Below are 57,699 nucleotides of genomic sequence, written 5' to 3' on the forward strand. Positions count from 1 at the left end.
CTAGTGCTGCCTGGGGATAAGTGAAATACAAACCTGATGCATTTGGTTTGCTACAGCCTCTGGCAGTCTAAATGTAATTTCAACCAAATCAGAACTGTAGCAATTTATCCTTAGTCGGTACAGATGCAAAAGATGACTCAAGGAGAAATGAAACAGTAACATGTTTTGGACATCATGCTTTGGCTGATTGAATTCCAAAACAAAAAGGAATGTAACTTGCTCCCTCTTTTGTAGCAGCTGGGGGCAGTTCTATGTGAAAACAGTAGCTGTAAAGGGGCCATCCTGCTACATTATGCAAGTCCTTTCTTTGCTATGGCCATCACAGATATGGCTCTTAAAATGGAAATTTGTGTTCCAATTTCTTGAGATCCTTTTGCTCTTCTGCTGAAGCCAAAGAGCAGCCCTGACGCCTATTCATTGGTCATGGAATTCCTTTGGCTGGGAAACACGTTCTGCTCTGAAAGAAAAACTGGCGCAAAGACTGGAGATGCTTAATTCCCTGGATGTGGCCTGAGGAATTCTTTCTAGCTAGCTCTCCAGCTCCCACACTTCAGCTTCTAAACAGCAAATGCACTTTCCCGTATTGATGAAGGAACATTGGAAGCGGCACATCACGCGGCACATGCGGGACACCCAGGGGGTCAGGCCCAGCCAGCATGGATTCATGAAAGCCAGGTCCTGCTTGACCAGCCCAATCTCCTTCTATGATCAGGTGACAAATCTATGGGATGAGGGAAAGGCTGTGGATGTTGTCTACCTGTTCTCCCACAGCATTCTCCTAGAGAAGCTGCTGGCTCATAGCTTGAACAGGTTTACTCCTTGCTGAGTTAAAAACTGGCTGGACAGCTGAGCACAGAAAGTTGTTGTGAACTGAGTTAAACCCAGTTGGCTGCCTATGACAAGTGGTGTTTTCTAGCGCTCAGTTTTGGGGCTAGTCTTGTTTAATATCTTTCTCAGTGAAGCGGACTAAGCACACCCTCAGTAAATTTACAGATGACACCAAATTGGGTGGGAGTGTTGATCTGCCTCAGGGTAGGAAGGCTCTGCAGAGGGATCTGGGCAGGCTGGATCAATGGGCCAAGGTCAATTGTAGGAGGTTCAGAAAGGCCAAGTTTCAGGTCCTGTACTTGGGTCACAACAACCCCATGCAAAGCTGCAGGCTTGGGAAGGAGTGGCTGGAGAGCTTCTAGGCAGAAAAGGATCTGATGGTGCTGACTGACCACAAGTTGAACATGAGCCCGCAGTGTGCACCCAGCAGTGTGCACAGGTGGCCAAGGTGGCCAACAGCATCCTGGCCTGCATCAGAAATAGTGTTGCCAGCAGGACCAGGAAAGTGATCTTGCCCCTGTTCTAAGCACTGGTGAGGCTGTATCTTGAATACTGCACTTGGTTTTGGACCCCTCACTAGAAGGACACTGAGGCACTGGAGCATGTCCAAAGAAGAGCAATAAAGCTGGTGAAAGATCTGGAGAACAAGTGTTATGAGGAGCGGCTGAGGGAACTGGGCTTGTTAGTTTGGAGAAGAGGAGTCTGAGGGGTGACATTATTGTCCTCTACAACTGCCTGAAAGGAGGTTGTACTGAGGTGGCAGTTGATCTCTTTTCCCATATAACTAGTGATAGGACAAGAGGAAATGGCCTCAAGTTGTACCAGAGGAGGCTTAGATTGGATACTAGGAAAAATGTCTTTACTGAAAGAGTGGTCAAACACTGGAACAGGCTGCCCAGGAGGGTGGTGAAGTCACCATTCCTGGAGGTGTTCAAAAAACGTGTAGATGTGACAGTCTAGGACATGGTTTAGTGGGCATGGGGATGTTGGGTTGTCAGTTGCACTTTATGATCTTAGAGGTCTTTTCCAACCTTAATGATTCTATAGTTCTATGAAATTATGTAATCTGGATCAATGCTATCTTTAGACGAAGATGTTTCCTGTGGATATATCAAAAACTGCTAAACTACCTCCAGCTCATCTCCTCCATGCTGCGCTTACCTGCTTGACACAGAAGTACAGGGAAAAAGCTTGTTACTGCTTGTCAAAAGAAGTGGGAGTGCTGCTTCTGTAGCCACGAAGGTCAGAGGATAGAAGCAAGACAAGATCTGAAATACATCTTGTTGAGCTTTAAGAACAGAAATGGTTGCCTGACAGTAACTCAATGTGCAAGCTGATCTGGAGTTTCAAGTGAGGGAAAGTGCTCTTCAGCTGGAATTCAGAAACATTTATCTCTTTTTTCTAGGGCAGGCACAATGCCTCTTTGGAACTCTAACTCTTTGGAAGAAACACGAAATATGTCATATTTTATTTTTAAGTCAATCTAGTGGAAATAAATAAATTCCAAAATGTCAGTGTTGTATCTCCTTCCATTTTTTTTGTTCATAAAATAGAATAGTTTCAAAATAGATATTCCTTGAAATATGGGATTATTTTGCCACAGAAAAATATTTTAAAATTAATGGAAAGCTCCACATTTCAACAGAATTTGAAATGTATTTTATGGAGAGTGTAGAATTCTGCTTATGGCTTTTTTCAGAATTTTTCTCTTACTTAGTTCTTTTTCAGACCTTTTTCTGATTAGCAGATATTTAACCAGATATCAAACTAGAAAGGCAGAATGAGACATCACACTCACTTGTCTCACCACAGATTGTAATGTAAAACTGCATATTGATTCCTGCAGACCTGAACAACAGATTATGGCTAAGAGATTGAGGATGGACGATTTTTAGAAGGTGGCACTCCACTTACTTGATGCTTTCTATTTGCTTTTGAATCTGGGAGAATTTATTCTCCTGGTTTGTTATGACTTTCATTTAGGTTTGGGTTCATCCCTTTGCCTTTTGGGTTATCCATAAGGTGCCAAAGTTACCAGTTCATTTGGTCTGGATTCTGTCTATACTTAAGGGAGAGCTAGATGACTTTCAAGGATGATTTTGGTTTAAAAGTGGCTGAGTCATGATGGCTTTCTCTTCATTGATCATAAAACAGGCTGAAGGAAAAGATGCTTTAGTAGGCAACTCAAATAAGAACTTAAAGTGGAATTAATCCAGGCCTAAATGGTTTTGCTATAGTACTGAATCTATTGCCTCCACACTTTTCTGCATGAGGTTCGTGTTGGAACCTAAAATTAGTAAAGACACTTGTTTTAGCATTGCCAGACTTGAATTTCACTGTGTTTTTATTTAAGTGTAGCTTTTGGGTTTTTTTCAGTGCTCCTTCAGACAGTGACGTTTAAACTGAAAGTTCACATTTTCAACAGGATGCTCAAAATTTGTACACACCTATTTATAAATGAAATCTGTGTAGGTAAATCACACTCATGCAACTATGCATATTGAAACTTAGATCTGTCCAAGGTATATATGCAAATTCTACTTCTCCTTATAAGCTATATCATTTCTACAGCAAATTTTTATTATGCAAAAGCTGTAAAATAATTTTTTAAGTGGATTATGTCCACTTAATGCCTTAGAAGCATTTTTCCCTAATGAATGCCTAATTTATGTATAAGTTTTCAATAATTCTTCCTGTTTGGTTCAGGGAGATAAAGCCTATGTTAATGGGCAGAACATAAAAAGAAAGTAAATCACGGTTCTTCCATTCTGCTTCCTAAAGTCTCACAAAATTTCTGTCATCTGAGACAAAGCTCCAACAGACATTATACTCCTAAAGGTGAACTCTATAAATTAAGCTTTTATAATTCAGTTTTCATAGAGCCTCAGAGGTCTCAGAGCACATCAGTCAGCAGAGTTCTTGCATTTTATTATATTCCTTCTAACAAACAAGCTCATGACCTCTGTCTTGTTAGCTTTGTCTTAGGTCCTCACCTGCTCTTTCCTCACATATTCTCACAACTCTTCCTAAGTATTTCAACTGATTTTAAGTTAAAATTTGCATTTTCCCCCTTTTTAGTCTATGATGTTTTGCACTAACCACTAACTGTCCAATGTCCTGCAGATCTAATCTGTAGCTATTGGTGCCATTGAAAAGGAGTACGTAGTGACCAAGCAGCTTTTTAAACACAAAGGGAACGTTCATCAGCTGAAACATGATATCAAACAGAGATCTACTTTTCCCAAATATTTTCAACCCTTACAGGGAATGAGGCACGCCTGGTTTATTCATACATCTGCATCAGCCTTCTCTAATTAATGTAATGGCACCTTGAATGTTAAATTTGGTCTTGAGACCCCAGCTTTTGGCCTAGTGACTGAACTTATCCCTCCCAGCTGTGTGACTATAGCCAGGCATGGGTCTCAGCTGAGATGTAGTAGCTGACAGAATCTGGAGTTTAACCAAACAGCTGCCTTCTTGCCCCACCACACTTTCTTCACTCCTAGGAGGAAGCCTTTGGTATCAGATGAAAGAGAGCAGTAGCTAATAGGTACCTGTGCTCAGGTGAAGCTCCTTGTCTGCTTTTTGGTTAGCACAGAAGAGTTTTGTAGGGCAGCCTAATCCATCTTTGGTCATTACACCTCCCACATCTTCCATATTTGAGTTAAGGAGAAAGGCAAAGGCTGTAGAATACATTTAAGTGCTTACCAGTTTGAATGAAGGCAAATTCTGATGCAACCAGAGTCTTTCACCTTGGCTTGACAGATGGAAAATAGACTCTTTCCACCTTTCATTCTTCTGCTACACGAATATTCAAAACGTTTTACTTTTCACAGAATCACAGAATCACAGAACGTTAGGGATTGGAAGGGACCTCAAAAGCTCATCCAGTCCAATCCCCCTGCCGGAGCAGGAACACCTAGATGAGGTTGCACAGGAAGGCGTCCAGGCGGGTTTTGAATGTCTCCAGAGAAGGAGACTCCACAACCTCTCTGGGCAGCCTGTTCCAGTGCTCTGTCACCCTCACTGAGAAGAAGTTTCTTCTCAAATTTAAGTGGAACCTCCTGTGTTCCAGCTTGTGCCCATTACCCCTTGTCCTATCATTGTTTGTCACCGAGAAGAGCCTGGCTCCATCCTCGTGACACTCACCCTTTAAATATTTATAAACATGAATGAGATCTCCCCTCATTCAGGAGTCCTTTAATCTGAATTTACAGGTCTTGACTTGTCTTTAATGAAAATAGGGGACATCTGGACACAAAATAATAAAAATGTAGTAGTTATAGTATCATTCCACTGATATTAACTGATATCCGGCTATCAGGAACCTTTCTCCACCTTGTCTGTGTTAGGCCCTCACACCTGAGTAACTGACACATTCCACAATGTCAGGAAAGTACAGCAATTCGATATTCATCATAGCCCCAGATTCCTGTTTATCATTATCCTACACTAGACTTTTAACAAATAAAAAGGAAAACATCCTGTTTCAAAGAGCTGTGCAACACGAAAACATCAGGAAGAGTCCAAGAGCAGATGGCAGAGGATGCAGAGCACAAAGAAGAAAATCAGAGTGCCAGTAGCTTCTCCTACAGATGATCGTGTGAACCTGTTTGCGCAGACACAGACTGGGGCACTACAGAGACGAGTAGTTAAAAGGTAAGAGATGAAGCATGCAGCTCTGTGCTCCGAGAACTGCACTGAGCTCAGCTGGGTAAAGCACATTCCTGGTGACTGTGCAGAAGGACCTGTGAAAGGTTTTTTACAGTTACATACATTTTTCAGCTGGGTTTTTCTTCTAGCAGTATGACGCACTTTGAAATCAGCTGGAAGCTAAAGCACCTGTCATCGATTGGAACATTATTTTCTCATTGCAAGTATACCAAACAGAAGATTTCTTTGTTACAGAGGAGCTCTGCTGAGAAGAGAAAACAAATCAGAGTTAAGGGATGCAGTCCAACCCAAAGGTTCCTATCCTTTTGCACACCATCTGTGCAGTCAAAGATAGCAAAGGCTTCCTTGTCATTGAATAATGCAAACTCGGGGACTTCCTTGACGTCACTGTGAAGGGTGGGTGGTCTATGTGAGAGTCTGGCAGCATGCCCGTCATCAAACATGTTAGGTCTTCAACAGTGAAGGATAAAAGGTAATTCACAAAGAAACTGAACAAGTCTTTGAGCAAACATGTATTGTCTTTACCTTTTAAAAAATGATTTAGAGATATTTATTACTTTTCTAATAAAGGGACTCTCACAAGCTAAGCTTGCAATACACAGAGACAGGCAAAAAATGTTTTAAAAACCAAACAGACATCCGGAGAATAAGAGCTAGAATTTCACATAGATAGGTATGAAAAGATCCATTTCTGTTTCTGAGTTGCTTTGAGCCATCCAAGCTGCTAAAATGACAATGGTGGAAATGTTGGAAGAACTGCAACTGTCTTCCTGTTCCAGTTCCAGGCACAAATTCTGTGAGGAAGACTGATACTTTCTAAATCATTTCCTGCCCCTTTTCAGAAACAATGAAAGTACTTGGGAGTTCAATATGTGGGAGGGTCCTAAAGCCTTAAGTGACCTCTGAGAATGAGTCTAGAAATATGACTTCTTCTTTTTCTAAGCCAATTAGCACCAACATGAGACTGAATACAAGAACAACAAATACTAACTGAGCCATCCCAGTTCAGGGATTATCGTGGCTTCATCTGACATCTGATTCAGTGTTTCTAGAAGTCAAGGGAAAAGTTTTTCATAACACAGGAGTTAAGAGAGAGGTTTATCTGCTGACAAGAGTCTCCTTTATTTACTTCAGTGCTGCACAGTCCTAAATCAAGCCTCCTTCACACTAACATTTTCTGAAAATATACTTATCCTTTCTCTTCCTTCAATTAGTTTTAGATTTCTCCTGATGGAAGTGATTAGGCAAAGGTGGACAGAGAGAGTAAGAAGAAGGAAGAAAAAAGAGAACAATTCCCTGTGGTCCAGTCTTTTCCTTCACAAAGGGCACCCATTGATTAATTAAAAATTGCTTGCAGGAATCCACAGTCTTTGGTATCAATTTGACCAAGAACTGACTCTAAATCTACACATTTCCCCATGGAGAAAGATCAAGACTGTAGGCCAGGGTATTCTTATACATGAAAGTTGGCAGGTTTGCCCTCCCCAACTTGACGATGTGTTCAGAAGCACCATGAGGTAGCAGCTGTCCTTTGAAAAACTTGGTGAAAAGACTCAGAGGTGCTACTGAAGAAGATGTGGAGATGGATGAAGAAACAGAAAGGAGTCAAAAAATATTCCTTAAATAGTAATGAATTACTAACTCAGCTACCGGCATCTTTACAGGAATGTGACATAGCACAATCCAAGTATCATTTAAAATGGTTTATGGAGCAAAAAAATAACTTTTAAAATCAGCTTAGAAATGTACAGTTCAAAGATGTAGAATGATATGTAAATCCCTTGGTATTTTTTTATTCAATCCAATCTTACAGCCTCCTATTTCACAACTAAAAATCCTACTCTTCTTCTCTCAGTGACAATAAGTGTCGCTGAAAAAGTCATAATTCACCATGCCCTAGAATTCATCCTGTCCTGCTTGCAGTTTTAGCTAACCTCAATGGAAGACCGCACAGAGAAAAAGGCTTTTATACTCTATCAGAACACAAAGTGACTTTCCAGGAAGTGTTGTCAGACATAAATCTCTCCTGATCTCACTGCTTTATTTATCATAACAACAAAAATATAAATAGAAACGAAATAATATTTTATATCTCTGTGGCGCTATTTAGTCATTGAGTCCAAATGCTTTGCAGTTAGACAATACTTGCACTATCAGTATCTTAAAAGAATGAGGCCACTGGTTTGATATTGGCAATGCAAAGAGGTCACATGTTGGGTGTAAATAATCACTTATTCATGCTATTAAACAGCTGGAGCAGCAGAACACCTATTTTCACTAGAAATTATCAGACGCTAGAGTGACTCACTCTGGATAGAAGAGTTGATGGTCCTAAAAAAGCTAATAACCAAGGGAAGACAGATTTTACAGTGGATTCTGCAGGGGAAAAAAAATCAGGACCTTAAGCAGTGTTTAGAAAGTTAAAGCTGCATTTAGTGTGGGAGCTATGAAATCATTCACGCTTTTAGCTTTTAGCAAAGCAGATGGAAAAAAAGCTTATGGTACGAATAACCAAAACCAGCAAGAAGATGGGAGAAGGAAACCTACGTTATCTCTACTCCACAGATGGAGGACTAGAAAGATTAGGGATCTTGCCCAAGAAACTAAACCCAAGATTCAGGCCTCTGCTTTAACCACTCAATAGTGTTAAATCAACAACATTGATGCTGTTTTGTTCCCTTGTCTCCACTAATGTTCTAGGAGAGGAGAAAAGATTGCCATTAATGTGCCACCAAGAAACTGAGAAACTGTTATTCTTTTCACACAGAAATTGATAGGTCTGCAGTCTTGCAACTTTTGAGCTCCAAGACTGAAGAACAGAATTTAAAAACCTCGTCCTAAGTCACACAGCAGATCAGTGGAACCAGGGCATCCCAATTATTAATGTCCTACACTGATCATGAGCTCTTAGAACAGTATGCTTAGCTGCTACATCATATCACGTACTAGGTCAGCATAATGAAACATCCCCATTACTCAGATGGTTATAGAATGCAGTTCTTCATTTGATAAAAGAATATAAATTATTAAAATAAGGCAAATATTAAAACAAACAGATTAAAAATGAGCATGTCATGAAAAAGATTACGTTTTACCTATACAAAACATGAGATAAAACTCTCCATTTAATATTGTAAATGCTTCCTGAAAATTTAGAGAACTTATTCCTGTCAAAGATATCAGCTTTGCATATGAAACAAAACACTGCTTTGAACAGCAATATTCCTTTAAGTTTCAAGACTTTCTAGTAAACCTCTCACTGCTTTCTGCCTATATACTTTATTGTTTCCTTAACATCCCAGCATAAGTGACCATGCATTGAGATAAAGCTCATAAAGATAATAACTGCAATGAACTGGCTTGCTTCAACATATCTGTAAAGATAAATGATGCTTTTCTGTTAAGTATGAATACTACAACAGTAAAAAGCACCAACAGAAAAAAAAGAAACAAAGCAAACACAAATAGCAACTTAATAGAACTGACCACAGACTGACTCAAAATTTCCCTCAGGAACACAACACTGAATGTGAGAAACTATACAGGCAAGTGGGAACTTAGAGCTGGCTGCAATGGGGATCACTACAGCAAGTAAAGTGTTGTCTCCCATCTCATTCAGGAATATACTTCTTGTAAATAAACCACTTGAATCTATCGTTGCTCTCAAGTCTAACAGGTCACAGATCAGGTTCAGTTTTGTACTTGGAAATTCCCAGGGTTTTAAAAAATGGATTAATATTTATCACGCATAAGTAAATATTAAAAGCTTTTAACCATGTAAACATTGCTTCAGGTTTTTGATAAGAGGTTAAGATGAGTTCCTGAACAATTTGTCATTTCTTGATAATATATGACCCATGATTACTTTATCTATTTCTGTCACAGAAAAATGAAGGGAACGAAAGGAGAAAAAATAGATATCAGGCTGATTTCTTTTTAAGATGGAGTATCCAGTTACTTTTTCTCTTATTATTTTCTTGAGTCAAGATTTCCAAATCATTGAATGAATGCCACTGACTTCAGCAAAGTTAATCCTGCATATATCATGGTAAGGCTGATCCCATAAATCACATATTCACTAAAGAATGGGAATGCATTTACAAAAACAGTGATTTCCAGCCCTTGCAAGTCAGGCAGGGAGACAGAGCCTAAATGTCTCTATCCTTTCCCTGACTAATGGCTAGCCCTACCGAACAAGCACAGATCCACTGTATAACATGCATGCAGAAGACCTAGCACAGCTTACCATGTGCATGCTACAGAATGCACACACACAGGTAAACCTCCTGAGAAGCCTACAAGAAATAAGGCTATTACAAATGGGGCATGGGGCATAGCCCAAAAGAGCTGCTAATGGGCTGTGTTCAGTACGTGAGGTATTGCCTCAGCAGCCATTCATTGTTTTAGGGAATTGTTACCTTTGTGAACAGAACAACTTACAAAGTTCCTGAAGTAAAAATATTTGTTGTACTTGTACAAATGTTTGCCATGCTTCTCCTGTTCTCCAGGCATCTGCTTGTGGTGACAGTTAGCTTGGATAGAGGTCGGGCAAGATGACTGTTCTGCTTTTGGACATCTGATGATGAAAGACCACTATGACTTGCGTTACAATAAATTAGTTCTAACCAAATATTAACCTGTTCTGGTACATTTAAATACAATTTCCACTTCCCAGCCTTGTACCATTTGTGTTATTCTGTAAACGTCAACAAAGAGCCACAATGTGATAAAAATAAATTTCTGTTTGGATGTATGTGAAGTTGTGGTCTCAAGCAGTTACTGGTGAGGCAAACCCAGCATCTTACAAGGAAAAGGGCCTAACCATTTCTCTGTGAACTCTTTTGACGAAGGCTGGGCTGAAATCTCAGTTCCACTGATGTAAGTAGGAGTTTTGCCATTCATTCTATGGATCTGGCTTCTACCTTGGGTCCTTATTTGTAATCTTTAACACTTGGTCTTATAACAAAGCTCACAATGAAGTGGGGAATGTAGCTGAAAAGATCTGTTTAAATAGACAAAGTGTGATAAATGCTCATCATTTTTACAAGATATTTTCATCCTTGACTAGGTGCCATGAGGAAACGTGAAGAACACCTAGAGTTTTCAAATATACATACCAGTAAGAGTGCTTAGATAACCACTCTGAGCTTAAGCTAGGGCAGCGTTCCCTCACAACTACACCACCAACTGGCTGATATTTCATGGTATTTATGGACCATATAGCAATATTTTCAGCGGGGATGTGGTCTCCATTTTTGAAGGAGGTTAGATTTCCCAATTAGATACTTAAATAAACAGGTTGTTTAATATGATGTGCAGCCACAGAAAAAAATACTCACGGATGTTATAGTAGAAGCCTAAAAAAATTTGGGTATGGAATATTCTTTGGTAGATGAAGCCCAAAAAACCCAGTATAACTTTACCAAAAGGGTTAGCTCTATTCAACCTGTCTGAAACCGTATGCATACTATGCAGAAAACCTAACTGAGGTACAGGTAAAAGCTATGAATTGCTGAAACAATTAGTAGTTGTTTATGTCCTGCTCTGGGCAGAGTGGCAGAGCCATCACTCAGGTTTCCCAAGCCAACTGATAACACAACCTTCCCATGCCAGTTCTGAGGCTGAAGATGCGTCAGTGTGGAATCACTGAGGTCACTTCTCTCCTTTGTTATTCTCCTTTTTGGCCCTCTCTTACATTCAAAATTGCTTTAGATCTAACAGGATTTACAATTGTGTAAATAAAGGACATTATATTAGCTTGCATATCAGATATGCTTGTTTATTCTGTCCAAGGAAGAGCTAGTAATAGCATTTTCATGACATCAGAGGCGAAGCAAAGGAAGCCATTCCAACTAATTAATCTCAGTATTGTTTATAAAGAAATATAGGCAACTGATCTGTGTAATTGTTCTAAGGAGTCACAGTTTGCACAGTATGTTTAAACAACGTACAGCTATTAAGGGTAACTTTGAGGATGGATTTTTAATTTATCAGTGTGAGCTACTTTCCAGAGCTTATCAGAAGTGTGAGGCCCATAATGGTTGAGATACAGAAAATTGTCATGCTTCTCTGTACTCAAAGTCCAGCTGAGTTTGTGGGGACAATGACAAACCTAGTCTAACACCCAGTAATTTATTAACTGTATAGGAAAGAGTTAATAGCAGGCATTAAGGTTAAGATGCTTAAGATATCAAATTTCCACTGATATTCTAAAGCTTTGTGCAAGAGACAGTAGAACTTAAATATTAATTCTGAGATAGTGTTTTTATTTTCTTCTACCTGATTCTCACTTGACTATTTGCAATTTCTAATCAGTGATTTGTTGAAACTACAATGCATTGTAAGTATACAAACACCGAAAGCATAACTCTGTGGCTAAAAGGGGAGTTAAATGTGGGAATTCAACAAAATAACATTGCTTTATGTGAAGAACACTAAGTGTCTGTTCAAAATTCACCTTTTTTTGTAAGTGAAGATTGAATTTTATGGGAATCTGGGAGCAGATCATTTAAGTTACAGTTCATTTAACTAGTCTTCTAAGAAATCGGATTTCTAGGCTTCATTTTATTTACTTAACAAATATTTTTACTAATCCTTCATACTTTACATTAAACCTCATCAAGAACTTCAGGGGAAACTGGGCTATAAACAAGGCAAATTAGTAACAGCTCATACCTTTACCACCACAGTTTTTTTCACAACCTGTATGTCACAAAAAAATCACTGCATCCTTTCTCTAGCTGGCTTTCTGTCAATATATATGAATTGATGAATTTTACTTGTGCACTAGGTAGTTAACAGATGGGTCAATTCATATTTAACTGGTAGTTGTGTTTATTATGCTGCTGAACACAAGAGTTCAACCATATATAGGCTGAGAAAACTTCAGGGCTACATTGTGGAAAGGATGTCTGTTAGCTCTCTACTCCCATGTGTGGCATCTGTTTTGCAGCCACAGCACTACACTGCTGTAATGCTGCTTTGCTATCTAGTAATTAAAAACTAGATATGCCTTTCACCTTCTATACCCTCTAAACTTTTTTCCACCTCCCTGCCCCATTGCCACACCCTGACCCAAAGCCTAAGCTACCTCTAGATGATCCATTTTCTCAATGACTGCAGATCAGGAGCTGAACTCAACTCTCCTTAAGGCCTCCAGCCTTTCAACAACACCCTTCTGTGGGAATGCTACTATCATTTGCAGAGGTCTTCAAATCACTTTACAACCCACTTTACCCAGCTTCCCTGCAGCAGCTCACCTGGTGTCCTCAGCCAGGCAAATTTCTTCACCAAAATACTTGCTGCTGTCTTGTCAGAAGAGAGGCAAAATATCTGAGACAGCTGATCTCTTTCACCAGGAACCAGAAGAGAACAGGCTTCTTTTTTTTTCGTTTTTAATTCCAAAGACATCTTTGATTTTTTTTTCATAACGTTTGAAGCACATCAAAAATAATTCAGAAAAAAGCAGGTTTTATTACTCAGCAGCTACCAGCATTTAAGATGGCACTGCTTGTGGCTGCTGACCTCAGCAGCCCAAGAGTATCAGCTAGGTCCAAATACAAGATCAGATTAAAAAACACTGCTGATACGCTAAATTAATCTATTTTTAGGGCTTTTCATTGTTCTGCCAGTGGTTGAGCTTATGGTGGATGATACCTCCAAAGTGCCTACTGACTACTAAGCATAAGATCTAACCTTGAACGCCCAGGATTGCCTTCCTCCATGCTGCTGACAGGGAGAAGGGCTACCAGCCCAGCCGAAGATTCCCACCTTCATCTGTAACCACCTGCATCCCTCACCCTTTGGCTGTTTCCTTCTCAGTTTTTCTATGCTTCACTTCTGCTTGTTCTGCTCACACACTGTGATAGGAAGGGGTGGATTGTTGGCTTCCAAACCACTGGCAGAAAGGGGAGGTGTATGTGACAAGCCATGTATTGGAAACTTTCCTTTATGTGTCCATGAAAAATTAAAAAAATCACTAGATCCACAGCGGAATAGTAAATCCTGAGAAGACTAATTGTGTTGTGACTTTTCTGATAATTTCTTTCAGCTGTAAGCTGAGTTAGGTATGAGGCCTGCTCTCAGTGACTTGTGGCCAGTACACACCCACTGGACCTGTCACACAGCCAGTCTGTCCTTGCAAAACCTGCTGAGGATAAGAAGCAGGGATGACAGTGGAATTCCTGTGTTTATATGGGAACTATTTAATTGAAATAAAGTTTTGCTGTCATACCTTCCTGTTTTCCGAAGTTATCCAGCCATTAGCTTCCTAATCAAAAGAGATGTGGCAGCATGCCACAGAAACTGGGCCTTCCTTCCAGCATGTAGCCCAAAGTATTTCCAAATCCCAGATTTTACCTAGAAACACATGCCTTGAGTGAAAAGTTGACTTTTACGCTATCTTCATCAGAACTTACAATCATTTAGAAGAACTACATACAGAGATCGCACTCACCAAGACCTACAGACCACTTTGGAGAAAATCCCAACAAGGAGTGAAGCCAAAAAAAAATTGCCCAAAGGTCCAGGATTTCACCTATTTTTCAACAGACAGATATGTGTCCGCAAGGGAACAAGCCCACAAAATTACACACTAAAATCTTCATGTATTTAAATTCATGTCTGAATTTGCTTTACAGCACACTGTAAATTCAAAGGTATATGGTGTTATAAATCCTTTTTACTGCGTGCAATAGAAATGAGCTAAAGAAGACTTCTGAGTCCTTTGATTGTGACATGAATGACCCTTGTCCTTTTACACTTCACCTAAGAACAGTAGGAAGCAAAATACCAAGTATACAGGCAATGTGACTGCCTGGCATTACTTCATGGGGATTAAAAAGGAATTTTTGTTCCTGTAGATTTTAACTGGGGATTATTAATAAATAATGTTTAATACAAGGACTCAGAGCTCATAACAGCAATCTAAAGACACATTTTATGAATTTCAAAAATCCAAGTATAATATTCCTGGCTCTGAGCTAACCAAAATCTTCTTGACATCAAAGGCTACATTGCTTTTCTCTATGTTGTAGGTGAGGGGCATGGTCCTGGTTTGGATCAAGCTGCTCACATTATGGAAGGGGAATGGTGAGAAGGAAGAAGGCAAAAGGCCAAGGGTTTGTGGCTCCTGCCTTGACGTGGAGAGGCTACAGAGTGGCTGGCTGTCAGTGCTGAGAGGTGGCAGTGGTTCCCCCAGCCGCAGCTGCTGCCTCACGAGCTCTGCGACTTACCTCTGGCAGCAGGGATGCTTAACTGCTCCTATGGCATGGGAAAAGTAAACAGTGAGGCCATGGCCATTTTTTCACACCAGCAGCCCACTGCAGTGGTCTTGCAGTGGTCAGCCCTGCTGACTGTGCTAGGGCTGTCCCTGGCTCAAGTCCAGCAAACAATCCTTGAAAATCAAGAGTTCTCCGTAAATTAGGATATTTTCCATGAAAATTTGACAATAAAAAGTAATAAACTATATTTGTTAAAAATATATCAGCTCACTGAACTCAGTGGTGCTTTTGTTTTAATGCTTATGTGAATCTGAGCCAGATCATCACAATCTGACTATCCTGTATTATTCAAGATGTTGAGGTTGAGGCTCACAGCAATCCTTTCTGGCTTTAACATCTATGAATCTACACTTCAACTCAGTATTTATTATAACTAAATGTCATATGGGTATGGATTTAGCTTAGTCCCAGGGAACATTTCTAGGTAGTATAGAGGTTTGATGTGTACGTGAGCTTCATTCCAAAACATATGAAACTTCAGTTCAGTTGAAGTCATAGGCACAGTGCAGAGACTGGCAAACTCTTTAATCCTTCCCGCCTTGCACTCAGCATGAGTCCTGGATTCCCCCGGTGTGTATCCCAAAGGTCAGTGCAACACAAATGCTTCTAAGCAAATTTCAGGCTGCAGATTTTCACCCATGTCAACTACCTACATGTCTCATTTCGAAACCCTTTTTTATAAAACCATGTGTTTTGTACAGATGCACAGTGAAACCAAAAGAAAAGTTCATATGAAAATTTGTACCAAATCAGCAAGATTTACTTAATCTAAAGCCAAACATGATCTTTTTCTCAGAAGTCAGGATAATGACTTTGATATTCAGATCATATCTGCATAAAAATGTTTTCCTCATAGCTAATGATGGACAGAGTGTGCTTTTTCACTTCCTTTCCTGGTACGTGTTTGGACACTTAAATTTGCCAGCCCAGGGAGTTTTGTTTTAATCAAAGGTAAAGCATTTTTTTGGGTATTGTCACATTTTCACTGTGTGGTATCAAATGTCCATGACAGGATTTGTTGGCTTCTTCTTGCAATAGAAATTAATGATGTTGGATATATGTATGTGTTGATGTAACTAATTTTATCTCTGTAATTGTACTTGCCCTTGAACACAGTGTCACAGACATATTAACCTAAATATGAACGAACAGCTTTTAGAAAAATTTTGACAGTTAAAAAGTAGATCTCACTTGGACATACTAAAATAAAGGCTACTTGCATTTGCTGCTTGATACATCTTCCCCCAGATAATTTACATCGTATATCAGCAACATGACATTTTTCCAAAACCAAAATTATATTTGTAAATATTAAGATACAGAGAGAAAAAAAAACCTTAATATGGTTAGCTAAATCTTTCCTCCTACCCTAACAGTATCAAGGTGTAGATCTATTCTGTATTTTTCATTTGAATCTTTGACATATAAAAAGTCTAAGACATATTTCTTCTCTCTGTGTTAATGAGGAGCCTGTATCTCTTTTGTGCACTCAAGTGAAATCAAACAGAAACCCTTGCCTAGCCAACTGGAAAATCAATTATTTACACAGTGGTATATGCAAATATCTAGAATAAAATTTTTCACACCTGATTAGTGAGCTTAATTGCATTCATTTTTGAAATGCTATGAACCCGAGCTCCCATTTGTATAATTGTAGACAGAAATTAGACAGTTTCATATATAATGCTAAGATAAATTTTTGTATAGTTCATGGATCTCTGACAGTAATATTTGTGAAAATGCTTGCATCAGACTGTTCACATTTACTCTTTCTGCACTACTTGGTGCATTTTTCTTTGTGAATTTACTTGCCAGTTGATGTCACTTGTCAATCTGCATTGAAAAAGGTTCCAGTTTCTTGAGTTTTGCTGACTAGTGTTTGATGACTAATGTTTGCATGTTATTATTCGTACTTCACAGCAGTCCCCTAGTGCTTTCCCATCCTCTGCTACCTTCCTGATTGTTTAAAGTCCATTCTTCTGCTTTTCCATGCCTGGGGTGCTGTTTCAGCATCCAGGATTGTGGAGGACAACAATAAAGGGACTGGTGAGTTATGACCTGTAACTGAGTAGGACTCTGAAAGCCAGAATTTTGTGTTGACACAGTGACTCTCCCAAATGCTAAGGACATCTGTAAGTAGAAATCTGTGGAGAGTGAAATAGTCCTCAGCCTTCTGAACAACCAAAGGGATGTTCTGTTTCAGTGCAGAGGATAGACATCGTGGATGCAATGAGACACATAAGGAGGCATTTCCCATCCAGCAAGATTTTGAAGGAGTTCACCTGATTCAGCACTGCTGCATATCTCTCCAGGCTGCATTATTTTGTGAACTTTCTCTGCTAATAACATTAAACCCAAAAAATTTAATATTCATCATTGTAAGGGATACCTGCAGACACATAGATGGAGTTACTGACCTGCTCCCATCCAACCCACTCTCCCCTGGCTTGAAACACAAAGCCTGTGGCTACTTCATTGAGTGCTAAACATGTCCCACTGTGCACTACAAAGCTGTTGTCCGCTGGTCCAGACTATGACTTCACACAACCTGTAGCAGTATGCAGTTCATTGCAGCAAGATTCCTAATTTGGTGCTAAGAAAGCTGTTTGTCATCTTTTGCAAACTGATAGAGCCTGAGTATGTAAAAGTTAATGCCTAAAGCTAGGCCTTTTTTTTTTAAACTTTCTATTTTCTACAATATATATGCCATTCTGTGAAAGGTAATTATCTTTTCCATAAAAGTGTAAAAAATGCTTAAAAGATTTGATGCACAAAGTCTCTTTATTTTCACATTCCATGTAGAAACAACAAATCCTCTCTGAATTTATTGTCCTTACCAGTTTTTATCTGGGGAAGAATGCTTTTTTTTCTTTGCTTCCATGAGAAATGCTTTCCTTTGTTCTCATACAGTAGAATTCATTGAAACTGCAGCATTGAAAATCCCCACACTCACAAGGGAGATAATGTTCAAAGCCATCCACTCAAGCACTCTTCTTTCCTGTTCAGTCCCTCGAATGCACACTCTACTGTCAACCTGTAGCTTCTCAGGTTAAACCAATACTTCTTACTGTGCAGGGCTCTTGCTTAGGTCAAGGGTCAAGGGGAATAGGAGGTAAGCAGGTTTTTTTTTCCAAAACAACAGCAACCATTTAAAAACTGTGAGAATCCCCTGTGGATTTTGGAGCAATGTCTCAGTTTTTTCTATGTATACATGAGTTTATGACTCTGATGTTGGAGAAGCTGCTGTGCTGAGCAACCAGACCATAAAGACGAGAGAGAAACATCTCTTTAACCACATGTCTTCAGAGCATTTCATCCTGGTGCAGCAGGCAAAGTATCGGCGCATGTGTGCCATTAATACATTAGTATCTTATGTGAACAAGCAGGTAAAGCCACCAAGAATCTCCTGTGCCTTCTATGTTTTACGGCCCACACTGCTGTACTGCTGATATAGCCATAAGATTGGCATGGCAGAGATCCTAATAACAGAGATTGTCATAGCACTTTTATATTTTTGCAGTCTCCACTAAGCACGACAGAGCTGCAGCCAGGGCTTTCCCAGCATGTTCTGCCTCTTTCCTGTCCTCACAAAGTGATTTTTTTTCGGAAACAGTTAATATCTGGTTATTATTCTTGTTTTCTTCCTGGTGCCATCACATCATTTGAGCTGCTATGTGACCTGTCAAAATGGTGTTTGCTTTGTATAGATAAATCTGTTCTGTGTGGAGATCTCAGCTTGTTTGTATGAAGCACTCTTAGGAGCATGGCAGACAGAACAGTTGCCTTCATGCTTGCTGACAGCAACGTGAAAGTGCCTTGGTACACCAAAAGGAGATGAACCAGTAGAAATATGTAGTTTGACCACAAGTCCTGCAATTCTGGCTGATGCCAGCTGGCTTTGCTATATAATCACAACACACCACAAGAGAGGATCCAGAACGCAGACAGCTAGCTCACCATCTGGAAAAAGCACAGTAGGATCCCTGCCCAGAATGCTATGTGCTCACTTTGAAATAGGCGCCTGCTGTTCTTATGCCATTGTTGTAGAAATTAAGTAGGAAACAGCTGGCCATGAGGACACAGTCGTTGCAGAATATCACTTCTGCAATAGGGCAGCAAAAAAGGTCACTGAACATGTCTGTGTGAAATGAGCTCTCCATATGCGCATGACTTTGTCAGCTTGCAACATCTATTTTGGAGGTGGAGCTCAATTGCTTTCACTGTTGTCTTTTGTCTCTCTAGTATGTTAAACATGAGCAGCAATGTCAAGGGAAAATAGCACTGCTTATGTAGATGCTAATGGAAGGTAATGATAATATGTTAAACTTTAGGATGATTGTGCATTCAAATGGCATTACAGAGAACTATTGCTCAGGACAAACAAGTTCTTAATGTTTGAGCTCCCCAAGACATAGAAATTAAACAAATTCAGTCAGCTTGTTAAGATAAAGTAAGTTATAAAGAAAACGCCATGTTTTTTTTTTCTGGTGGACATTCTAGAATAGTTTAGAGAAGAGCTTGTTTCAACTCTGTGCTTTGAAGGAAAAGTCAAAGTACAGTAGGAAGGAGAAAATGCTGAACTCCTTAGAAGAGTGACTTAACCCCAAGGAATGCTTCAGTATGAGGAAACTGAAGCAGGCAAATGTATACAGATGGCTTGTTGTTTGTCTGGATTTGGATATCACTTATGCTACCAGAAGTAAAGATTAATACACTTGGATCTTTCTCAAGGCCTGTGTCTGTCTGCTTCCACCATCACGCGTCCCTGAAGACATGAACTGTAAGTCAGACTGCCCACGAAAGGGAACTCTGTGAAGGGTTACGCTAAGACACTGGGGAGTCTGTGGCTGCTGCGCTAATCACAGTGTCTAAACTCAGAGACCACAGGCTTTCACCTCTCAGAAAGGAGTGATTAGGCACCAAAATCAGAGAGACGCACAGAATGATCATTTTATACAATACTATTCCAAGCAACCTCAAGAATGTCCAAAAGGGAAGGCGTGACCATTTTCCTGAGGACACACACAGTAAATCCCTGCCTGAGGAGAAGGAGCTAGACGGTTTCTTAATAAACTTAAGTTTGGCTCTAGGGTTAATTTAGATCAGTACTGCCACAAACAGACAGGCCTGCCTAATTGCTATAGAGTGCATTTCAAATACTCCTGAACACAGCAGATTTGAGAAATGGCTATACATTCAAGTCTGTGTACCGTAAGTGATGCCTGGGTGATTCGCATGTACTCCCACTAAATATGCAAGTAACTCATATGTACTTAGACGCAGGTATTTATTTAATATTAATTAAAAAGGCATTTCCTTCCTCAAGAGATGTACATATTTATGTTGTGCAGGCAATGTATGTATTACACTTATAACATTAGGGTTGTACAATGTGTACACTATTTCTTCAACCACATTCTCTTAGTCTAATTTCTTAACCATCCACACCGTCTGTTTGAGAGCCCACCTGACACCCTGCTAATAGCTTTTCAATCCACTGGTTGATTTCAAGCACATTTCATAAAGGGATAGAAATCATACTCCTCTTCATTTCCTGAAAAACAACAGATTAGTGCTGACACCACCAAGATAAAGGTTGCAGGACAATACCTGTTTGGATTAGGACACATTACAGCAGGCATTGATTTCTGCATGAGCAAATGTTAGAGAAGGTGGGAAAGAGAGGAAGTATTGGGGAAAATGAATGAGATGCTTTAAGGTAAATATGAGAGAGCAAAGAGTGATTTTGTGAACGGGTCAGAGAGTTGGGGTTATTAAAAGCATAGCATGGCAAACTGCGTACTGCAACCAGCATTTATTAGTTCTTCCATTCATGAAATAATTTTTTTTTAAAGCTGAAAGCAACATAGACATGTTGGCATTAACTTCTACTTTTTCTCCTATCTGATAGCAAATGTTCTGTGTTGCATCTTATACAACGCAAGCCTTCTAGACAACATAAGCTTTTAAAATTAGGGTAATATACCAGCTCTCTATTAGTGCTGTGGGAATACATCCCACAGACAGGAAATAATTTCTGTGAGAAATGGTTAGCACTTCAGTGATTAAGTGTAGCACCATAAGGGTCAACTTTCTGTTGCATGGCTTGCTGTCCTGACTGCCATTTTCCTTCTACTTACATGGAAGTGAGAAGTATTTTAAAACTAAAATTATGTAAGAAATAATCACCTCCAAAATTCCTCCTGAAATGGCTAGACAGATTTCTTATGACACAAGGTGCTGGCAAAAATCAAGATGCATTGCTACATGTCCATGTACTCTTGTGAAAGCGCTAGATCTTGCTCAAAACCAAGTATTTTGATCTGAGTGAGGAAAGCATCCTTTACCAGTCAGACTTAGTACCTTTACATTCTGCTCTGGCTTTTCTAATGAAATTGCAGGAGGCATTCTCGCCATGCTGAGACAAAGCAGTGTGAGGGAAGAGAAGTTGCAGGAGACTTTGCAGGTCATGTAGATATTCCAGCAGTGCAAATGCAGTCAGCAGCAGTCCCTCAGTGTTCTGATCTCCAAATACAACTCTTCAGAGCTGTGCAGAGTCCCACATGAGTTGGAGCAGTAAGAAGCTGACAGTATTCTGCCATGGGACAGAGTGACGGTTGTGGCCATTGCCAGGCTCATGCTGTGATTGTTACAGTATTGAAGCATCTCTGTCAGGAAAAGGTACGTACAGCCTGCAAGTTTCCTCTTGTCCTTCATGTTAGGTGTGCGATGCACCTTGCAACCTTCACCTAGACCCACTGTGGTGGTTTTTAGCACAGGAGAAAAGTCCAGAGAGCCAATTTTTTAATTGTGTCACAGCCTATTTTCACAGATCGTCTATGTAATGTGTTCTAATTTGCTTTTCAAAAGTACCTAAGGCATTGGAATATCTGTCAGAAATATTCTGGAAACACATCATAGAAAATGTTATTTTTTCGCAGACACATAACTGCATGAATTTAAATAGGAATCTGACATTAATATAGGCATTGTGGTCTATGTTTATGTATGAATCCCTTGCTTCAGGATACAAAATAATCACTAAGTAGTACAGACTGGGAAAAATTCCTCCTCTGGGAAAGCTTTACCTGATGAGATTTTTGTCAGCTTTCTTTAAACTACAAGATCACTGCAGGACACAGGGTAAACGTTATGAATGAAAAAGATTCCTCAGAAAAATGAGTTCTTTCTCATCATTACTATTCTCCAAATTAATGCATACATTTCTTACTAATGATGGCAAAAGTCAGAATGTTCCTCACCAGAAAGAGTCAGCCTTGCTGGTTTCTTTTCCCAGCTATAGTTGCAGAATTTTGATATTAACCCAACAACCACATCCAGGCTCAAAAATGATAACTTAGTTTCAAGTCAACTGAGTGACCTTATTGACTTCTCTGTAATTACCCTTACTGCCATGTACAAGGGAAGAAGTGAAACTCCAGCCAAACTGATGGTATTCCTAAGTTTTGTCTTTGACACTGAATACCAGTGGTCAGACAGTTTGGCTGGCTTATTTCCTCACCTTTAAAAACGCTAAATATTGCCTTCTTTAAAAGTTTTCCTCCCCCCTCCCACTCCTACCCCTTAACGTGAAGATTTCCTCAAACTAGCTGGTAGAGTGAATTTCCTTTCCATTGCAAGGAGGGAAACAACTAAACAAGGATTTTTCTGTCCACTTGTCAGAAAGCATTCAACAGCGAACTCCCATCAGAGACCTGATCCAGCAACTCTCCAGGACAGCTGCAGAAAATGGAATTTTGCAGGCCAGGTTATGGTCTCCATGTCAGCAACATAAATCCTAAAAATTGTTTCAATTGGTAATAGCCATTTCATAAGCTCTGTGCCTTCCAGAAGTGCTGAGTCCTTTTAGCCTGCGCTCCACAGGCCAGCAAAGCCCATGATGCATTTGCTTCTCCTCTGGCTGCAGCAGTGCTGTATCTTTAACTAAAGATTAGGGATCAAAATCTCAAATGTGCAGATTCTTATATGTGACTTGTAAATCAAAGTAAATCAAAATGGAAGTGACGATTCCTCTCACATACCAGATTTACTCCCATTCAGCTCTACCAATTTCATGGATGGAATATGGATAAAAATAGCATTCAGCACTGTGCAAAAATCAGTTAATAACACATGTAGGTTTTTTCTTATTTAAAGAAGTTAATTTATTTAACAATGTACCACATATTTTACAGCACCTATTTGTTTATGTCAATTCAATTTTAAAAGTCTCTGTTAGAAAAATCAGCTAAATCAAGTATTTCTCAATTACAGGAGGCTCTGCATTGCAGACTTATCTGCAATTCAATGTGGCTAGATATTACCAGCTTCACTTGAGCTTATGTGCTGCATGGAGTAGTCATATGAGAAAACTCATTCTTAGGCACTTCATCCTCCATCTCTGTATCAGACCAGCAACAATGTACATGGGGAATTTTATTTCTGAGTTCAAAAAAGGTGCTTCTTGGTTTTGGGGGTTTTTTTGGTGTGAGTTTTGGACCTTTTCAAACCAGAAAAGAACATCAGAAAATACCTCTTGTAAACAAGAAGTAGTTAAGTATTTTGCTTGGAGACGGAGTTCTTACGTCTTTGGGAACAATGTTGCTTGAAATGTTTGTTATCACTTCCTCTTTTAAACAGTTAAATAAAGAGACCTTAAACCAAAGGTTCACAGTGATATTAGCAAAAGGTTATGATAATATTTTAAGATTATTTTTTTCATCAATGATTTCAAAGGGGAAAAGCAGAGTAATTTAATTTTAATTGCTAGTCCCATTTCCACAGAATGGTGTGTATTGATAAAACAGATGTAATCACACCCTCTCTGAACACTCTTACATACTACAGCTGTGGACAGGGTAAATGAACCAGAACAGAATAGGAGGAAGTATGGGCTACATGAAAACACTATAAACTGGTGTGTAAATGCTTTATCAGAAATGCTCTTTCATACAATGCTGTTTGGTGGTCAGTCCTCCAGAGGCTTTGTCAGGCTCCTGGTCCCTCACAGTCCCAGCGAGGCAGCACTGCAGGTGTGCTGGAGCTCTGCGAGGAAGTGCAGGGATCAGCTGCATTGGTAAATTACCTCCACCCTCTCTCACCTTGGCAGGAACAGAATCACAGAACATTAGGCATTGGAAGGGACCTCAAAAGATCATCTAGTCCAATCACCCTGCCGGAGCAGGAAGCACCCTGGGAGGTCTTGCAGTGCTCCAAGGTGTTGCTACTTGCAGCAATCACCCTCTGGGCCAATTTTTAGGCAAGGATTGTTCGAGAACAGTGAAGCTTTGCCCATCCTCTTTCTGTCCTGATGTACATCTTACCCTGTGAACACAAGCCCCATCTCCACACTATGAATGGGCCTACTGGAATGGTGTTTGAAATAATTTGCAATGTTCTCTTGGTGTTCAGGAATGAGACAAGTTTTGGTGTGGCTTTCAGAAAAAGAATTTCTATCTGTGGCTTTAATAGTACAAAGAAAAGGTTATAGGGGATTGAGAGACAAGAACGTAAACGTGAAAGAGTAAGATGGACAGACTGGAAGCCACTGATGTGAAAAAATATAAAAGATCCAAGCCAAGTAATCCATGCAGCCAAAGAAGCCATAATCCTGGGACAAATTGTAAAGAAATTTACTGAGCTACATTTTCATAGCACTGGAAGTTCCTGAATAACCTCTAGTCAAAAAACCTGATTCTTTTTCCCCCTGAAAAAAATCAGTTTTTGATATTTAATGGAAGAATAGAATCCAATGAAATCGTAATATACAGCACAATTCATGCTTTTGCTTTATTAGTGATTAATTAAATGAGCTGAAAACAGACTAACAGGTTCAGTCCAAAACGAGATGAAAAGAGGTTGTTTTTCCAGCAAAAGATCAAATAAAAAACTCCAGAGTGTTTCAGGTTACCTGAACTCTACTGCTTAATGCAAAATTAAATATCTCATTTTGTGATCATTTGATTCACTTTTTTTGCCTTTCTTGGCTAGAAGTATTTTGTCCAGCTGCACAGCTGATACAGGCATTTGACCTAGAGAGCAAACAGTGCACTTAGAAATGAATTCAAATAAAAAGCCAGGAAGAAATGCTGAAATATTTTCTGTCCTGTCAATTTTTCTGCATCTCAGATAACAAAACCTAAGCTTTAGGAATTCTACCTTGAAATTCAGAGAGAAAGCTATCTGATCCTGGCAGCTGACCTGACTTCTTTTTCAGTGTTTTAAATCACTATTACTACAGGAGTGACAAAGAAAAGCAAGTACTTGAAAATGCCTTTTAAAAACCTTATAATGGAACTGTTCTCATAAGCGTATGAATTAGGATATAGAACTAGCCTGAAAAATTCCTCATGGGTTTACAAGTTGCAGCAAGTCTCCAGGGAGTCAGGTTCTGAGCTATAAACCTGCCAAAGTACACAGATCTATGTGGTGCAGACAACATTTGGGAGCTGACAACTTTCCACAACAAAGACACCTCTGATACTGAAAACCAGACCTCTCTGGTTTTCTGTCTCCTGTACTAAATCACACTTAGCATAGGCTTAAATGTAAGGTAATAATGATAATGTTAGGAAGAAGGAGAATTCCAGATAATAGTAGAAAATGAAAAATAAGTGTATTTGTTCTCAATTTAACAAAGTTAGGAGGGTTTCTTCCTTGTTTCCTTTAATTTGCAAACTCCTGTAGAAATGATTTAATGTTCATTAGTGTTTTAGATGTGTTTTGCAAAAATATTTACCCTTCCCTTTCCTTGTCCTTTTCCTCTGTTTATTTCAATGCCAAATGAAAAATGATGACTCCAACTTACACTACCATTCAAAACTGTTATTGTGAAATGGGCCGGGGACAGCATGCTTGACTGCCCACATGGGTTAATACTGGCTCACATCAGGCCAACAGAGATGATCAACGTGAAACCCGGCTTTGACTCCTTCCATCATTAGAGACCTTCAGCTCTCCTGCTCGCTCACACAGCCTTCCTGCATTTAGTCACCATTTGCATGAGATCTCTGAACCCCAAATATCTTTCAGACCCCTCTTCCCCTCTGCCAAATGTAGTTAAAATTAGCCAGCTGTTTCACAACTTGCCACTGATGGACAAAGTACTGGAGTGCATAATCCCATTCCTTTAGTAAATGAGGCAAGCACAAGAGGAGGCTCGTTGAGGCCCTTAAGTACACAAACCCTTCCTTTAAGTTTTACATTGCTACAAAATTCTGGGTTGAAACTTTGAAGGTTTTTCAGTAAAAAATGTTGAAGGTAACATTACTTAATATCTTTACCTTAAGTAATTTTTTTGTGTTACATGCTTGAAAACAGGGTTATTTAAAAGACAAAGGAAAAGGACTGCTTTCCTAGCATGAAATACTGGGGATTTTTTTTTTTAAGATTGGCAGAAAATATTTCTTTTAGTTCAAGAAGATGTAACAGTCTTTCAAAGGTCTTTAAAGAAATAAAATTATGAGCAGGGCTCAACAGTTTTCTTTTTCATGGTGCGGATGAACATTTTTCAGTCAACCTCACATATAAAACTTTTCACATGTGATCATCAAATCAGAAGTAAGAATGGCAACAAATAGAAAATATATCAAGAAGTTTCATAACTTGGAATAGGCATTGAAAAGTCTTTCACCCTTGAGTATATTTTGCTTTGATAGTATTTACACACGTGTGTCCCATACTTAAATTCAGTGGTGGAACAGTGGAAATAATTCTACCAAATTTATCTTAGTAGATCATGTCTTGAACAATTTCTAAAGCTTTCCCTTTATTCTAAGAGCTGTGTTTTCCTTTTCTGAATACTTCAAGCCCTGAAGAGGTTTGTGCAAAGAAGGATGGTCAGGGAAGGGAAAAGAGCCCTCATTTCCATTAAAAACTGTTGCATCTCAACTCTCAATTTTCTTTCCAAAGAGTTGAGAGAAATGTGTAAATCTACAGAGGAGGCACGACTTTTATGGCACACAAAGCATTTAGCCCTGACTCATAGAAAATAACACAGAGATACACAACCTAGCTCTGTTTCCACCATATAGTTAATGCATGCTTTTAGTACTTTCAATATATATATGGCATGATATAACAGAAGGTAATGTGCTGTACATGACAATGCATTGGTAAAATTTGGCTAGATTTATTAAGTTGCTGTTAACGCGGTATATACCTAGTATAACATAATCTCCTTGATTTGTAAACTGTAACCACAATAGGGAACCATTTGCTCCACCAGCACAATCAGACAGAGAGTTTGCAAAGCTGCTCAGCTTCTTCCCACCAAGGACACTGATCTTCTCAGGAATAGTGAATTAATCCAGCTAGCCCTGCAACCACAAGGGAGTCTAAGCAACACACGCAACACAGAGCACTGTAGCAGTGTAAATGTAATGTAAATATGTGGGCATTTAAAACTACCAGAGCTGGAGACCTGAGAAGTGATGGTTTTGATTTCAAGCCCTGCCTCACATTTTGAGTATAGGTGTTACTCAGGCAATGACTTCAGGTCTGTTACACCACGTGGCTGGCGAGGCTTCTGGAATTCCAGGAGATACTCGTGTCAGTTCTCAACAGCAAAAAGGAAGAGAAGTAGGATCATTCTTGACTTTCTAATAAGAGGAGCACATAAATTTCTAAAGTAGTATTTAACTTTAAAAAACTGAAATTAAAAATATATTTTTAAAAATTATTACAATTTAAAAAATGTATTTTAAATAATTTCTCTGGCTCTCCCCCCCCGTCCCGTGTTTCAAACTTTCCTATACAGTTTTCTTGCTGTTTTCAGTGTTTTCCTCATATGTGAATTTACAAAACTACAAGTGAGAAGAAACAAGTTACCAAGAGAAAGCACAAAATAATTAGATTTTTAGTACAGTAACTAAGGATCTGGGGGTTGAAGAGGATTTGTGGACTGACCTTTTCTTTCAAATACTTCTGTTTTCCAAATCATCAGTGATTTTGGATGCATTGTTTATATGTGGGTCTGCTTGAGTCAATCGAACGTAGATCTGATTTTCTAAGAGTAAGGCTTTGCCTCTGGAGAAGTCAGACTAGATCAAAGTATCTCAAAGTAGGCATCCCCTGAATGGAGAGATTTAAAACCACCAGTCCTTCTTCAAAGCCTCAGCTTCTGCATCTGGAAGCATTTTAACCCGTACAAACTATTTTCTGATACAAGTAAGTTACGGCGTGTGCCCCATAGGTTCAAAGTTTCACCAAATCAACTTTGAGAATGCAAGGGCTGCCTCAGATGCCTGATATGTCACAGGACGTATCAGCTTGCGTAGAGTTTCAGCTGACAAACTCCCTCTATGAGGAAAACTGAGCTGGCATTCAGCCCAAACATTGAAGCATGATTTCAGAGGCAGCACTGCTCATGGTCAATGCTGTGCAGCATGTGGTGGTTACTGTTTCCACAGGACTTTCTTACCTTTGTGTGAGATGTAGTTACCATCAGTGCTCGAAGATCTTCTCCTGTGACGCAGCTCTCTTTGCTGTTTAAACGCAGTCTACAGATCACACAGTCAGCTTCAAATTTTACAGGCCTGTAGGAATAGGAGGAATTGTGCTGGCACCATGGAATATGTAGGGGTGTGTCTTTGCCTCCTCTGTCTACAATGGTACTATCCTGTTAACATTAGTCTGCCAAGTTAGGTACATTATGTTCTAGCAGGACACAGCCTCCTAATGATGTTTGTTTGACAGACAATAAAGTTTGTTTTCAACAGGTGGTCTGTCTGGGATTGAAGGCTGCAATATTGCAATTGGATTTTGAGCATTCTTACAGCCTGGGAGGTTTGACTCTGAGAAATCAGAGTGAAGCCAGTTATTTGCACAAAAAAAAAAATCTTCAAAAAGTTCTAAGGAAAGTTTTCTTATCTTTTATAAAAAAATAATCACCACACTGTGTGGTATTCACTAATGGACAGGTGACACAAGCAATGTCCTCCAAAGGAATGCAGCTGTTTGTGGTTATTAACATTTCTCCTGTAAGCCTAGCATTGGAGAAAGGTGCTGTATCCCTCAGTAGCAGTCCCTGCAGCAGTAACGAGGTGAAACAACACTAAAAGCAGGTCAGTGACAGCGCAGCAGAAGGCAGCACTCCTCAGCACAGCCTGGTGTACCCAAACAAAAGGCCCCTGGGCCAGAGATTTGTTGCCTCGGGCTGCCAGCTTGGCTGAGGCTTTTTCTCTGTGAGTGGACAATCCAGGTGGACTCTTCAAAACAAGACAACAACAATTTTTAAAATAGCTTTAAAGAAAGAGAAAGCAAGCACTTAGGAAAACTGGCAGGCAGAGGGAAGGAAGGAGGTTAGGTATGGAGCAGAGAGACTGGAGAGAACGATGGAGAAAATAAAGGGAAAAAATGACAAAGTGAAAACAAGTGAAGAAAGGAGGGACTATAGAAAGGACTGACAATGTAAACGGGTGAGGTAAAACATGATCTCTTATGCAGACATTCATGATTAGGAAACGTTATTTCTCCTTCGTTTTTATTTCCTTGGCAGAGAAGAGGGAGCTGCAGGGAGGAGGAAATTAAGTATTTGGTGCTGGTGCTGATGGAAACTTCTGTTTCAGCTGCAGATCAGGCAGGGGAAGAATTTCCCCTGGTCAGACCCAGGTGAGCGCTTACAGAGCAGTGGTATCTGTGTTGGAGGCAAAAGGCCTTAATAACTGTATTAATTTGTCAGGCCCTGACTAAGGAAAGCAATGCTAATAAGGCTTTAACACACTTGCCACTGACATGTGACATGCATCTATAAATATTCAAGGAATGATGGGATCACTTAACCACTCTTTCTTTGTTTCAGCCTCAGTTCCCATCCCAAACTGAACTGGAAAATTTTTTTATGGACTTTGGCTTGTCTCAGTTAAATTAACCCCCCCCACCCCTCTTTCTATACCTCCTTTCCTGTCTGCTGCTTCTGAATCACTCTCTCAGTTGTGTCCAGGCTGCTTTCAGCTCTGGCATTGAACTGCAGCTTGTCACTAAAGGCATCCTGGCATGGACATGAAAGGGATTTGGAGGTGGAAATGACCACCAGTTAAATCACCTCATCCTCCCTTCACTCAGTGCAGGATTGTTCCTGCAGCACACTCCCAAGGGCTTGGGGTTTTAATGCTTTGAGCAACAGAAATTCCACCCCCACCCTCTTCGGGAGGGCTGCCTGAGAGCTAATAGATCACGCTCTTACGCAATTTTTCCTGATACACAGCCTACATTTTCCTTTGTTTGATGTCTTTACTTCATTATTCCTATTTATAACTGGTGCTGGGTGAATCCCCGGTGGTTCTGAGGTTTATTTCTGTTTAAGAAGGCATGCAAAAAGGCAGAGACTAGTCCACATTCTTTAAACCTTTTGGTGCCTTCCTGACAGGCTCCGTTACTTCTCTAAAACTGCACAGGACCCAGCAGAAAGCCTAATTTCTCTCTATCCCAGGAAGGTAGGAGGTTGGATGCTGGCCAGTCCTCTGCTCTGGTAAATCTCTTCTGAGAACAGAGACTAAAGCCCTGATCTCCTCTATCTATAATATGCCTTTTCCTAGTCATTACCCAGTAGCCTAATTCCTCCAGCTTTATTTCCTGTACTCATCAAGCTGTTGCCATGCTTTTTGTTCTCCCTGACATAACTGAGGGGGTTTATCAATCCCTTTTTAATGGATCTGTTCCTTTGATGCCTGAGCATGAAAGGTATTCCTTAGTATTTTCTTCTTAAGAAAGGAAGGTATTTCTTAAGCTGTTATTCCAATTGATATCTCATGAAACACTACAGTAATCAAATGAGAGCAAGTGGGATCCCTTCCCTTGTTCTCAAAAAACCTTGCATGAAGGGATTCAGTTACAAGGTGTGAATTCTTCCTTTAGACCGTCCGTCCTGCACAAGTACTGCAGAGGAATCTCAACATACTCCACACTGCCCAAGCAGCAGTTCAACATAAACATTTCTGGCAGTCCTTTTCAGCAGGGGCATGTACACACATGTGTGCAAGTTCAATGACAGACAGTGCTACCAGGTCTTCCTCACTATCTGAAATTCTTCTCATCATGAGAGCAGCTTACTCCTTCTTCAGATGTCAGAGACATTAGTCCAGACCTTGGTACAGGCATCTAACTTGGCCAGGACACGTAAGTCATACTCAGAGGGACTGTTCCTGCTGCTGTTCTTCTAATAAATACTTATTACCAGGGCTGTAACAAGTCCCAGATCATACAGTGCTGTTTGGTTTGAAGAGAGATTTAAACCCATGTTGCTGTCAGAATTGCCCCCGTGCTATAGTGTATAGTCTGAACTTTCCCTTTGAAGGCTAAATAACAATAAAAAACTGTTCTGCTGCAGCAAGAGAAATAAGAAGTGAGAAATGCCTGCTGTAGTCAGGTAGTCTAGGCATTTAGATTATGGGAAAATTATTTTTAAATCCCTTTACTTGAGTCACTTTCATTTTTTATACAACAGTAAATGAGTTTCGGCAAGACACTGCTTCACAAATAGCATTCATGTTTAGATGATTCCTTTAGGAGACAGAAAAACTGCAGTGCTATCCCTAAGCCAAATCCACTCGAACACTAGGCAAGAGGTAGGAAGAAGAGGCACAAATGCTGCTTCTCCTGTATGTTTTGTATGGTTTAAGCATGCTATTGGCATGCTAGACCCCAAAAGGGAGACAGAAGGAGAAATAACCCACTGTGAAGCTCACTGGCTCATAGATAGCACTGTAGTATTTAATCTTTGGTGGCTGTTCACATAGTGAGTACTAGGAATACAGTAGGCTGGAGAAATTGCTTTGGTACTGTAGAAACATAGGTGGGAGAAGAGCAAGACTTCCATAGACATGAGCTTCCTATGTCCCCTGTCCTGGACAAGCATAAATCCCTGGTTACAATTTTTGCCATCACCTATTTTCTAAACTATATATGCATGTATCTAAAATCTGAAAGCAGGGGTTTATTGTGTAACTTGAAAAGTAATGTCAAGAAGTAATAAACACTGATAATAAACCACTGCACTGCCAAAGCAAATAGCTGGACAGAGTAATTACATATGGAAAGGGAAATAAGATTTTTTTTTTTCCTGAGGCAGAGGACTGAAGACCATCAAACCAACCCTAAGATTACTCAGGAAAATTTACAAAGAGTAGCACATGTACACAGGGAGACCCTTTTTGGCATTACAGATTGTAAATTGTGGTTATTCCTAGGAAGCAACAAAAGAAGTTCTGTCAGTTGTACGATTACTTTTTATTGGCAGTGCTCTTTCAAGTCAAGAAAACATTGGCTGAGGTTCAAGGCCAAGATTTGGCTCAAATGCCTCCATAATTTTTCAGAAATATGATGAATGTTTCTCAAGAAATAGTTTCCTAAGAAAGCCACAAAAATGTGTCCAGCTAGGTTACAGGATATCTAGAATGATACCCAAAAGTTGCTACCACTGAAGATCAATTGCTAGGAGTAATTGCACCAAATGAAATTTTTACCTGTCATACTGCCTGATGCTCTCTGACAAAAAGATACCCATTTGGAATAACTGTTTCATAAATATTGATGTATGAATACATGTACACAATTCATCACACATATCTCAAGCATTAATTTTGTAGAATAAGCTATTGAAGAAGAAAAAAAAATCCAGTGACAGCAGAAGAAAGTCCTGCCACTACGAAGGTAATGACACATTCAACATGCACTAACAGCCTGGGGGTCATATTCTGAACATAAATTCAGTTAATAATTTCTCATGCCATAGTCCCAAGCCTGAGAGAAAACCTTATTTTATTAGGTTGATGAGGGGTTTTTTCCTCTTGTTGTCAATAAAGACAGGATGTAACACATTTCTCCTGCTGTCTTCCCTGACAGAATATCCCTACAATATAGCAGCAGTAAAGCATGGACTGTTGCTGATCTCAGTTCTAGCAAACTTAGAGTACTAGTAAACATTAGTAAACGAATCTTTAGTTTACCCTGACTAGAATCTTGATTTGCTGGAAGAGTCTCAAGATGAGTTGTGCAAAATGTGCACTTCTGAAAAGATCACAAAATAGCTTCAATGATTACTGCAGTTATCACAAACACAAAACACTACTTGTACGATTTTTTTCTACAATGTTTTATATGGAAATACTGGAAAATTGCTAGGCGCTTCCAGAGAATTCCTGTCTCCAATGAGATGAAGACTTAAGAGCATAACTCTCAAGGAAAAGGAGTAGAAATAGTAATTTCTGTCTGTACAACATTGATACAATTAGAAGTGTGTCTCTGAGGAGGCAGATTTAAAATCAACTGAATTCTAACATATATTGGGAATATATTCTACGATTTCAGAAAGTTAATCTCTTTGCACCTTTAATCAGCTGTACAAACCGGTAACATTAATTTCCTTGTTGGTAGTATTAATTAAATTTAATAACAAATTTAGAGGTTTACCAGTAAGAGGCATTGCAGCTATGAAAGTAGTTCAACCCTCCCCTAACTGAATGGGCCTCTCCAAGCCTGTATTTTCACTCTTTGCTTTTTCCTTTCCCAGGCTGCAGAAAGATTTTAGGTCCATAGTGAACCCAGAGGATGTTTCCATCTCTCCACCAACTCTCCAGTGAGTTCTTGGTACTTGTAGTCTTGATATGAGTGTGATCAGATATTTCTTCCTCACACTTATTTCCAAGTTATTTTAGATTATAAAGGCCTGGCATGCGCTCAAACACAAATCTTAAATTTGGCAACATTCCTACAACAGACACATGCGTACAGAAAGCAGAAGGCTAGACAAAACAGGATAATCTGGACTGTATGTAAAAGCACAGGAAAGAAACAGAATTAAATTCCCCCTATCTGATAAGACTGCTACAAAGAAATGAGCTTGTAGCTTAGCAAAATGTGCAAGTTTTGCCCCTCTGCAGGCTATAAAAATTAATGCTTACTAGTCAAGGTTCCCATGTATTTAAATAATTTGGTTCAGTTTCTGGAGGACTGAAAATAAATAGAAAAATATCAAAAGTTTGTTTGTATTAATTAAAAACTTTCCCAGACCTCAAAATGTAAGGGGGAATTTTCTGCCCAAAGAAAAGTTAGATTGATTCTTTATTTAATGGTCATTAAAATCAGTGGTTTATATGGTGTCTTAGACCCAGAATAAATGTCCTGTTATTCACTCTGTACTACCTGATAATATCCTCTACATGAAACAGACCAAGAATGTAGTAAACAGGTGACAAAAGACACTATAGAAACAGGTAATAGCGTATTCCTATGTCTTTAATGGAAACATTATGTTACAATTTAGGTTACGTGATATTCTTGGATTTTTAACATGTGGGAAAGAAAATGCACAGAATAAAAAGTCAAAGGACACCAATGAATGCAGATATTTTAAATGACCAAGTCGTAAAGGAATTAAAATACATTACACAAATAAACAAAGGTTATATCCACAGTCATGAATACGCACTCTCCTCTACACAAAAACAACAATAAATAAAATCACATTATATGCAGATAGTTCTACTTACATCAGTACAATATGCTGTGCAGCTTCCCATTTGTTTTCTACTAGACTGGTAATAGGTTTCTCTGTTGTCCAGTACTTTTACATTAATAATGAACAGTATCACCGAAAAAGGGGGACAAAGTTAACGTCCACAGTGTCCGAGTCCCCTCCGTTTTGTGATAATTGCACCCTATGCACAAGAAACACAGCAAATCCTACCCATTGCCTTCATCCTGCCACTCTGCCCAAGTCTTCTTTTAGACCTGCATAGCGAAGATGACACTGTACTCAGTAAATACCCAACCTAAGGGCATGGCACACCCTGAGCAGGTCCTATGCACCACTTAAATCCTGTTTAAATTTTAGATAAGGGGGCTATGTGAGATGTTAAAGGTGAATAAGCTTTCTGCTGCATCTCTAGAAAGTAGATATTGAACAGTAACGACAGTGCACTGTGCAGAAAGAACTTGATCCCATCAAGTACAGTCAATAGTATCATCATGGGAGTGCGATCAACCCCCGAACATTCCCTCTCTTCTCTGTCCCTAATTCAACTGCACAGGTATTTTCCCTAAATCTTTTCATCCCTTGCATCCAATACTGCAGAAGCCATCACGATATCTGCAACAAGGCTACATCAGGGAGATACTAAATATGGGAGAAAACATTTATCAGCTCACGTGGCACCAAGATAAAATGACCACCGATTAGCAGCTGTGATAGTGGCTTTTCAGTGCTGGCTCTGCCACACTGCATGTGCAGTTCACAGAGGAGAAGTCCAGATCATCACCAAGCATGAACCAACATAGCTGCACTCATGATCTCTGCAGACGGTGTAGTATAACATTAGCAAAACCTCTGTTCATAGTTTAGGGGGCAGAATTGTGTGTTCCTCGTGCATACCAGTTGAGATTACAAAATAAACCATTAAAACAAGATTGGTTTTTTAAATACTCTTTTGGTACATTTTCTTTGCTTGCTCAAGCGTCCTTTAGAAACATTCACGTGACAGAAACATAAAAGCAACAGTTCACACAGAACGGATTCTAACCTTTCAAAGATTTAAGATCTAATGAATCCACACAGGATTTCTGAAGTACTATAGCTTAACGTACAAACTTTAACAGTGCCAAGTTTATTTAGCATATTTTGCCTTTGATGGAGAATACTGACTTAGTGGTTAGTGACAGATTTTGACCGAACTCTAAGACTCTCCTTTGGAAAGCTAGTTTTGTATGCTGTAAATTTGGTGCATGTCAGAAGTAATTCTGAAAGGTAAATTCTGGAAGAAGTAATAGTATAATAAAACAGTCTATGTAACAATACACTGGACATAACTAAACACTAGCCCGAGAAAGCCTCAAAGCTATGATAGCACTATCTTCTTGATCAAAACCAGCAGTAACCTCATAAAAACACCAACATTAACCTTTATCCTTTCTTCTTCTATGGGTGAGATAAACGTGGAGCTGCATTTATGCCAGACTTAAAGCCTCACTGGGGCAAACCACAGCACTTAGGCTTTCTGTCATTCTCTGGAAGAGAAAAGACACTCGCGAAATCTGCTGCACAGCTTGCTGACCCCCGCAGACAGCCAGGTCTGAGGTCTCTCACAAACAGCTATTTGTTTTAATTTCAACATCATCTTCCATCAGCCTCAGAGCTCAGATGTTAAAAGGTATCTGAGAAAGGAAAAAAATACAGGCCTCAAGCCATCTGAACTCATTTCTGCCTCTAAGCAGGGATACGCACAGTGCAAACACTTCAAATCTTCTGCTTGAAAGGTTTCATACACACACAAATCTTTTTGTGCTTTCAACAGCGGGAAAGAAAGGGGGGAGGAGAGGAGACTCGCACAACACATCTGAAGGCAAAACGTTTTCTAGCATGCCCTTAAAAATGCATTCAAAAAAGTAGCTTTGGTATTTCTTCGTCCCTAAAAAGGGCTAAACCTGCCTTCTATGAAACATGCACTTTATTGAAATTTATCCTTTCATTGCTCACCGTTGTGAGAAAAATTACTAGGGCACGTTCCTGAACAACAGAAAAGGTAGTGCACCATCAGAAACTTTCATTTCTCTTCTCATATGGCCTGCTTTGCGGAGCGTGGTGACTAGATTTGATGTTACAATAAAGGTAATAAAAAAATAAAAGACTGGCTGATACCACTCGACATCACCTGACCATGCCTGGACTACTGCAGTTTCTGTGAGCCCAGTGGTGCTCAGTAATCATATGAGCTTTAACAGGACCACATCTATAACCATAATTCATGCTGCCAGCCATGGCTGCTTTTGAAAAAAAGCAAGCATGCCGGCTGCAAAATTCAGATTAAACTTCAGAAAGTTTTTGGTCAATCTGATTTTTCAGCTTTGCTTGCTTAAAAGACAGGCAACATTGGACAATTCTGGGTCTAGATCTCCGGTAATGGCTGATGTGGCCATGGGCCTGTGCTTGACAGATGGGCCGCATAGTGGGAATAAACCATGGCTGAAATGATGCAAAAGCCACCTCTCAGTGAAGAGGGAGCATTTCTGACTAAATGATGGAAAATGGCTGTCTCTTTCCAAAGTACTTCTGAAGTTAGAGAAGAGAGCATGAAAAAAAAAATAGGGAATTCAAGAGCATTCACTCTACCCTGGGAGAAAATGAGGAAAAATAACCTCAACTGCTTTATTTAGAGAAACAGAGCAGCTACATGGCTACTCTGAAACACAGAGGAGGGTAGTGAAGGATGTGGAACTGCCTTGAGCTTCGGAAAAGGTGGACTGAATTGCCAAAGAAATTTATGACCAGGACTATTAGCTTCCTGTCTTTGATGTTTATTCTTGGCTTTCCAGGAGCATTATGGCATTCATGAGGTGAAAATCGTGCTGGAGCCAAGGTCAGCTAAGGCTGATGCAGCCTGTTCTACTGCGAAGCAGAGAAATTCACTCTGAACTGCTTCAAGATGCCGAGTTTGAAGCCTGAAGACACTTCATTGAGGGCCTGAGTTTACTTCCACTGAACCAATGACAGGGTTTTTTTGTCAGCTTGATGAGAGTGTGATCGAATCTCCAAGCCAAATAATGAATCAGAGATCAACCTCCCAGTAAAACATGCTGTCAGGAAGCATACTCTTATTTTGTCCAGCACAAATGTTTTTCAAAGCGTTAGCTACACCTTAATAATTCTCCATTACAAAAACAGTAACATAGTTTAAATGATGCAATAATGCATTTCTTAAAAACAAACTGAAAATAGATCACTAAAATTTACTTTCAAGAGTGAATGAATACAGCTCTTTAATAAACAGAATTCTGGCCACAGTCTTGCAAGGTGCACAGCACCCTCAATCAAAATTTTTAGCAATTACTGAATGCTCTCAGAACTTGGCTGGATTTGGTCTTCAGTGAGGCACAACACAGAAGGAGCTGGTAATTAACTGGTGATGGTGGTGGTGGTTGCAGACAACTCAAGACATACAAACTCTCCATAAACAAAACTTCCAGAACTACCAATGGCCCAGGACAAAGCATCTGGGCACTAGACTCTAAAGCTGTGGGTCACAGCATACTAAATCACAGGTACTATCAAAAGTGTTGCTTCATCTTTGTAAACTTGCAGTGGAAGTCTACATGCTGAAGATAAGAGGCTGGAAGTCATCAGGTAATTTGTCCACAGAAGCCTCAAGAAGAGGATTCTAAGGTGAATCAGCATTTAAGCTGACCAATATTTGCTAATTTAAAAAAATGCTAAGTTAACAGAATTAGTTAATCTTTGACAAACAAAAAGTATGAAGCCACTAGTTCAATTTCAATTTAACAGGCACACCTGTAAGACTTCGGAATAAAAATAGGTACTGTGAGGCCAAACTCTTTCCAATCCAAGCACATGGCAAGATTCCCTTAGGTCAGCCATGGCCAGGATCACAACACCCTTTGGTCCCAAGAGATCAAAGCACTTAGAAGCTGAAGTTAAGCATATATTGTGTTCTGAAGTGCTGAGCTGAATCAAGGCTCTCCTTGTGCTGATCTGCAATACAGACGTATGTTTGTAACACAGGCAATTTGTTGAAGCCAAAAATGTAGGTTCTGAAAACTCTTTTGAGAATCAATTATTATTATTTTGATTAGACATCCCCTTACAGAGCTTGAAGCCTAAACATTGTGGCATTGAGCTAATGCAGATGAACCAGAAAGGAAAATTGCATTAGCTGGTAAAGAATATCTCTGCTGAATAATCTAAACTCAAGGCAGTTTTTGATCTATGGTTCATAGAAGACCTGGGAACTATTAGCAAGAGGCCTGTGTAAGGCAGCTAAGAAGAGCAAGTTTATTTATGCAATACAGGAATCTACTTATGTGAAATGTCTTAAATTATCTCCACACTTCCATGGGAAAAGTGCACAGGTTTAGCCCATCGATCTAAAATGTTCCAAAGTGCAAGAAAGGTTCACCTTTCTTGGGAGGTGCTGGGATGTAAAGTTGTGGATAAACCTCCATCAGCATCCCACCAACAGACATCTTGTAAAAACACTTCTTGAGGTCATGATTAAAAACCCTACAAAAGCTGAGGATCAAAATTACTATCTTTTTAACTGAAAAGTGACCTTTCATTATACCTTTTTTAATGTTTCCTTATAGTAAGAGGACACATTAAAAAAGCTGTCCTAACAATTTGTTGTCCCAGCCAAAGCTCCTGTCTTGACAAGACTGTGCATGGCGCAGGGAAACTGCAGATCTGTACTACTGCCCTGCTCCCTTAACTACTGACTGCTTGGGTGTCAGTTCAGGCTGCAGAGCAAGTCACAGAAAACTTCATTTTGAAAAAAGTTTATGCTTCAAATCATACCCTTTTTTCTCAATGTATTTAAAAATTTTCCTTCCCTTTTTTTCTGTAGCAAAGTAGTGGAATGAAAGAAAGTAAACATATGGAAAGGCTTATTTGCAACCCAAAAATCAGATCAAAATTGGTTTTGAAATTACGAAAAAAAACCCAATCCTGAATCATGCCCAGAGGCTAGACAAACTCAACTGCTTGAAAAAATCTCCACCAACTAATCAGAAGTCTTTTTAAACCCCCAGCTCCGCAGCAGTATGAATGCTGCTTTAGCCTACATTCTTCTCTGGTGCCCATGAGATAAGGAGGCCAATTCAGAAACCTGTTCATTGTCCACAGTGTTACTGTAGCTAAGCACCAGACTAGGAAACAATATGTTGGCAGTCTACCATGTGAACAACAGTGAGTCATAAAGACACCAAATCTGTCTGGTCTACAGCCACCCCCTATTCTGGAGCTGCCCTGGCAGTCAGGAAGCTCTGGGACAAGGGCAGGTGACGAACCCTGGTGTAGGCTAAGAGATAAGTGAAATGTAAGGAAAAAAAGTCGTAGAAAATACTTCATGGGGTGTTTCCATATCAACAAATAAAAGGCAGCCAAAAGAAAACAGAGCCAGTTTTCATTCTTTATTCACTTCCAGCTACCCCAAAATGGTTTCTCTGAACGGGCACTCTGGCTTCTCAGAGCCTAAAAGTTTTGGAGAACACAGGCTTCAGTGCCAGTTTTGAGATTAACTTTCATGTGAAGTCTGACTGTGACTGCTGAGGCCAGAAAGCTTTGCTGATGAAATCAGAATAGGATAAACCAAAAGATTTCACACACGAGAATCAGTCATAGCACAGTTTTCTCACAGACATTATTTTTATAGGTCATATTCACCACATTTATAATGTGTACTGTTCATTTCCATTTGTTGACTAGAAAGTGCAGAGCTCTCCTTTGTCTAATATAAAATAACCTGTCAGCAGCTAATTCATCACAGATCCCATTTTGCCCCTGGTAGAGGCAATGGCAAAAGTCCCAGGGATACAGATGGCAGCAGGATTAAAGCCAGCCCTAGAGAAGTGTTTTACCACCCCAACTCCTGAGGATAGTTCCTTGTGTGTTTAATTGTACACATACGAGTATTAGTCGCATTGACTAATGTAGGACTATTTAACATGTGCAAGGTTCACTATTTTCAGGATCAGGGCCATCATCACATACAAATTTAGTTAACTGCATTTATATTGTTTAAGTAGATATTTGCATGTTGACCATGCATGGAGAAGAAAGTGGGGCAAAAAAGTTCATTACTATCCATGAAGTCACTTCTCCTCCCTTACATTCTAAAATGTATTTACAGCTGTTGACTTTCCCTGCATGTTGCTTCTATCATAAAAAATATGTTTTCAAAACATTCTCTCCCTTAATTTTTAATCCTACCAAAGCAAAAATAGATATTTTAATAGAAAAATACAAGATAAAAATATCCTAAAAATAAAATGGTAGCATGGAATGTAATTTTTACACAAAAAAAGATCCCCTTTTTAATTGCTTCAGCTATACAAACACTTTTCCTATTTACAATTTTGGATGCAGTCCTGTACTCACTTAAGTTAATGGGATTTTGCCATTCACTTCACTGGGAACAGAAGCAGGCTCTACCTGGGCTATATTTGCCTCTCTGAAAGGTGATGGCAGCGGAGAGAAAAGAGCATGACAAAACACACATAAGATGGAAGAGGCCTAATTGCCTTCTCTCTTGCTAGTTCACACCTGTGAAGCTCCACATCCTTCACTGCAGTTTTTCCCTGCACCTAAGAGGAAGAATCAGCACTTTTGATTGTGACACTACACAAACAAGAGAAGAATGATTTGTGTGTGTTTCCACCCACCTGCCTTTCTCAGTGGAGTTAATTACACTCAAGTGCCAGTTCCCTCCCAGGACTGAACTCCATATGCTCAATCTTGTATCCCCTATAATCAACAGCAATGATTCAGTGATGCAGGATCATACTCAAAATGAACCCTTTTTTTCCTTTTGACAGCAAACCAGCACCTGTGTCTGTGAAACCATATCTGATACCCATGCGTGATATGCAATTAAGGTAGGAGTTAAAAAAAAAGGGAACAGAGTGAGACATTCCCCATCACCTAAACCCAGATCTGCTGCCCTTAATATATCCTTAAGAAATACTGTCTTGATGTATTAAGTACATCCTGTAACATCAAACTGCATCATTTTCTTTTTTTCATGAGATGAAAGGCCATGCAGCATAACATGATTAGTAAATCATTCCTGAGCTGAAAGAAATTAAGACAAAATTACTGCTTAAAAGAGTGAGTTCTTCAAGAGCCTCTTCTTTTTACACTGATGTCTTTGGTTGTGTCCTTTTCCCTAATTCCTTTTTTTTTTTATTTCTTTCCCCAGGAAGAATGGGATTCTTTTTCTTCTTCTTTATGCAGCAGAAAAATGAGATCTAATGGAGTCTTCACGTAACTGCCGATGCTTCCCCATGTTACAGTCCTCCTGTCGAGTTCGTCTCTCAATAGTTATTCTGTATTTCTTTCTGCATGAAAGGAGAGGAACAGAGTGAGAAACCCTTCTCCCGGCTATAGGATAACAGGACTTCCCTTATAAAGAATGCCTGTAGGGGACAGCTGGGTGAAAAATGAAATGTGGCAGCATGTGAAACCCTGGTCAAAGATTAAAGTAGTTTGCCTCGAAACATCTTACCCAGGCTCAAGAAGGCCTGTTAATTTCTACAGAGCAGTCTCAAAGCACCAAGACACAGACGTTCGCTTCTTTGAAAATTTCTGATCTAAGTGATAAGGAAGTTTTTGTGAAGTTCCATGTGAACTGTGTCACATCACTGCTTTAAATCGATCAAAGCCAAATTTCTTTCCAGTATATGGAGGGGGAGCACTTTCTGCAGAGTTCAAACAACAGATCTGACTCTGTATTCAGTTGTGTTTCTCACTGAAACTACATATTAACTGACTAACCCTCCCATCTCCCTGTGAGAAAGCTACTACGTTTGTAATGTCAGAGGAGGTAGTATGATGAATTAGAAGAGGGATGTAGAGGATAGATAAGAAGTAAATACAATTGCTCATTCATCAGACCGAGTTTTTCCTGCGTGTCTTCCTCTAGGGACTTCTGAAGAATTCTGTTATGTTGCTTTATACGTCAAACAAACCCTCTGACTGCCTTTCAGTTTGCCCTCTAGTACCCAAATGTCCCCCCAAAATCATAAGAAGTTTCACATTTATATTTTATGCATTTATGCTTCTACTCAGTTTCAGGACCAGTTTTTCAGTCCAGCCCCGTGTGCATACAGTGCTGGTTATACAGATGCATGACAAAAAGCCTGTATGCCAAGCATTCCCTAGACATCTGTGTCCCTAACAGTAGGCTCCTAAAGAACTTGAAAACTTACATTCTTTACTTCATTTATGTATTTTCAAGTCAGATCCCTCCACAGGTCTGAGCGTGCACAACAGTAGCTGATCCGCAAAGGCAGGTCCACATTTTAGAAATGAAGCTTCTTAGGTTTAAATCCTGTCAGAGCTACGTATCAGAACTACTACTCACATCTTTTAACAGTTTGCATGCACACTCAAAACTGCTTGCATGCTCATTTGTGGTAATTACAAATCCAAACAAGATGTAATCAGAAGGTACCTATACAGTTTGAAAGGTACAGAAGCTGCAGGTACAAATTACTTCCGGGCACACAATTCCTAGGTATTAATTTTCTGAAAATCTGACATCTGAACATGTTTCATATGTTTATTATAGTGGTGGAATCAGGGAGTTATTCTCCTGCTTTGAGTGTGCGCAACCAGATATGGAGGATGAAATTCACTGTCTTCAGCTGACTCCGATGTGCAGATCTGCCTGACAGAGTACCTGTGGCTTCCTTCACCCAATGGAAACAGGCATTTCTAAGAGGCATTCTTCTGACCTGATTAAGCTCTTGCATGAGGATGACATGAACTGCACCCAGAAAAGTGCTAATTTCTTCTCTCTGGGCATAAACACAAAGACCGGGTGTCGAGCTCAGGTGTGATGTCTACTTTTACAGACACTCACCTTTGCTCACATGGATTTCCAACCCAAAACTTTGTGTCAGATCACGAAGTGGTTAAGTCCTGTTCCTACAACAATGCTTTGCATAGTTTTATAACAGCTCAGAATAAGTTTTTTGCCTCATTTCTCACATACCAATTTCCTCCCAGTATCAACAATGCTAAAAAACACACTTAAAAATCATCATCTCAGCTTGAGAATGTATAAAAGATGCAAGAACCTCTGACGACATACAATATAAAGACAGACTTGTATTTTTCTTTTCTTTTCAAGACAAACTTTAATCAGTACCAGTTAATTTATCTTGTCTCTCTAACATATATAAGCACCAAACACATGCAAGAATATAATCACCCTGCAGAATTTCAGCCGTAAGCACCTGATGAATAATCCTGTTTCTGGGACCTTTTGAAATCCTGGGAGTGTGTTGGTGAACTGAAGCAGTTTTTGCTTGTTTCATTTTGGTAACTTTCTTATAAATATATATTTTTGTTGGATAGAATTATTTCATTCTTATATGCAGAGGTTAATTCTATTTTCCTATCTGTCTTTTCTCTTCCATAATATAGGAGGATAAATTATAGTATATAGAAGATGCTGAACATGTACAACAAATTTATTCTGTCAGTGTAGGATCAAGACTCTCTTAGATTTGCTCATCAGCAGTGTAAGAATTATTTTACTTAAACAGGAATGAAACACTGATCACTCTCCACAGACCTCAGCCTACCAAGTTAAATGCACAGCTTAGAAATCCAAATGCTCTCTTACACCAAAACAGAAATCTCTTTCTAGCTTCCAGTACAATTCCACTCAATACCCAAAAACTAAGCATGGTACCAGGCAAGTGATATAAATGTCTTACATGGTCACAGCCCGCACAATTGTGCTGGCCAGGAGCACCAAAGAAAGGCGGCTTTCAAGGCCACGGCACTTCACTGAATTACTTCCATAAGTAATGTTACTCAGAGATGTAAATGGTTACAGGATAAGGCCCTGAGTCAACAAAATGACTTGGATATACACAGAAGGACAACCAAAGTGTGTTCGCTGTCTTTGGTGGGAATGTTACCACAGATGACCATGGTACTTATCAAGGATGTGCCACCACGAGCTGAGAGGTTTTGATGATGAGTAAAAAGAGTTTATGGAACTTTCAATGAATGGGACTAACCTGAAAAAGTAAAAAGCCATCAGTAATCCTGCTCCAAGCAAGGCGCCCACAACTATTCCTGTAACTGCTGATTCTCCTAGACCACCTGCTTGAAAAGGGGAAAAACAAACAATGAGGGTTCATATTGAGAACTATTTGCATTCACATACTGGAAAACACACACAACTAAGAAATGAGTGACCAACATTGGATAATAACTAAAGCCTTTCAGAGCTTTGGACTCCATGGGAACCTCTTCCTTAGTTTCAGTTTCTGCATGCTTATTTTTTGTCCTTGCTTTCCTTGGGGTTAAACAAGCACAAGATCAATGTCAGACGAAGACAGAATTCTAGAGATGTGATACAGAGGAATGCTGTTGGTCTGAAACATAACAGACTGGGATTACAATGACGCACATAACAGGCACGAGCAGTGAGTATGCCCTGAGCCATTATAACAGAAACGAACTCATTTCACCTGGCTTAGCATCATAACCCTGTATCACCCAGGTTTATTAAAATGACTGTATGATTATCCAACAGCTGCTCCTTTTTTTTCTGAACCTATGCTGTATCAAGTTAAAGCCATATGAGCTTTGCCTTGCTCCAAATCTCAGCAGAGGCAGAGCAGGGACACAGTGGCTGAAGGGGAGCCCAAGTAGGTACCGTCACTCTGCAAAGTGCAAGGCAGCTGAAGAAAAATGGCATTTTCATGTGGATGCAGCATGCTCCCTTTTCCATGCCTACCTGCATTTGTGGAAAGGAACAGAGAAATATTAAGGAAACTAATCTGCTCTCTCCTGTTCATTTATGTTTGACCCTTTGAGGGGATTTTGTCTGTACATCAAGATGTGTGCAAGGCAGAAGATGCATAGCCACACCATGCTGAGTACAGATGGTGTAGCCCGAAAACAGTCTCTACAGCATGTGTGTACACACAGGTTTTTCAGGGATTGAAAAATTATCAGGCTACAGATACCTTTTCACTGCAAGACTAGTAATTTCCCTTTGCCAGTGAGGCACCCATATCTTCCTACCCTTATCTCCTCGCAGTGTCCTGCTCAACAAGGACACCTTCTCTGTGGAGGGTGGTCCCAGCTCTCTCACAGGTGTTGCCCCATTCAACTGACCTCGTTTTTTCTGAGTCTACTGGGCCCCTTGCAGTGCCTTCTCATAGCATGGAAAATCATTCTGCAGCGGGAGAACACTGCTCCCATCAGCACTGGCTCCCCAGCTGTTAATTATCAATGTGATTACTCTCTGTTTGGGGTTTTCATTATATCCTTCTTTCTGGCTAAAACATATTTTACCTTTTAGCCCCTGGAAAGTCCTAAAGCCTCCAGGGCCCTGGGCTGTGCATCATGATTACTGTCATGTTTAAGTTCAGGGAAGTGATTCAGACCACGTACTACCCAGGGCTGCCAGACCTTAATTTCCCAAGCAGTCAGCAGAGAGACAGACTCACGATGTCTCAGTTGGACAACTGTACTAAGCAATTTAATATGGCCTGTTATGTTGCATCACCACATGGATTCCTCTCTCTGACAGCCTGGGCAGAAGCATTAAGTGACTAAACTTACATGATTTACACGGTGTATTGTTTGTGTGTTCTGAAATGCGGCTTTCATCTAGTCTCAGCCTGCCGTGATTCCAAGGATATTTCACATTTGATCGAATTTCAAAACGTCCCTGCTTTCCATAGTAGTCCCCGATTACCTAGGCAAAAAAAAAAAGAAATGAGAAGATTTTCCTATTCACTTAGAGAAGTAAAACAAACAGAGGAGCAGCACCACGCACTTGGACTCCTGTGGCAGGATGCTGAATCACATGGAATAGCACTGAAGGGGTCTGTGGGAAGTTATGTAGTGTATGCCCTGCCCCAGGGCAGGATCAACTGAACAAAAGCATTCCTGACAGATATTTATCTAACCTGTTCTTAAAAGCCTTCAAAGATGGAGACTTGGCAATTTCTGTAGGCAATTCTTCTGCAACTTAGCTATCGCTTCTGTCAGTGGCCTCCCCCGAACAGGTAACCTATATCTATCCTGTTCCGATTATCCGTAACTACTTATGCAACTGCCAGTGGAAATACTCTTCCTTTCTGAAACACCCCTTAACATATTCACAGGTTTTTATGTGGTCTGCCCCCAGGCTCCTAACTTTTTTAACTTTGAATATTCATTCTGTTCTCCCTAGGCTTTCTTCAATTGCTCCACACTGTGCTGACTACTCAGCACTGTCACTCAGCTAAGTAAAAGTATCACTTCAAGTACCTTGTGTGCTGAGGCTCCTGACTACACACTCCAGGCTGAACTTTTCTGTTCTGCAAAGATCTGGAGGTACTTGATCATGTTCAGATAAAATCTTCAAATCTTCTGAAGAATTATGACAGAGCCTGTCATTTTCCACCTTGTATTTCTGCAGTTGCTGGTACTTACATAGAAAGGGCCTTCGATGCTTATTATTCTGGTAGCATGGACTATTATTTCAAACCAATTAATTAAGATAATGTAGAATTTCAGTCCTGTCCTTAAGAGTAAATCCAGTCTTTATCAAAGATAACGCATGTTGGATCTACTGCAAAGTTGCAGGACTAAATTGTGCTAACAGTAGTAAGTCCCTCATTTGAAGAGTCCCAAAAAATATAAGTACAGTAATAAATGCCAAATATCATTACACTGAAGTAGTCAGAAGTGATGGCAGAAACAAATCAAAAGACATGTTTGTTCTACCATGGATAAAAAACATTTACTAATACACTGGTTTTATAAATCAAGCCCCTGCCAGCCTGTTCAAATCTTTCACCTAAATTTCATTAAGAAGGGAAGGAGTTAAAAGGTAACACTTGCAGTAGTTAGATACACAAAAGTAGACTTCAAACTAAGTAAAGGAGCTGATTTCTTTCCCAGTTTTTCAACTAGGAGACAAATCCTAAGAAAAAAGATTTTTTTAAACATTTGTTAAAATAAAGGCAAATTCGGTAAACTGGAAAAAGCAGAGGGAAAACAGCTCGGAGACCATTTGCAGGCAGCAGACTATTCATTAAGAGAGTGTTTAATTCACCAGACAGGAGTGAGAGAGTCCTCTATCAGCAGGACTTACTGAACACAAGAACATGGAGAAAGGCTCAAGAAGAACAAATAACTATAAGCTGCTGCAATCAAACAGATTCAGATTACAAGTAGGACATAGATTTTTAAAGAGTAAGACTGCTTAAATAGTGGAACAAATATCAAGGTAGCAAGCGAGGCAGTCCCTACTCCTCAGTATCTCCATATGAAAAACAAATGCCTGTTAACAGTGTGAGCTTTAGTCACATGTAAGCTACAGGGCTCAACACAAGGGTAAGAAACCTGCCTGTCTGTGGTGCAGCAGAGGTCAAAGCAGGTAATCTGGTGTTTTCCTCTACCTTTAAACGCTGTGGACGGACCTGGGGAAACAGCTCTGTCCAAACACCCATTCATCTGTTTCTTAGCTGAACTAAGCCATTCTCGTATGGATAAATACCAAACCATTCTATGATTCTATGATTTGATGAAATATGTTAATAGCATGTGCATTTATAAATGTCATAAACAAAGCAGAGGGAAATTAAAATAAGCAACATGTTAAAAGGAGAAAAGTAACATCAAAGAAATAAAAGATGGTTTCAATTGCAAGTGAACAAGCAATGGAAGGAAGTCTAGGAGACAGGGATTAAACTGACACGAGATAAAAAGCCAACGGACTGAACAAAAAGAAGAGATACATGTTGTTCAAATCAAAGTTAGCCCAACCAATTTGTACTTCTACCTTCAATTAATGATGATTACTCCTACACCAGGGAGCATCTGCAGTTTTAAATCACCTTTACACATCACAACACTAGACATTCTGATGCTTTTAAAAAGGCTTTTTGAGTCTGTGTCTGCCACACTACTAACAACAACAATAACATAATTAGATTCAAATCCACACACAGAAATGTCCAGCTCAGATTACTGCTGCTTTATGCGTGAGCTTGATGCAACAGGGGAGGCCAGCAAAGCTTAGGCTGATGCTGACTTTGCAACTAAGAGTGCAACGAACAGGAGGTGTATGCTACAGCTGGAGTTTGGGCCATGTCTGTACTGATAAACTCAACCCAGTCATGCTATTCACTGTGTTCATCTGGTGCTATTTCTCATAGACTGTTTTTCACAGCCTGGCTGCTGCCACTCCTGCTGTGTCCGATGGAATCACGCATGTGGTGTATATACAGCCCTCTGATTAAAACACCTCTTAATCATTGAAAACAAGGTGCTCAGGTCTTACTGCCTGAAAAACAAGGTGACGCAAGGCCTACACTCCTGCCTGTGGCAGACAGCGGAGTAAGATTAAAATACATGTACTCATGGTATATATGTATCAGGGTAATTATTGTATCCAGGGTAATTATTGTATCCTGGTTACTACAGAATTAATCTTCTTACCAGTCAATAGAAGAAACAGAATAAACTCATTTTAAGCAATAATTTCTCATATTCAAAATTTATCAGTGTTTAGCTAAAATGTGAGATTTCATTCTACAGATTTTTAAAGACTAGCATCATGTGAAGAGAGACATGCACCATTAAAGAAAAGAAGTTAAGAAAGACAGAAAAGATAACTATTTTATGGAAAGGATTTGGGCCCCAGACTGACCAGATTAAGAAATAAATACCCCTTTAATGTGTATATTAAATAAACAGGTACACACCAAGTAAACAGATGATATGATGTTACATTGCAGCGGCTCACTCACCAGTGGCCAACTGCAATGGTGTTTGTTTCCTTACCTCCTGCGTGCCTGCCTCTGGGTCTGTCATTCCAATCACAGAGAAATCCCCGTATCTGTCTCCATTGGCATCAATGGACACCTGCCCTGCAATGCCTAAAGAATGGCATGTGAGGAATTAGAAAATTAATTAGTTGAAATACTGAGCCTTTCCAAGGAAAATGAGAAAACAGTGGACAGGTTTTTACAGACTGATATGACAGGAAATCTCATCAGTCTCCCAGCATTTTTGTTGGCATTCCAAAAGAAATTGTAATTTCATCTCAGTGTCTGCATTCCTGAATTCTTAACATTGTTCCTTTTTAAATATCAAATGTGTGAGACTGTTTGGGTAATATGTGAGAAAAAATTAATCCAGAAAGCCAGTGTGCAAGAATAAAACACAAATATATTTAATGTGAATTATTTACAGAGAGACTAACCCTGAAGTATCTAATGATGCCTCAATAAGGAGCTCATGTGCTGCAGAGGACACAGGGGTACAGCCCTAGGCCCTGCAGCCTGACAGGGTTGGTGCACTCATACAGCCAGTCCAGTGTCACTTCCATCTGATGGGGTACTGGAGAAGGTGTGGACAAGAGGTAACCTATGCATTACATATGCATTAAGTCCTGTAAATGCACATAGGATTAACTGCATAATATGGTCCTGTTTCTTAAATATTTTCACACCCCCAGTTCACTTCTTTCCTTTAAAAGTTCTAGGAAACTTTAGGAAAACTGGAAATCATAGACCCATAAGACAACTCAAGTTTGCAGGGACTTCAGGAGGTCTCTAGTCCAATCCCCTGCTCAGAGCAGGGTCAGCCAGGAGGTCAGAAGAAGAGGATGTTCAAGGCTTTGTCTGGTCTTGAAAACCTCCAAGGATGGAAACTGCAACCTCTCTGGGGCAACTTGTTCCAATTGTCACAGTGAGAAAACACTTCCCTGTATTCTGTGTGAGCCTCTTCTTTCAATGTAAGCCTTGCTCCAGCCTCTTGTGGTGTAAGCCAAACAGGTTCTTGAAATCCATCAAACAATGCCGATTTACTCTTATGAAGGTCTAACCTAACTATGATGAAGACTTTGCAAGGCTTTACTAGTACGCTTTTATCACTGCAGATATTCTTAGATGTGATCCTCCACTGCCTGATACCAAACATAGCCATTTACACCAGTGCAAGTCAAACAGGCATTGTTTTACATCCATGTTACTCAAACTACCAGACAAAAACAGTAGAGAATCAGGTTCTCTAATGACTGTAAATCAGAAAAGACAGGTCAGATATTCAGCAAGAGTAAAAAATCCCCTCAACACACCTAATGACATTAAATATGCAGCTGACTGACATAGCTACATTTACCTAGTCTCTCTTCCCGTTTAGTGATGTCAGGAATGTTTAAACCTACTGTGATTTTCAAAACGTAGTGCATCAAAAGATGTACTGTCAAGCATCTACGTTTTGGTAAAACAACACAGTAATCAAATAATCACAAATTTGATTACTACAGGAAAACAGAATGGGTACAGCCAATTGGCTGTGAAAGCACTGGAAGAGGCCACTATGAAGAGCTGCAACATCCTTGCCTACATGACAATTTGGATTCTGGATCTGACAGGAGATGTTAATTGGAACAAACACCTTCCTGGCCTCAGAAAGCCAAAACTCATTTTTCAAAAGTAGGTACTAAAATTTGCTGAAATTCAGAATTCCCACTGGGATTTTTTTTTTTAATGGGAAAGACTAATTTTTAATTTTTCCATCTGAATCAAAACAAAGCATCTGAAATGTCAATGTCTTCTGAAATGTTCTTTCTTAAGAAACATATTTAGGAAATTTTGAAACCACGTTAATGAAGAACTACCTTTGGATGAGGATTTTATCCCACTGAAGTTCAGATGGGTTACCTATTCAGAGCAGGCTGTAAAATGAGGCAGCTAGGCAATGAGATATCTAGATGTCAGCAATTAAATCAATGCCGTTAATGAAACTGGAGTTCCCACCATCAAGGCCTGCAAAAGTTTAAGTGAATTATAAAGCTTCAGTCCTGCAGTAGAGCCTGGTTGGTGACTGCGTGGACCATACTCTGCAATCCTGTATCCACTTCAGAGAGGGGCTTACAGGTAGAATAAAGGGATGTGATTTTCCTAAAAGGACTGGCTTGAAAGACATCAAGTTAAAAGTCTTATTCAAAATCAGTTTTATCCCTGTAAATTATGTCCAGCAAAACATTGCCACAGAGGGAAGATAGCATAGGACTTATATGGCATTTTTACCTGAACCTTCAGAGCTCAACTTGACAGCTATGTTTTCAGAATAGCTGTGACAGGTCAGTCAACAACAACAAACTGGTTTTTACAAATGGAGAAAGAGAACATTTTTTTCCTCTGGTTTTACACGTAAGGTGTGAGAATCAACCATGTAATCTATATGGAGCACGTGGTACCATCAAAGACGCGTGGGGACACCAGCTGGTGGCTTCCTGGAGCAGAGGAGCAGGAGTAGAGAAAACACAGACAGGCTGTGCTGGGGCATCTGCTCATACACAGGATAACCAAACGGCAAGGGAAATGCTTAGACACCAGATTCCCTCGGTTAAAACAGTGTTTTGGGAAGCCATAGGTGTGAAGGGAGTTAGTGGGACATAATGCACAACCTGCAGCTCATGCAGGGCTCCTTACCGGATGACTGCAAACAGCATAATTTAAAGCAATCCCTATGTTGCCTTAAGCTGCCCTGGGGACACTTTTGCCTTGTGTTCAGGCCACAATTTGAGAACAGAAAAGAGGCTTGGAGCAGATGGCCTTCTTGCTTTCCTCCCCTATATCCAGTGTGTTCTTAGAGCAGAGAACCCAGCCACTGAAGGGTGTTTTACACATTCAAATAAACTGTCTGCTTCTTATCTAGGGGAAATGTTTCCTTCTCTTAAGCATTTCCATAGGAAACCTTGCCAATCCTACCCCTACGTATTTTAAGAGATGGATGAGAATGTTACAAAGAGATGGATGGGAATATTCTCATTTATGACGGATATATCCAATAATCCAGTTTATTTACTATGATCCCTACCTGGCAAAAGCACTCACACCACTTTCCATCAGCAGGGTGCCAGTTGCACTGTGGAATTGCAGCCTACAAGATTAGGCACAGAAAGGCACAGTTCAGCTGTTCAGCTGCTGCCTCTGAGATAACACGCACGGCTCCTGAATGGAGGCTGGGGGAAATCCTCCTAGGGGCCACAGGAGCCCCGTCAAGAAATAAAAGAAAACAACCTGGCACCTGCTTGCTTTTATCCATTCCCATGCTCCTAAGATAAAAGAGTCAAATGGAAAAAATGAGGCAATCTCAGAGCAAATAGATGCACATGAGTAAAGCGAGCAGCTGTAATCTTTTCAAAAACAAAGAAGGAGGCTGAGAAAATTATTGGTATTTCTTTACAACATCACTGGGGGTCATTAAATTGTTAGGAGTTTTCTGAGCTGAATAAGACTTCAAGGGTTAGTGCAAAGAAAAGTCAGAGTGGTGAGGTATGTGAGTCAGTCTTAAAGATGTACAAGATTTCATTTCATTTAAGAATGGCACAGGTCTTTACACTGCACACAACAAAGACCTGAATTTTTTTGATTCTGAAAGCTGGAACACTCTATCAACTCTTACCTTCATACGTTCTGTTCCGTGTTTGCTGAACAATTTTTTCCCCATCTTTCTTACTGAAACCAAACTTCAGGACTTCCTGTAAAGCTAGGGCATAAAGAAGAATAGCATCATGGAATCCTTCCACAAACATGTTCACCTAAAAAAAAAAAAGAAAAAAAAAAGACAATTGAAATATGAAACATTTTTCTTCCCTATGGAATTAATTAGCTAAAGGGAATGTCCAAATTAAATTACTAAAGTGGAGGGTTATTATCTCAACTGCTAGAACACAAAGAAATGTGTCTTAAAAAAACTCTGGGTGAAAACGGTGGCTTTTGACCCATTCTGTTAACTGCTATCTGCTATTCTGAACATTCAAATCACACTTAAATGTTGTGTCTGAATAGCTCTGCAGATACGGGAGAAATTTGCAGATGGCAGTTCCCATGCCCAGACGCACCAATTCTGCAGCTGACCACATGGGATTCTGTGAGGTGCTGAGCATCCTCATCCCACAGCACTGAGTGCAACCTCCTCCCCCTGCGCAGAGGACTTAGCACCTCTCAGGATTGCGAAGGTATGTTCTGCCATCATTTTTTTTGGAGAGTGCAACTGGTGGATTTGCTTGTTTAATGATTACCACTTCCATTTCTGGCCCCTGTTCAGCTGAGCATCTCTCCACGAGCAAATGAGCAATGGAGGAAACTATTTACCCTCTACAGTAATGCATTCTCTGAAACCGCCAGAACAGTTTCCTGTTCTTCACAGCTTTTTCAGTAAGGGACATGAAATAAAATGTTGCTTTCTAGCCCTAATATAAAAGAATGCTCCTGCCAACCAGATCTGCCTCCCAGGAGTCTAAGTAGGCAACCTAACTGCTTTTGGTCTACATCACTGTAAATAACAAAAACAGCTAAAAGCAAAGTGCTGCAGAAACACTACAGGTTTGTTCACAGGAGCCTGCTGTACTTAAGTGAATAAGCAATCATTATTTTAGGAACTGAGTTCAGATGGATACCCATCAGCAGAAGCAGCACATGGCTTGAGCAGCACAGGTATTCCTCTTCTGTAAGCAGCAACTCACATCTTAGCAGTGCAATGAATTACACTGAATTACATGAATTACATTTTCAGCTGCAAGAAAGAAAAACTCAGAGTTTCATTACAATGGAAAAGTTCCTGACATCCTCACAAAGGCACAATCAACAATTACACCATATTATAGGGTGTCTTAATGTCATTTCCAGCAAACAACCCATCTCTACAAATACTCTCCTGGATAGAAACAACATTTATCTAATCTTCCACTTCAGTGTAACTAAACAACTTAAAATGCTGGTAAATGAAGTGCTACTCTACCTCTGACAGTTTTAGCTGGACATTAAAAATGTTAAAAGCTAAAAATATGTAGCCAGTTAAGTAAATAACTGCTCCATAGATAAAAAGTATTACATAGTTGATTGGCTAAACCAAACTAACCAAGTCCTTGGTAATGTAATTACATGCAAGACGTCCCTTCACTCTTACACCAGTTGCTAACAGTAAGAATTTCAGAATTTATTTACTGACAATACAGACGTTTACATTGCTCTGACACTTAAAATTGGACTTCTAGATAACTCCAGTCTATGTTTCCTTAAGAAAATGCACCACCAGTTTGGGGGAAGAGCCCACGGTGCTACAGAAGGCGCAGAAGTGCTCAGCTCAGTCTGACAGCCCAAGACTAAAAGGCAGCTGCAGTTATTCTGACCTAAAGAGAAAGCACAAAAGAGGTGATGTCAGGCTTTTGGTGGAGTAACAAGAGCTGATGGACAGAGTGCACATTAGGACAGACTTTGCCCACAGGGGGTTTTAATTTTTCATTATTTAAAAAAAACCACAACAAACCAAGAAGCCACAAAGCTCGACAACTGCTTTATGTGCCAGTGCTAGAATCCAAGTGGCCCGTGGATGATCAAACATGGGCTTTCTTGACATGACACTCATTCTCCCAGGAGAGAAATGAGTCTCTACTTGCTTTACCTCCCTGCTGGCTGATTTACAGTTTGTGGCTGGCATTTGCTTTAAGGAAAGCTATTTGTCACTTCATTTGTCCATGGCAAAGGCCTCTCAGTGTAACGCAGCAACCTTCAAAATCCCATTTGCTCTATCTGAAATCTACTCATGCCACCAGCCTGAAAACCCTCCTGTAGACACTGCAAATTTGCCAGATAAGCCCTGTCAAAACTCACCCAGCAGTTTGGGAGGTTACTGCTGCAGCCCCCTGCCTTGACTTTTGGCCAAAAGCCCTCACATTACAAATGAAAAATTACGTTAGAACATCATCTGTGCTACCTCTGAGTTCCTCATGCACAAATCCCAGCATTTTATCTTACACTGCTGGGGAAGGTGAAACTGTTGGTAATTTCTGCCATTTCAAATCTTCTTCTAAAAGAGTAATATTTACTGTTTACCTGTGAGACTGCACCTACACTCCCCAGCCAAATCATATGTGGGGCACACTGGCTACTTTTCACATCAGTTCAGGGATACATTCAATATTACAATGCAAAGTAACAGCAGCACATAATTCAGAAGGGATTGTTTTTCACTGCATTTTCCACCGTTGCAGAGCTCACTCAGGGTCATTTCGTAGCCCTGTTGACTGTGACTGTCTACAACAGATCTGCTGAGTGTAAAAGGGTGCAAAATTGTTCCATCTTATACCACTCCTGACTTAGTGGAACATTGTCCCAGTCCATATACACCCAGGACTTCTATTCTGGACAACATTAACTCTGCTAATGATACTTCATATATCTCATGGGTATGAAGGATTTTCTTTATTCTTCTTTTTTAATTATTTCAACATAGCTCCTGTCCTACATTCAGTCCTATCTGAAAACAGACACCTATCAGAATAATGAAACTGACTGACGCCAAATTTTCCTCAGCAATTTTTACATTCTGACCTGTGTTGATTTGAATTTTAGAATAACTAACAGTAAGAATAAATAACGCTTACAAAAAAACCCATCCTTCCTTTCATGCAGGAAAAGGGTTAAAAAGGGCTAGAAGAAGCCCATGAATATGAAGCCACATTCCACGAATGTGTCCAACAGAGACCCAAATAAATGTGAAGATGTCTACACAGGTTGCTTGAAGGTCTCCACGGTAATTAATAATGTGCAGTTCAACATTAGATAGCCCTCAGGAAAAACTAAACTGATTATAAAAGCTATTAAAGATCCACTAATCTCATAGGCAATTAAGAGTTCTTTTAGTTGAGCTCTCATAAAAAGCAGTAACTTTTGGATTGTAGTATTTTCCATTTTGATTCATGCCGGTTTTTTAATTACAGGTGTGAGCTGTGACCATAATTTGCATCTCAGGTCTACTAAGATGTTGCTGCCCCCCAACAAAAACTGCACAGCAGAGCTGTACCTCAATGCGTGCCATCAGCAATGCGAGTGCTGCAGAGACGCTGCCAGGTTTGCTGAACATCTTTGGTGGCTGCAATACAAATATGTGGAAACCCCCATGCTGAGAGATCTTCTGTATTACTTTCACATCCTATTGAAGGTACTATATAACTAAAACGCAGGTAAGCTAACTGCACAGCTGGATGAGATAGGCATACATTTGCACCTTTTATTCTCCTACCTTTCTACTCTAATTAATCATCTTCCATTTTAAAAAAAACCCTCTCCATGGAAATCACATGAATAAATTTTACACAGTTCGGAGTTATAGTTCCCCAAGCAGCTATAGTGTGACCACACTATTCATATATACCAAGGTGTTAACAGCATACACAGCAATGCAAAATACTACCGACGTGGAAGACGGCCAAGCTACAGCTAAGCAGGACTCATAATTTTCCATATCCTGCCCACTGACTATTAAGCAAGCTTATTCTCTTCATCTGGAGCTGCCCAGCTCTGAATCACAGCAATTACAGCAATTCATACCACTTCAGTGCTAGGTGGGGAGGATCATCATTACTTCTTCTCTACTGCAAAAGCAAACAGCTAACGCTCCCTAGACTGGGGCTCTGCATCTACTGTCCAGTGCATTTGCAGTGATTTTCAAGCTGTCAAACTATATAGTCCCAGTTAAAATCAATGAGGACCCTGGTGGATAGCATAGGGTATACTCAGATGTTTTGCAAAAATGTTAGCAATTTACATACTTGATATGATGCTTAGGTGAGCTAATGTCCACTGACATTTCACCCTCTTTTGGATTAGTCCACAAGGATGAAACTTGTATGGAAGTTTGACGCTACAATCACACGAGGCTCATCTAACCTCAGGATTATGAACACTGTAAATGAACCCTTATGAATTTTAGCAATACTATATATTATACTATATGTTATACTATAAAATTATAGTATGACACAGCAAAAATATGGCAATGAAGTTCAAATACAGCAACTATATTTCAAATAAATACACACTATGATGTACTTCAAGGCAATCTCATGCCAAGCTGGTTCATCTACTTCATGACTATGGACTTCTGCAGCATGGCAGTATGTCTTACAGTTTAGGTAGATGTCTTCCTACGATCGTGTTCTGCTTGAATGCATCTCAGTAAAAGAGACATTTTCTAAGCAGCTGTAATTTATCTCTCAGTTCTCTGTTTTTAATCCTTCTTCACCAAGCCATTTATAATTCAGTCCTTCCTTTACGAGCTTTTCCAATAAACCCTGACGTAGCTAAGTTTTTTAGATGCATTTCTGGACATGTATTCTTGATTGTCTTCTGTCGATTGACCCACGAAACAGCAATATATCCTCCACTTAATTTTGGAACTGTTGCCATTGTAACAAGTACTCCTTTATGTTCCTGGGATACCCAGAGGCCTTCAATGCTTCCTTGATAAATTACTGTGTTGTTGGTCTGAGACACAAACTCAGAATACTGTAAATGGTAGGCAGTAAATGGTAGGCAAATACAGATGATTCTGTTTTGGCTGGATGGCCATGCACAGAGAGTTGTGGTGAAT

At 39.8% G+C, this 57,699-nt stretch overlaps 1 protein-coding gene across 1 annotated transcript; it reads right to left on the reverse strand.

The window, feature by feature from the left end:
• Positions 1 to 41,457: 41,457 nt before the first annotated feature.
• NPR3 (natriuretic peptide receptor 3) lies at positions 41,458 to 56,190 on the reverse strand. Its single transcript, XM_010187613.1, has 6 exons — positions 56,131 to 56,190; positions 52,729 to 52,864; positions 49,093 to 49,187; positions 45,877 to 46,012; positions 44,319 to 44,406; positions 41,458 to 41,621 (listed from the first exon to the last, which is right to left on the reverse strand). The coding sequence occupies exons 1-6, from the start codon at positions 56,188 to 56,190 to the stop codon at positions 41,510 to 41,512; spliced, it is 627 nt and encodes a 208-aa protein (XP_010185915.1). The 3' UTR covers positions 41,458 to 41,509.
• Positions 56,191 to 57,699: the final 1,509 nt, after the last annotated feature.

This window comes from Mesitornis unicolor, unplaced genomic scaffold (genome assembly GCF_000695765.1).
Source record: "Mesitornis unicolor isolate BGI_N332 unplaced genomic scaffold, ASM69576v1 scaffold39336, whole genome shotgun sequence".
Taxonomy (NCBI): domain Eukaryota; kingdom Metazoa; phylum Chordata; class Aves; order Mesitornithiformes; family Mesitornithidae; genus Mesitornis; species Mesitornis unicolor.

Bases quoted from the DNA above. Each gene is read 5' to 3' on its own strand.
- NPR3 (XM_010187613.1), bottom strand. From the start codon at position 56,190: ATGTTCAGCAAACCTGGCAGCGTCTCTGCAGCACTCGCATTGCTGATG. The intron at 49,188-52,728 runs GTAAGAGTTGAT...GCCATTCTTTAG, and splicing joins ACGGAACAGAACGTATGAAG to GCATTGCAGGGCAGGTGTCC. The intron at 46,013-49,092 runs GTAAGGAAACAA...TTTTTTGCCTAG, and splicing joins CAGAGGCAGGCACGCAGGAG to GTAATCGGGGACTACTATGG.